Consider the following 70843-nt stretch of genomic DNA (forward strand, 5'->3'; position numbering starts at 1 on the left):
GAAAAATTTAAAAAGATGAAGGAGGGGAAAAAAAAAAAAAAAAAAAGGTAAAATAATAAGGAAAAGCCCAGCGGTCTGCGTGCACCGAGCCGGCCCTGCGCTGCGAGTGTGGGCAAGGCACGGAACGAGCGGGATCGGGCCGGGGGGGGGTCACACCTGGAAAAGAGAAATGGGGAGGGGTCAGAGGGGGGCAGGAGGAGGAGAGGAGAGGAGAGGAGGAAGGCACGCAGCAGCCGGGCACTGCAGCCCGCTGCCTTTCTCCTCCTCCTCCAGATCTGGGCTCACCCCACCGCTTTGGGGGGGGGGGGGGGGGGAGCGTGGGAGCCCCCTCCCAGCGCGCAGACAGCCCCCAGAAAATATCCCTGGGGAAAGGAGGAAGGGATGGATCTCTTCCAACACCCTCCTAGGAGGGGGCAACGCAGCAATTTCAGCCCCCCCACAAAATAAAAGTTCCCCCCCCCCCGCCCGCTGCCCAGCACTCACCTCATTCACACCGGCCTCGGGGTGCTGGAAGAGGAGGGAGGGGGGGGAGAGAGGCGCGGGGGGGGTCGTGCCATGGCGGGGAATGGGGAGGGGGGGGAATAAGGGGGAGAGAAGGGGGGGGCGCGGGGCGCGAGCGGCGGCGGCGGCTCCGCGGCGCGAGACTGAGGCCGGCGGCGCGCCGAGCCCCCGCTCCCCACATTGCGCTCATTTGCATAGCGGTGACGTCATCGGGAGGGCGGGGCGCGGGAAACGAAGTTGGCGGGGGGGGGGGGGGGGGGGGGGAAGAAGCGCGCCCTCCTCTCGTTCCCCGCGTGCCCCAACCGCGTGCAACAGCTCCGTGCGAATCCGCGCTGCTAATTCAGCGCTCCGGTCCCCTCGCGCCAAAAAAAGCGCCGCAGTCACACCTCCCCCCCGCCCTCCCCGCTCCCCATCCGCAAAGCTTCCCCCCCCCCCCAACCCCCCAGCCGTCATCCCGCCCTCAAAGCTGCGGGCTTCCCGCTGGGGGAAGCCGCCATCTAGTGGAGACAGCGGGGATGGCAGCGGCCGCTTGGATCGTTTAGTTCTATTTCAGATACGCATCATACGCATATATGCGCATTGGGCCAGCCGTTGGTGAGGGTACCGCTGTGTGGGATGCGGGGGCTCGGTGGGGGTTGTTGGTGCTTTGGGCTGTGATGAGTCCTGTGGGTTGGAGTTGTTGGGTGTTGTGAAGTGGTGCGAGTTTGGGGAGGAAAGGAAGAGGAGAAAAGGAGGAGATAAAAGAATGGAAAAGGAGGGGAACGAAAGTAAAGAGGAGGATGAGAAAAGGAAGCAAAAGAAGGGAAGGTAAAGGAAAAAGGAAAGGAAAACAAAATGAAAGCAGATGAGAAGGAAGAAAAGGAAAGAAGAAAGAAAAATAAAAGGAAAAAGAAAGAAAGAAAAAGAAGAAAGCCTTCTGTAGAAGGCTGCGTATCCATCAGCACGCAGAGGCCCAGATTTCCTATCTTGTTAGAAGCAAACCTGAATAAAAAACATCACAGCAGGAAGGATGGAAGAATTAAACGCAGCATCTCTTGCTTGTTCCTAAACAAAGTCTGGGAGCTGCCCACCAAGACGTGACTGCATTTTCATTACCTTGCACCGTGCTGTGGGCTGAGAGCTGCGCCATTCCCAGCAGTTGGAAACCTGCTTCCAACCCGAGATGTGCCAGCAGCACAGATAGAAAGGCAGTTTTTGTACTTAATTAGCAATTAAGTGTGTCTGGTGCTGACAGAACGATGGGGATTTTAGGTTTTAGATGAAGCCAGGCTGCTGGGGGGGAGGAAAATCTTCCTTCTATGAAGAAAGGTTGAAGGAAGTGGGCTTGTTTAGCTTGGAGAAGAGAAGGCTCCGGGGAGACCTCATGGTGGCCTTCCAGTGCTTGAAAAGTATATAAGCAGGAGGGGGAACGGCTGTTTGTGAGGGTGGATGGTGATAGGACAAGGGGAATGGTTTTAAAGTGAGACAGGGGAGGTTTAGGTTGGATATGAGGAGGAAGTTTTTGAGCCAGAGGGTGGTGAGGCACTGGCACAGGTTGCCCAAGGAGGCTGTGGATGCCCCATCCCTGCAGGCATTCAAGGCCAGGCTGGATGTGGCTCTGGGCAGCCTGGGCTGCTGGTTGGTGACCTGCACTACCTGATTAATGGCACGATGATGTTCCGGTGTAGATGGCTGTGGTTACAAATCTGCCAAGTGAAATTACAAAGCCTGCCCACGAGGTGCTGTGGGATGAGCATCTAACATGTTGCTGCAAGCAGATCCATTGGTTGGGTCCTGGGAACAGCTTGCTCGTTGCTTACAGGTTGCTAAAAATGAAAGATATAAATGAGCCCATCAAAACACGTCAGAATATCTGGAGACCTTTATATCACGTTATTTTCAGGCCAGGAGAAAAGCAAACAGTTTGCCACAGGTAGAGCATCAAATGCTGCTGGACTTGCTGGAGACTTTTTAGTATTTGTTAAGAAGTTGGGCTGAAAGAGAAGATCGTAGCAGGCAGATTTATTTACACATTTTCACATGTCTGGGAAGATATGAAAGACTGAAAAGCTGGAAAAGCTATAGCTGTTCATGTTCTCATAAACATGAGCCCACCAGCTCTTGGTGGATCTCTTTCTTCAGTCTTACAGCAAGATCACAGAATGGCCTGGGTTGCAAAGGAGCACAGTGCTCATCCAGCTCCAACCCCCTGCTGTGTGCAGGTCACCAACCAGCAGCCCAGGCTGCCCAGAGCCACATCCAGCCTGGCCTTGAATGCCTGCAGGGATGGGGCATCCACAGCCTCCTTGGGCAACCTGTGCCAGTGCCTCACCACCCTCTGAGTGAAAAGAGATATAAGGGTAAGTTACAGGCTGGATTCAGGCTGGACTTGGAGCAGGTCATCCTGCAGAGGAAGGTTTGCCAGGGTCTAGAGTTGGCCACCTAGGAAGAAGGCAGCTTTCAAAGGAGCAGCAGCAGCTGAGTTGTCGATCTTGTCTTCACGTATGGCAGTGCCTGGGGGAAGGCAGTGCTTTCCAAGCTGTCACGTGCCATAAATCACTGGCCTGTTTGGTCTTTGAAACGTGCTGTCATAGAAAGGGGTCTGCTAACCTTGGCAGCCAGAGCAGCCACATGAGAAAGGCATTGCCTGCCCCTTGGGGCTCCCTGCTTGCCGGAATCCTCCTCAGCCTGCCAGCATCAGCCCACCCCAGGCTTCCTGCAAGCTGCTGCATTCTGAACTTGCAGTCTTGGCTCTTTCCCTGCAGGGGAAAATGGTGAAATCAAGGACCCTCGGGAAGAGCAAAACCCCATACCTAGAGCAGGGTGCCTGCACTGTGACTGACCAGCTAAGAAGCAGCACAACATCTGTATCTCACAGCCAGTTCTGGCAGCAGGAGACCGATGCACGATGAGCCTGGTAACCTCTGGGGTCTCGCTGTGTGGACTCAATAACACCTGTGAACTCAGAAGGAAAAAAGAAGAGGACCAGCTGCAAAGATAATTCACAAGTTAGCAATCCCTCCTCTAACTTGTTAAAGTAGCCTTGCTCACAAGGAGCTGATAGACATTGAAATAAGGATCATTATGAGAAATATAAGTGATGCATTAGATTTCTCACCAGTCCCCTGACTTCAGCTGCTATTGAGAAGCCAAGAAACACTAGATTTGAAGTGGTAATTCAGTGGGAGAGTAAAGAATATTAGGACAACCCTAAACCTTCATTTACAGAGACAAAACCCTGGAGGAAACATCTGAAACCTAGAGAGCTTTCTAGGCACGAACTTGCTCCTGACACAAGGACACCACAGACTGAAGCTATGAAGCAAAGGTAATAATTTGTGTAGATAATTTACTGCAGAAGTAATTCTGGAATTCGTCTGACCCTCAGAAGAGCATCCAGTCACCCTGCTGGTGTTGTCTAAAAAAAATGGGAATGCAGTGAGTGTGGCAATGACGATGGCAGAAGTCACAGGGATGGCATTTCTATGGTGGAGGAGTGCATTTGCAGGGAGGGTGAACTAAACCAAGTGGAGAGGGTTAACTCCTATTTATTTTCTGCAACAAAAATCATTACAAATTAATAATGCCCCAACACTGTTCAAAAGAATCAACTCTTGCAGCTAGATGCCCGCATGTGCTCCTGATGTCACCACATCCATAAACCTAACCTATAATGAGTAGAAAAGGAACTCAATGTTTTATTACATTTATCACAACAGAATGACAGAGGTTTTTTCCTCCTCTCAGTAGAGCATGTTTTTGTGGATCACAGGATGGTTTTATTTCTGCATTACAGCCTTGAATCCCTGTTTTAAGACAGTCAAGAGAGGCACAAGACAGCCTTAAGGCTTCTCCTGTTACTTCTCTCCTCATTCATTTTTTGAGATGGCTTCTTAGAAGAAGGGCAAACGTAATAAGCCAGCTACTGTACTTGCCATAACTCTCAGTTGGGTCTTTGATTTGGGCCAGCAAGGAAGCTCGTTACATGTGATAAAGCAACTAAGCATCTCTGGAAAATGCTGTTAAAAATAGAACATGAAGCAAATGAAAAGCTAGGAGACCTAATGGTAAATACATGGCCTGGAAGTTCAGCACAGCTACATCCTGTTTGCCATTATTATTTAATGCTGGCATCGATCTGTTGAAGGATAAGACAGACCAGGCAATTCTCTGTGGAGTTTACTTGAATACCATTCCAGTCTGAGATTAAAAAAAGCCCAGAAGCTTGCATCATACTGGGAAACTTCAATAAATTGGTGCTGCTGGTAGTTTTACAGTAGTAAAAATGCCCACCAAACTCACTTCTTTCTTTGATCACCCCCAAAGCCAAACCAAGTCCCTGCTAAAGCACAAAGCCACAAAGCAGTGCCCAGCTCCAGGTTAGAAGTAGTGCAGCACTAAGCCATGCCTCTGGACTAATGATCTGCATGGCCTCTATACCCAATGCAGGTAGGGTAAATTGTTCATGTGACACCGTGCACACAAGGAAGTCTGAAAAGCAATTATTTCTACCATCATCACCTCTCCTTCCATGCACAACATTCAGCAACGCAGACAGAGAGGCTAAACTCAGCAACCACCTCCCTCCATCAGGTCTGCAGCAACCAAGCCAGCAAAACTCAGGATAACAGATACAGGGAAAGTGATCTTTGTTTTCAAAACTGCTTTCACCCCTCTCCTTCTTGCATGTTCACATACTCACTAGCAGCAAGACGTGTGTCCAAATGGTTGAGACTGCCTACAGTGAAAGAGAAGACAAGGAATGTTTGTCTATCAAATCCTCATGCCTTCGCAGCTCAGACTGAGCGCTGAAGACACCAGATGGTATTTAGAGTCTTCATAAGCTCTCAATACAGGCAGCTCTGGTTCTTTTGAAGTTGCATCACTCTGTTGTTTCTCCACATCTGCACCGTGTTCTCACCTGTGGGATAGCCTTGCTACCAGCAGCACTCCAGCCAGCAATTGCTCCTTCTGTTATTGCACTCTCTGCATTCCTCTTAGTGTTCTCAGCCTCTTAAATTGCCTCACATACACCATTCATTGCCGTGATGATTTCCAAACAGAACCATTTGTCTTTGGAAGTTCTCTGTAAGCGCTTTTCAGTCCTTCCTCAAATATATATGCATTTAATTCCTGTTAGATACACAGTGCAAACAGCAGGCTGATTTGGCCAGCCATTTATTCCAGGGTTCTCTGGTAAGGAAGGTCACTGTAGGTAGAGCAGACAGTCTTACACAAAGCCTATGGATATTTGGCTGGAAGTCTGTGGCCATGTGCATCAATTCCCAGCCTCTGTCTATCTTCACAAGCAAGCACAACTCTTTTCATGACTACTGAAGTCTTTTACTCAAAAATAAATGCCAGGAATTTAGACGAATCGAGGCAAAACTAACACAAAAGAAAATAAGTGACAGAAAGATGAAGATGGAATATCTCGAGCAGAAGCTGCCTTCCCTGTTTTGGAGGTGTGTGACACAGAAATCAGCACTAGGGCAGCGTTGATACAGGAGCCACAGGAGAGTGCAGCTGAAATGCTTGGAGCACAGCTTTTTCTCCCTGGGACTGAGCATGTGTCCTGAAAATGGATATGGGGCAAAGGGACAGAGGAACACGATGCAAGACAGAGCAGGCACTCCCTGTTTTTACAGGTTCCAGCAAGTGTCTGCATTTGTGTCTTCTATCAGCAGATTTGAAACCCAGCCTGTCTTTGGCTCTCAAGCACAACAACTTCTCATCAGCCATTTTTGCTGCTTTTGACAATGCTACTAAGAGAAAAAAAGATAGTTTTCAACAATTCTTTAGCTTCTTTCTTTATTGGAGTAAGCAAATGGCCTGGGACTACTGATAAAAGGAAAAGTAATGGTCAACTGTTCATCCAATCTGACAATGCAAGTAAACAGAATTGGAAATTCCCCAAGCAGGCAACTGGTATAAGAATAGCACAGCAGAACTGCTCAAGTAACTCCACGGAGTAATTAACTAACATTTGTATGGAGAACAAGTTCTTGCAGCCATTGCCAGAAGATTGAAAATCTGTTGCAAGATGACATAGTAGTAGCAGTTCAGGCTTGAAAGTGTCAGCAAGGTTTAGTTCAAGGCAACAAATAGCAACAGAACCCTTTGCACTCCTTCCACTGGGCTTTGGCTCAGGCCCTTCACACGCACATCATTTCAAAACAGCCCCCAACAGTGTCCTGAACAACTTCTCCTACCAGCTCCTGTCACACCACAGCCTTTGTCTACAGAATAAATATGCATGGGTTTGACTACAAAGAATGTAGCCTTTCCTTCATTTGTCACGCTCTGTAAAGTGCCAGGTTTCTAAATTATAAGGAATTAAGATGACATAAAGCTCTAATATCTTAAATATAATAAATATAGAATAAGCTGTGTCGTTCACAGCTTATTCACTTCAACTTCACTTGCAAGTTTTGTTTGCAAGTAGATAAAGCTAAATTTAGTAATCAAAATAGCCTGCAGTAGTACTCCATGAAAAATTAGTAAGAAGCTATAAAAATAATCCCATCCTTCAAGTAGGTCCTACGCACTTCTTCTGTCCACATTGCACAGAGAAATGTAATGTTCCTGCGAGCATATGGAGCGAAGACACATAAGGAAGCTGAAAATTGCCTAGCAGTGAAAAGCAAAACTGTACAAGTTAATGCTAGATATCCTCCCATAAACAGTCTGTTCTCTACATTTAACCTTGGTGCATACAACCCAATCCTTTTATTTTTGTCTCCATTAAAAAACTCTTCCAGGATGAACATCTTGCGAGATCTGGGTTGATTCATCTTCATCTTGCTCCTTTTTACTGCAGAGTGGGAAAGACTCTTGAACAAACTGCCTACACATGGGACACTGCTGAAAATACTTAATGCAGCCATCGCACAAGCACGTGTGCCTGCAGGGCAGGAGCACCCAGTTCACTGTGCCATTCTGGCACACAACGCAGTCTTTACTGTTTTCTTCATGCAATTCTGGTTCGTCTTCAGCCAATCCGGCTTTTTCCAGCAAGCTTCTGTCTGTGCTTCTCTCATCTGGAGAGGTACCACACGAAGGTGGTGTAGGACTATTTGCAGACATGAAGAGCTGCTAAAATACACACACACACAAGCATTTAGCACAAGTCAGCAATCTACCCCCGATACCTGGATACACACCTTCCATGTAAATTCCCACCACGACAGATTTGTTCGGTCCCACTGGGTCAAATAGGACCAGACTCATTCCTTGCACGAGTCAGGACAGTTTCCTGGCCTTCAATGATACATATCAATTCTATGCTTCTGAAATACAAAACACTGGCAAAATAGTAAAGATAAGCTGTCAAATCTTACCTTAATCAAATCAGTGTGCAATGCAAATCAGTGCATGAACCGCACTGGTTGTGAGCAGCTCAGCTTTCTGTTTCTGGCTTATCATTATCTGTGCCTAGAGGGATGCTTCTACCCACTCCCACCCCACATATATCCCAGCAAACCTTCAGAATTACCTCCCTTTACCCACTCTGCTCTTTCTCACGTTGAAATCCTTTATTCCTTTCTAGGGTGTTTTACGGAAAGAACAAATTCTTCTGGGCATGACCTGTTAATAAAGCTGGTGAACTACCATGCAGACAAAGGTGCCCATAGGGAACACACTGCTCAACTGTATTACAAAGTGCAGCTGCACAGTTGTTTCTGTTTAGTTTAAGCTGTATTTTTTACAACAGTAACAGAAAAATAAACCTCAAATGGGGTCAACTTGGAAGTTTACCTGGATCAACTATGTCAGTAAAAGATGGGCCAAGACAAACATCTCGTGGGAAAAATTTCTTTCCAGATGAATGCTAAGTGATAATTGATTTGGCACAATTTCTAGCTAGTTGATATTATACATTACTGTTATTATCGTGATAATAGAATTACATCATCAACAGACATGGGACACAAGCAGTCCCAAACACACACAGATAAGGGAAACTGGAAAGGAATGAAGAGAACATAGGTTCATCTGATAGCAGCCTGCACTAATCTTTGTACACATTGTGGTAAAAAGAAATTAAGAAGTCTTCTAAGGCTCTTCCAGTTGTATAGCAAAAGAGGAGAAAGTGCTGCTTTGAGAAACTAGCAAGGAAATAACTGTTTTGTAGAGAAGCAACATTCAGTAGCTAGTTAATTTATTACTAGTGCCTTAACAGGTGGATAGGAGCTAGGCATCCGAGACCAGAAACACCTTCTTTAGTAAATCCTGGATATTTTCAGGTATTCCTGCACAGTAACTTTAGCTGGAACTTCTCAACTAATAAAATAATTGTAACTATTACTGCAAGGAGTTTGATAAAAAGTCATGCACTAACTTAAGCTCCTGAAAGCCCACACAAACTAAGCTTAGCACAAGTGTCAGAACGTGGCTTACCTTCAGATCATGGTACTGGCCTTGAGCTAGAAGCAGGTACTGATATAGTATTCTGCAGGAAAGTCTGTAGCTCTCGTCAGGAACATGAATGACAGCCACCATTGAAATCTGCCAAATGAAAAAGTATGTTTAATATCTTCCCTTTTTATGATATGGTTCATATAAAATGGTGTGTCATGGAAAGGCTTGGGTTGGAAGGAACCTCAAGCTTTAAAGATCACATATGCTGTTGTAACTTCTGACCTGCTCATTTCCTTACACAATCAGGTCTTCATCAATACGGACTTCAAGCACAGAGGAAAACAGAATGCAGGCCAAGGTAAAAATGGGAAGTGGCACAAGAAAGCTCTTGGTGGAGTCTCAGCTTCCTGCCCTGGTCATCCACTGCACCCTCCTGTAACCAGCTTACAGCAGAGAGTTGCCCTGCCTGCTCTCAGCTGCTGGAATTGGGCCCTGTACCAAAAAGGCACCCAAGCTCATGCCCTCCTCCTGAAGCTCAGTGCTTAAGTGCTTATGCAACTGAGGTAGGGCTTACACACTCATACATGTGCCTCAGCCTCACACTTCAAAATCCACTACGTGGCTAACTACATACAGAGCTTAAATACACACATACCTGTGCACGTGTATTTATACTAACTGCATTTACTATCCTTTCTGCAATAAGGGTTTTTTTCTCTAATCACAGTGCCTCAAGAAAATTCACAAAGCTTCGTGCTGGCTTAGTTTTGGAACCTGAAAGTCATCAATTCTCCATGAGAATTCAGCCCTCGTGCTTTGATGAGGTTCTACAAGCTAGCAGTGTGTCTGTATTACACCATCACACCCCAAATGCTGTTTCAGTGGCAATGCATGTCCTCAGCTCACTGCTTGTTCAGACAGAGGCAACTTTCTGAATCACGAGTAGGAGCCATTCCAGATGGAAACGTCTCAGCTCTTTAAGGTGTTGTTTCCTCTGTTGTGCTGCTCTAGAGGACAGAAATCTATTCAGTGATGCTAGGACATGGCATTAACTTTGTGCTGTTTGATCATAAATCTTCCTTTCGAGTGCTTTCTATCTTTTTAGTTGTACACCACGACCAAGTTACTTCTCAATCTTCTGTTTAATACACTGAGTCTTCTACACCTTCAGTTCTGCTGAATTATTCTTCAAATAATTTCTGTAACCTTTTTCTGTTGTCACATGAATCTGGTGTGGAAAACTAGGGGAAAATTCCAGCACAAAACCACACAGACATGATCTGGCCACAAATGCATTCAGGATGAAAGTTAGCCCATGTTCTTAGCTTTCAAGTCAGCCATCAGCACAAATATCTCTGCCAGATCTAAAAAAGAAAGTCTTTCTTTGCCAACAGCAATCTGAAACACCGTATCTATCAGCGACAGGAGCTCCAGCACAGAGAAATATCCCTAAAATATATTCCTGTATTACTTACAATATCATATATTTCCCTGTCTTCTTCATCAGCTAATGTCAGCAGTGCTATCAGAGGATAGCAAAGTCGAGGCACTGGGCCAAAATCGACAACTTGAGCATCTTCTGGTAGCTGACAATATTTTTCTTCCCTGTCATTTTTTTTGATGCTTTCTCTGTGTCAAGGAAAACAATCAGTGTCACAGTGATAGCAGACACGTGACGTTTGCATAAAGAATATCTGTCACCATATTTATTCCTAGTTACATCGTACCAAGAGCTGCCTCATGTTCACAGCTCTCCCTGTGCCAGCAAATTAGCAGATTCTGTCAAACCAACTGAAAGAAAGGATACAAGTATTGCTGTCGATAGAGATATTCGTCGTACAGAGCATCCTCTAATGCCTGAGGAGTATTTATTCTGAAGCAGTAGACGTGTTTTTGCAACGCCTCGTGGAGTTTTTGAACACTGCAGCCCCAGTAGCACGTGAGAACACAGTCTTCCAGACAGTCAGGTGTCAGTGTCACACCCTCTTTTAGAAAGAAGATAAGGACTTCATTAATTCCATTGACTCACCCATGTGCAGGAATTCTAAGAACTGCTAAGTTTTAAAAGGAAACAGGCAGAAAGCAACCTCAGCATCCCAGATCTTTACCGTTTTAATCTAATCTTTAAAAATCCAAACTAGGTTTGGTGCTTCTGGAAGACAACGATGAGAGGGCAGTGGGTGTGGGGTGATACAAACACTGCCTGAGCTAAGAGAAGCAGCATGTGCACTACAAAGGGTAAATTTTAACTTCTGTTAACATTTTACAAGCACACTGGAAGGCTCAAGAGTGTAATCTCTAGACCAAAGTCCATTCCCTCTTTAGACAATGACAGTAATTGAATCACTGACCTACAACACCCACCGTGGCCTACAAGGATAAGGCCCTCTTGGTCATGCAGAGGAATGCTAAAAAGAGGATGTGTGCTGCATTCCCTTCTTAAAAACCAAGCATCCAACACAGCAACCTCTGCAATGCTAACAGCACAAACAGGAACACAACTCTTGAGAAGTCCCACCAAATTCAAGTGCTCAAACCTGCTGGAAAATTCATGCGACTTGATGACTAACTGCAGGGATTTGTTCTGAGTGTGCTTCTTTGTTGTTTGGTTTGTTGTGTTCCTGTTCTCTTTTTTAGTTTTTTAAAGAAATGAAGACAAGGAATGTTCTGCTGCAGCCTTTTCTCATCCATGGTTTTGCATCTGCTTGGGTGGAAAACGCTCGGCCTTGTTTCATACTCCCAGCCATGCAGAAGTACATGAATTTTACTTCCTGTGTGGCTGATCTCAAGGATTGCAGGGACTACTTGATCCACGCAGATACTTCACTTCAGTGTCCACTGAATCATACATACATATTTTCGTTATAATGTAGTGCAGTTCCAAACATCAGTGCAGAAGAAATTTGATTGTGAATCAGTGCATATTCTATACTGAATTCTAATTAAGGTTTACAAAAAACACTGACAGTAATTGGTAATCTGCAAGTTTTTCTAATTACTTAAATACCTGTTATAGCAGGAAGTGGTTCATTAGTAAGAATTCAACTGTTCTTAAATATCAAAATATTCTGCTTTAAACACAGAATCATAGATTCGTAGAATGGCCTGGCTTGAAAAGGACCACAATGATCATCTGGTTTCAACCCCCTGCTATTGCAGGGTCACCAACCAGCAGACCAGGCTGCCCAGAGCCTGTTTGTAGCCTATTTATGAATGGTGACAAAAGGATTATTCCTTCTGTAATGATGGAAGTGTATTTCACAGGAAGTACTGATAAGTGGTGAGAGCAAGAAAGAGAAAGTATTACATTTAGGAACACTACCAAAATTAAGCACATTAGAAATCTACTGACTTGTTACTGAAGCTGTGTCAGGATGAGAGATTTCTAAACCAAAAGGATTCTTCACTTGTCTCATCTGCTTCTTCAGTACTCTGGTGCTGGATTCTGCTTCTTCTGAGTTTCTGAGAATAACAGGAACACCCAAACCGAACCTGAGAGACACAGAATAAGAGCAATGAGCACGTTATGCACCGCTGTTGGCATGTTTGAGTTTCTGTTCAGCTCTAAATAACTTGCAGCACAACAAATGGATCCAGTGTGGCTCTGCACAATATCTGTTAGGATGCATATAAGAGAGCATATAAGCAGGAGGGGAACGGCTGTTTGTGAGGGTGGATGGTGATAGGACAAGGGGAATGGTTTTAAAGTGAGACAGGGGAGGTTTAGGTTGGATATGAGGAGGAAGTTTTTGAGCCAGAGGGTGGTGAGGCACTGGCACAGGTTGCCCAAGGAGGCTGTGGATGCCCCATCCCTGCAGGCATTCAAGGCCAGGCTGGATGTGGCTCTGGGCAGCCTGGGCTGCTGGTTGGCGACCTGCACACAGCAGGGGGTTGGAGCTGGATGAGCACTGTGCTCCTTTGCAACCCAGGCCATGCTGTGATTCTGTGCATAAATAACACAGCCTGCCAATTCAGCTCCAGCTTTTCGTGGCAGAACATAGGGGTCTTCAGTGTTTAAAAACAAACAAACAAACAGAGGGAGAATACTTTGACAGTATTTCCGGAGAGAAATTAGTGAGGATGGTCAATGCCCCCTAGTGGTAAACGGTTAACCAAAGCTTTCTTACATTGACATTCTGCACATCCAACCACAGGACAAAAAAGCCATTGCTTACTGAGATGGAGCAGATTTAAGGGACTGGGTGCTGTGCAGGAAGACCTGCGAGTGAATCATCCAGCCCTGTGGTAAGCATAGCTGTAACTGCAGCCAGTGAGATGGCTGTAGAGATCAAGATCCTGATTTTGCATTTTATCCTTGATCACAACAAAATGCCACGTCTAAATCAGAGGTCTTACAACCTCTGCACTGAGCCAGAAACCAAATGTGAAACAGCCAAGACTGAATCACAGGTGCAGCTCCAAGACCTCTGCAAAGGTGAAACTAGCACGCAAGCCCAAGCTGCAGCTTGACTCTAAAGGGACAACTTCTGAACCTTTGCTTCCTCTACTTAAACATCCCATAAACGAAAATAAAAATCAAAGAAAATGACAGGAAATATTTCAGGGTGGTTTCTGACATCATCTGAAAAACCCTGAGGTTTTCACATTGCCCAGGGCTCTTAGGGAACTGCCACAGAAGATCAGGATCTACAAAACAAGCTCCATAGAACACTTCCTTTGTCTTTTGGCTAAAAACAATTCAGTGTTAAGGTGACAGCAATAACTGTCAGTAAGCAAAGGATAATTAGAGAAGCCACCCTGGACACACAGTCAGAAAAGTGCTTCAGAGACCAATGGGATTTTTGTACCTGCGCTAATCCAGCATTGCCTCATTCCTGAGGTGACAGGGAGAGGCTGTGGGGGTCCTTTGCTAATCTAGTTGAGAACACAGTTATTAATTAGCTCAGGCTGCACTGTCACCATTTAGAGCTGCTGCTGCCGTCACTGTCTGTTCAATGGCCTCAAATTTTACTTATTACTCTGTCTTTGATAAATTCCTTTGGTCTGCCAGATTGATGGAAGCACTGACATTTCTTTGCTGATATAACATAGGGTGCTCAGCCATGCTTAGTTTGTGCATGTGGAACATCAGATCTCTTATCCAGTGCAACTAAACACAGCCATGCCTACTTTGCAGGGGCTGTAATGAATTATGCCAGCTTCACATCTTACTCTTAAAGAACCCAGGTGCAGCAGCTGCTCCACTTATTCAGCATCTAAGACTCAGTGGAGCTAATCTCTCCAGCCACACATAAAGATGCCTCCTGTTTTATACCATCTGGCCGATTCCAAAGTAAGAACCCCGTTCATTGGAAACTTCCAAATCCTCTGGTTGAAAGCAACAGGATAATCACCATTAAAAAAAAAAAGAAAGAAAAAAAAGGCTCCAGTATGGTTTTAGCAGCAGCTGAAGGCAAAAGGCCCTCTCTGCTCAACAGTAAGATACAGCGCTTCTGTCAATTTTAAGGCAGCATTCAGCACACAAGGGATGAAAAAAGCCTTTATGATTTAACTTTCCACCAGCCCAGGTTGACAGCTGGTATATGGGACAATTAATTTCTTTAGAACCACCCTAGTTTACAAAAGGCAGGTAGTTCCAATGGTTTTGTCCAAGCTGATTTCTTCAGTGGGCCGTGCGGACCTGGAAGAGATGCTGAGCTCACAGCTTCCCCTGCTACAAGCATTCATCTCCAGTCAGGAGGCAACTCACAGGGCCATATGCAGCCAGTCTAAACTCCACTTGTGTCTCAGTGCCCATCTAATGAGCTGGCTCTTCCAGCAAGCCTCCTGTTCTGTAACCTAATCTCTAAGTAGGGCCACTGCCTGTAAAAAAATGATGCTCTTCAAATCAAGGCATGGTTTTGCTAATTCAAACATCAGCATTCCTAGGCAGTTGGTGTTTTTCAGGCTAGCTGCCACCATCATGTGTATGTTTATGAAACAGGCTGATGATTGATGGATCCTGAATGATTGACTGATCCTGGAGAAAAGAAGGCTGCGGGGTGACCTCAATGCAGCCTGCAGTACCTAAAGGGAGCCTGCAGACAGGTGGGGAGTCAGCTCTTGGAAAGGGGAGAGAACAGCAGGACAAGGGGAAATGGTTTGGAGTTGAGGGAGGGCAGATGGAGGTTGGATGTCAGGGGGAAGTTGTGTGCTGTGAGAGTGGTGAGGTGCTGGAACAGCTGCCCAGAGAGGCTGTGATGCCCCGTCCATCCCTGGAGGTGTTGAAGGCCAGGTTGGATGGGGCCCTGGGCAGCCTGGGCTGCTGTGAAATGGGGAGGTTGGTGGCCCTGCATGGCACAGGGGGGTTGGAGCTTCGTGATCCTTGAGGTCCCTTCCAACCTGGGCCATTCTGTGATTCAGTGATGCTGAACATGACGGGGTGAACAAAGTGTCATTATGGCAATCCATCAGATAGCATGCATTCAGATGATACCATATGAACTTATAGCATCCTGTGTAGCAGATTGCTTTCATGAGTTAGGAGGTTCAAAAAGTACTTTGGCAGAGCTGTAGCTGCAGACACACTGAATTTGCTTGGAGCTTCTTGGATTCTTCAGTGCTGGACACGCTTTTATTAAGACTGAATATCTTTAGAAAGAAATTTTCACCTTCACCAGAAGCAAACCAATCTACAAAAGTTATACGTGGAAGTTAAGTTCACCTATGTTCAGTTAATAGATGAGTTCAACATAGATTGAGTTTAACATTTAGAGAAGCCAGGTCTATCATTGAGATGTGATAAAGGTGCACAGTGATAAAATAACCCCTACCTATAGAATACAAGGTTTTCAGAAGATGTAGTCCATCAGAAATACACTTCCCTGCTCTCTCAATTATCTATGCAAAAGCATGTCACAAGAAATAAGACCTGGGGAAAATAATAACTAAAATAATGAGTAATTTGGTAAAGAAACACCGGTTTTTGCATTTATATACAAGAGATTTATTCAAAACATGATTTAGTGTCTCGATTGACAGACGAAGTGAAAAAGGGGAGTGCAGTGAATGGTAAGATAGCACTGCCAGTGTGCAGTGGGACAGAGGGAATTGTGAAAAAAGATTTCTACCACCTCTCCTGAAGTAAGAAACGATGTGGAGCTTCATCCAGCAGGACCAACCTTGCCTTCACTTCCACCTACCCAGCACTAGGGGAGGCAACGCAAAACAAGAATAAAATCTTTCCACAGAACATATCTGAAAGATCAAAAGGTAAATTAATTCAGACTGAAAGCAACTGATGGTATATCTTTGAGGCAGTAGCAGCTAATGAAGTGATGTAAACAAGAGCAAGACATTGCACTAAAGGAAAAGTCTGCCACAGCATTTATAAGCTGCCAAAAGAACAAAGAGCTACAGCTAAAACATCTGCATTTTAATGAGACAAAGAAAGCAATACACTGAAGCACAGCACTTCAGATATTAATACTGAGCCAAGAGGATGAAATGCAGTTTCCTCCAGAAACCACACAAATGTCATGTATTCACATTCTGATTGCCAATCGATGCTCTCAGCTCGGCATGCATCCGTATTTATTTAAGTGCTTTCTTTCGAGAGTGGTGAGGTGCTGGAACGGCTGCCCAGAGAGGCTGTGATGCCCCGTCCATCCCTGGAGGTGTTCAAGGCCAGGTTGGATGGGGCCCTGGGCAGCCTGGGCTGCTGTGAAATGGGGAGGTTGGTGGCCCTGCGTGTGGCTGGGGGGTGGAGCTTCGTGATCCTTGAGGCCCCTTCCAACCCGGGCCGTTCTGTGATTCTGTGAAATGATGAAGCTGACACACTGGTTCAAGTTTGATGGATTGAGGATTCACCATATGAAAGCATCGCCTGATGGTCACGTCAGAAGCTGGACAAAAGACAACGTGTGCAGCTGCTAAAGCATGGGGTCTGCCCATACAACAGTCTGATACTGTGCAAGTGTGCTAAGAACTCAAGGCTCTACCAGCTCTAGAAATTCAACCCCCTGCTTGTTCATAAGATGGAAGCGCTGCTCCGCAGTGCCCCGGCTCAGCAGCAGGTCTGCCAGCAGCACTCACACGCAAGGAGCAGGCTGGGGATGGCTGCCTCACTCTCCACATCTGCCTCTGCAGCCCGTGCAGACAAACTCATGGAGCCTTAAGCTTCAAGATCTTGGGATTAAACTGCAGAAAGGAGACCAGCTGCAGCGTCAGCACAGGGAGTACAGACAAAAATAGGAAAACAGAAAAAATAGACAAAGAGAGGAGAAGGGGGAATGGCTTTAAACTGAGGCAGGGGAGGTTTAGGTTGGATATGAGGAGGAAGTTTTTCAGCCAGAGGGTGGTGAGGCACTGGCACAGGTTGCCCAAGGAGGCTGTGGATGCCCCATCCCTGCAGGCATTCAAGGCCAGGCTGGATGTGGCTCTGGGCAGCCTGGGCTGCTGGTTGGTGACCTGCACACAGCAGGGGGTTGGAGCTGGATGAGCACTGTGCTCCTTTGCAACCCAGGCCATTCTGGATTCTATGATTCTATTCTATGTTTTTTCTTCTCACGTGTGCATGTAAGCTGTGCAGAAGTGGGATCTCAGCCACACTGATAGAGGTACATGGAAAGCCCCTTCTAAACTGCAGAGAAACAACAGGTCTGTTTTTTTTTACATACCCAATAAGTTCAGTCTTAATCTGTGGAAGTCTGCACATTTTTACTGCTAAGTTTAGCAGTGTTAGATTCCTCCTTGATAGCTGCAACTGGACTGACTTCCTTCAGCTAACTCTTCTTCATCATCATTCTGTGATTCTTTCCCCCACACAAAGCAGCCCCTCACCCACTCCAGCAGCTTCCAGCCCCCCTCATCCCCAAACCTATGACACCTCACACAGCCTCACTTCTCCCACCACCCCAGCCCTCACCCCACAGCTCCATTCCCACATCGCAGCAGCCCCCCCCCCATTACCTCAGCCCAGGCCCATCGCCCTACACCGGCCTCACAGGCAGCACCGGCCCCCCGCCGCACTCACCAGCCCAGCACCAGGCCGCTGGTGACGAGGAAACAAACGAACACCACCGTGATGTAGAAAAGCGGCGAGTACTCATAGAGTGTGACGAGAAACACAGTGGCCATAGGGCCGACCAGCAGACAGCCGAGCCCAGCCGCCCGCCCCACCGCACAGGCTACCGGCCAGCTGGTGCGCAGAGCGCATGCGCAAAAACCGGACACATGCGCAGCAGCAGAGTGAAGCCGCTGCCCTCACCTTAGCGCCCTCTCCTGATGGAACGCCTCGTTGCCATGACACCCTGCGGAGGGCGGGGCCTCGGCGTCATGGCAACGGGGCGCGGCGCGAGGACGGAGGGGGTCACGTGGCCGCACGGCACGCGCCTTTGCCCTTTCCCTTTCCTTCTTTCTCCCTGCGGGCCTTGAACCTCCCCGCTTCCCGTAGGCGGCTGTCGGTTCCCGCCCAGACTCGGCGACGATGCTGATTGGCTGAAAGAGAGGAGCGGGGAGGGAGGGAGGAAGGCGGGGTCCTTTTGGCGCAGGCGCAGTGGGGAGGGCGGCTCAGTGAGGAGGCGGCGGGGCGGCGGCGCGGACGGTTGTGGTGTTGGCGCGCGCGCGCTCAAGATGGTGAGAGGAGCTCGCGCCGCCTGAGGGGGGGATGGGCGGGACGGAACGGAACTCTGTGGGGGAGCGGGGTTTGTGTGCGCACACCTCATTCCTGCGGGTTTGGGCTCAGCCTCGGTCGGGAGTGAGGGAAACGCTCCCTTCTGAGAAGAGCTCTGAGGAGAGCGGGGCTCGAGGCGGCTGTGGGAGCCGTGGGGAAGCTTAGATCTGAGGAGAAATAAGCACAGGGGAAGGCGGTGCGCGCGCAGCGCTTGCAGCTGGAGGAGCCCCGTGACAGCAGAGCCTGCGATGTATTTTTTTTAATTTATTTTTATTTTTTTTTTTACGAAGTTTAAAAATGCAGCCGTTGAGGCAGGAAGATCTTAGGAATTGTCGGGTAACGGGCGAGCTGGAGCCGGTGGCTGTGCGAGGTGTGCTGCGGGGAGGCTCAGGAAGCGGCGCGAAGATTGCGTGTGTCAGGGCAGCAACCTGCGGGTGACACCGCTGCTTCCTTCCCCATCGTCAGCGTGGTGACTCATAGGGCAGCTGGGTGCTGCTTCGGAAAGCTCAGGCTTCACAAATGTTGCTCCCGTTTTTTTAAATGCTTTGGTTTTTTTTCCGCTCGTGCTGCTGTGTGTTAGTTCCATATAGTTGGCTTGTCAAGTCTTGAGGGAACGCCTCTTTCCTTTTAAGGGCTGTATTGTGGGAAAAGAAATCCTTGATAGCAATGGAGGAGAATAGTCTTGCTTCAAGGATACAATGTAACGTGTTTATAGTTAAATGTTGGCTTTGAGGAGGGATGGGAGGACAGGAAGGCGTGTTGTTCTTAAAACCTGCTTTCACAGATGGCCCGGGTTGGAAGGGACCTCAAGGATCACGAAGCTCCAACCCCCCTGTGCCATGCAGGGCCACCAACCTCCCCGTTTCACAGCAGCCCAGGCTGCCCAGGGCCCCATCCAACCTGGCCTTGAACACCTCCAGGGATGGACGGGGCATCACAGCCTCTCTGGGCAGCTGTTCCAGCACCTCACCACTCTCACAGCACACAACTTCCCCCTGACATCCAACCTCCAGCTGCCCTCCCTCAACTCCAAACCATTTCCCCTTGTCCTGCTGTTATCTCCCCTTTCAAAGAGTTTATAGGCTCCCTTATTTCCTAGTTTATGTGTTTGCTTTGAAACTTCTGACAGATGACGTCAGTTCCACTTCCTAAGAGTTTAAGGGCACATATCCCTGATGTGGGGGTATTTCTCATATTAAAAAGCTTTCTCTCAGCTGTCTTTTACCTCTGCAATTCCCTCCATAGAGTGAATCTCTGGTGGTTTGTGATGTTGCTGAAGACCTGGTGGAGAAGCTGCGAAAATTCCGGTTCCGTAAAGAAACCAACAATGCTGCCATTATAAGTAAGTTTAAAATGTGACTGGCGAAGATCCTACGGTCCTGTGGGATCCTTTCTTTCTCCCCATGTAGTTCTGTTGCTGTAACAGGTAGGTGTGAGCCAAGAGTCTGCGTCTGCCATGATCTAGAGTACCTCCTGTTCTGCCTCTCTACTGCTAACAGTAGAGAAATACAGTTTTAATGACATGAGGCCTGACTTCATCTGCTCTTGGTAGAGCTTTTTGTGATTAGTTGTGGCTCAGAGTTCATGGCTGGTTTTAAAATGATAGCAAAAACAATTTGTGGCACAGTCACTTCAAGTTTGTAAATTGTATAGCTTTTAAGTGTGATATTTTTGACCCTTGTCTCTGAAATCTGCAAAAGACACGTTGCTGTGAACAGCCTTTGTATAACTTCTGACTTCAGGGATTTTGTGAAACCATGGGGCAGGGTCTGAAGAAATAATGGAGGGGTGAGAAATGTACTTGTGAGGTGCTGTTAAAAAGCTTTATGCTTATGTTGTGTAAATCAATTGATCTGTATTTATTTTGATCTGTGTTTTATTTTGATTTGTAGTGAAAATCGACAAGGATAAGCAGTTGGTGGTACTGGATGAGGAGCATGAGGTTTGTTAAATGCATTGTAAATAAGAGTATCTTCAGCCCGCAATGTATTGTTGTCTCTAAGGTACTGCCTTAGTTTCAAATTGTTATCAAACTCTTAATCTAATTTGGGTCATGAGCTGATTTGAATGCATGGACACTGCATGTAAAGCACGGTGCTATTAATAGTGGGACTGTGCAGAAGTGAGGAACTGTGAGGCAACAAATGAATTGCACAAAATATAAGTTAATTCAAAGCTGTGATGGTGCAACTCTGTATGTAAGAGGCATCTTTGGCACCTGCAGGCTTCTCAAACACTTCTCTGCAGCATTTCCATGGATCTGCATATGGATCTCTGAACTCATCTGCTGTCAGTTAGAAGCTAGGCTTGCTAGTCCTTTGCAGCTCCTAAATTTGATAGATGGCATAGTAAGCCACCTTGTAGTATTTCTTAATGTACATGGGGGAAAATTAAATCCTTCCAAGGGATTGGAGCATTACCTGTAGCTCTTACACTCTAGAATGTAGCACTAACATAGTGTTTGAGTGGCGTGGGGGCTCTTGGCTCGTTCAAGGAGCAATTTCTCAAGGAGCACCTTTTATGTAGCTGGTTTTTAACAGATACTTATTTGGATGTGCTTGTTTACCTCTGTTTAGTGCTGGAGTTACAAAAGCACTGTAGCTGCCAGCTTATCCAACTAGAGCCAGAATGTTTTCCAAAGTCATTATGCCTAAACTAGGGATGATTATTCACATTAATGTTTAGTTGCAAAAATCTATTAGCAGACAAGCTTTCTTAAGCTGTTCTAGTAATCTGTGTAGAGATAGTTATCAGTTAAACTGAAGACATGCATCTAACTTGCAGGTGTTTTACCACCCCACTGTTGTGCTTTAGCCTTCACAGTATACCTTCAAGTGCAAGTTCATTTGTTCAAATACTGCTTGTGTTTAATGTTACCAGGGTATTTCCCCAGATGAGCTAAAAGATGAGCTGCCTGAGAGACAACCTCGATATCCTTTTGCGCTGCTGGCATTTGTCTTAGTCACTCCTGGAAGCCGTTCAAATGTTTAAAGTTGAACTTCACCTTTTTAGGCTAATGCTTGCCTGTGATGAGACTTCAGTAACACTTGATTTGTGAGGCATCTTGGGGATCAGTCCTCGTGAAGCACCGAATGATTGTCCCAGTTCTTAAAGACTTAAAACAGCGACTGATGCAGTTAGGCCTTTCCCAGGGCTTTATTTCCTTCTAAGCTACGCTCTGTAACATTTAGGGAAGTGCTGTTAACTCACGAAACAAGTAAAGTGCACCAGTTTTGCGTGTTGCTACTTGCGAATACAGAACACTGCCCGTGTAACTTAGGATCTGTTTTGGTGCTTTCCTAGCATGTGCTCCTTGCTGTTTTGCTGCAGGTACTGCTGCTGGGAGCACTTTGGGCCTGGGATGTAGGGGAGAATCCCTGTGCTGAAAGAGGGGAGGGGGGAAAAAAATAAAAGAAGTGAGTTGGCAGAGGGAAGTGAACTTTTTCTAATTAAACAAAACAAGAGGGGTACTTAAGCTACAGCTGATGAAAATATCTGTTTTCAGTATCCTTCAGAGCTGGCTTGCAATGTTCCAGGTGCCATTCTGAAACTTTACTTCCACGACTGTCGTGCAGTAGGAGGCTATAAAGCAGGAGAGCACCTGGAGCAGTGAAGTGCTTGATCTGTGCTGAAGGGATGTGGCTTTCAGCAGGCCAGCAGCAGGACAGCCATGGGTGTGAGAAGTCTTCTTACCGAAGTGGAGGAGGAATCTTTGCAATGAAAGGGGTGTTTTTAGCTGTCTGATCTTCAACTGCTGTAAGGAGGCAACCTTCACCCTCTGGCTGCTGTAGAGGTTGGTAAAAACAGGCAGGCTCAGTTCTGAAAGTCAAATATGGAAGTGAAAGTAAAAGACAGACTGCAAATTTGAGTCATCTTCTAGAACGCGTGACTTCTTTGTGCCTGTATCAAGCTCTGATAATTGATGATTATCCTCACCAAATAATTTGTTTCTCAGTTTCCTTAACCTCAGAAAAAACATTTATTGTGTACAGTTACAAGTATCAGCATGAAGATGGAAGAGTTTCTTATCCGTTGTGCTTTATCTTCTCCAGTCCTGTTGGTGAGTGAACCCTGTGAATGGCAGCTACTGTGTGCTGTAAATGTGGGAATGTTCTTTGCAATAGAGGAGAAGATAAGTGCTTAATGCTCAAATACTGGCGCAAGGCTGAATTTATTTATGCCTGTGCTGCAATCAGGGCACTATAAAGCTGTGGCACTGCCTGGAGACCTTTTTTGGAAGAGAGGAATCTCTAGTATATTAACTCTGTCCTCACCATCTGCTCGAGGCAATTGTTAACGCTCCCATCTGCCCAGATCTCCCTACTTGCTAGAGGTTTTCACTGCGTTTGGGGTTCACGTTTAAGACACTTAGGTAGTAGAGTGCAAATATGCTTTGTTTTCCATTTCTGAAGGCTGAAGTGAAATATCAGTTTCCTGCATAGGTGTCCAAACGGTGTGTTTTTCTGACTGGGCCCACTGTGATCTCAGTGGCACGCTCTGTAACGTTTTCCTCTGAATGACAGGAGCCTGCAGTGCTCTGCATCTGTTTGTGTAGGTTTAGCAGTAATGCATTTCCTTGTCAGCCTCTCATCAAATCTTGGGGATTCCTCAAAGCATGACCAGAGCATGGCTTCAGGAAATGAATGAGGAGAGGGCTGGAACCACCTCTGTATGTCCTGCTTTTGGGGTGTTAGACAGTGGGCAAGAGGCAATTCCTGTCCTTCTCAGAAGGCCATGTCTGGCTGTGAGAGGATCAGGACTGCATAAAAGGGAAAGGATGGAAGCTAAGAGGATTTTCTTGCAGACCTATATGTAATGGACAGCAACAATTGCCTCTCAGCAGTGTTGCGATTTGGAAGTGTCACAGCTGTAGCTAAAAAGGAGAATAGGAAGCTCCATAACTCAGATCTGGGCAGGTAAAAGTGTGAGTGAACAGAAAATATCTGAGGGGGGAAAAAAGTGTAACCAAAGATCATCCCAAGTTTTTACAGCTTGCTCTGCTTGCTTCACAGCAACCCCCATCATAAACTTACCTGTGCAGGGAAGTGTCTAATATAAAAATCATGGTACATTACAGCTGACTTGGTTTGATCTGAGTTTGATCTTTGCATGTGCTATAAAGATTGGAGTAGAACAAGGAGAAATTTCTGGGAATCTTCCAGAAAGAGCAGGATGGCAAAGAATGGTGTGTAATGTAACCAGCACACCACTGCAGTGGCAGGAATTACTGCTTGGATGGCTGTTTTACTCTGAATTGCAATTCCAGTTCAGGTACTGCAGTATCAGATGTTTCTGAGTAGAAATACAGGTGTGTGTTGAGAGCATTGATTCAACTGTTTTCAAGTGCCAAGTATGAGCAAAGATAATACTGAAGAATATAAACATTATACTGAAGTATTTACAGAACTGGTCACTCTTCTGAATTTAAGAAGTGGCCTAATTCAGCTTTCAGTTAAAAAAACAAATAATTTTGAGGTGTAGCAGCTGAAATAACCAAGCACCACCTTTGTCTTTTTTTTTCCCTCTCCACACAACTACAGGATGCAAGCCTGAGCAGCAGATGATGTATGCTGGGAGCAAGAATAAGCTTGTACAGACAGCTGAGCTCACTAAGGTATAATTAATTAATCGAAGTCACTGCCTCTGCATCAAATGTGGTTTGCTGTGTAGTGTCTTGCTTGAACCCAGCATGAAAAGGATGTTACGAGACTTTGTAATTACAGTGTGTAGATTCTGTTTTAGGAAGACTGAAGACAGCAGGTTTTTTTTGGAGGTAGGGGGGATTTCTTCTCTTTTAGAGGTCAGGAAGAACAATGTTCCAAAAAGGAACTGAAGTTCCCTTCAGTAGGATGGAAATCTTCACTTCCACAGTGTATTGAAGTACAGGCTGAAGTTTTGGTATGGTATAGACTGGTTTTGGGGTTTGTATGCTCACAGAACATACCTACATACCTTTCAGAGTATGTGACATTCGTGCCAAGTGCTGAACAATCCTAAATCTCCCTGCGTTTGTCCTCTCCAGTACTGAGACCAGAAGAAATCGTAAAATGGCCTGGGTTGAAAAGGCCCACAATGATCATCTGGTTTCAGCCCCCCTGCTATGTGCAGGGTTCCCAACCATCAGACTACCTAGGAATGGATGTGAAAGTCCATGATTATCTTCCTTCTGAAGTTGTTTCCTCCCTCTTCAGATGTGCTTTACTCTGCCCTTCACTGAGCCTCGATTCATTCTAGCTCGTGCTTTTTCTTCCTGCTGTGACTTCTGCATGTGAGCTTAAGTCCTCTTATTTTTCTCACTGGCTTCCATGTTAGCTTGGCTCCTGGTAAGCTTAATAAATACTCTAGAATTCTATTTAGAATGCTAAATTTTTTGTTCCCCTCACCCTATATCTTTTACAAGAGAAAAAAAAAATAGCATTAGTTGGTAGTTTCACTGCCTGGACACGAGGGGCAGCATTCGGAGTCCAAACTCTGAGATGGGAAACGAGGGGAAAAAGAACAGCCAGAATTGTTTCATGAAGAGGATTAAAATGCTAAAATGGCTCAGGAAAGGACTGATATGGAGCTCATTTTAAAACAGTGGGCTCACTGAGAAGCTTGAATTGTGCATCCTCTAAAAACCTGGTGGCTCTGCTGGTGGCTCTGCTGGTGGCTCTGCTGGTGGCTCTGCTGGTGGCTCTGCTGGTGGCTCTGCTGGTGGCTCTGCTGGTGGCTCTGCTGGTGGCTCTGCTGGTGGCTCTGCTGGTGGCTCTGCTGGTGGCTCTGCTGGTGGCTCTGCTGGTGGCTCTGCTGGTGGCTCTGCTGGTGGCTCTGCTGGTGGCTCTGCTGGTGGCTCTGCTGGTGGCTCTGCTGGTGGCTCTGCTGGTGGCTCTGCTGGTGGCTCTGCTGGTGGCTCTGCTGGCCCTAGCTTGCTTTCTGCAGCTATGCAGTTAGCCAGATAAAGCTATTTCAGCACTAAATCAGTTATTTTCAGTCTTGTCAGAACAGGAACAGTAGAGTGCAGTGAAATACTCCCCTTGTTCACTGCCTAGGAGAATGTTCTTGAAGGCTTGTTGATTTCATTTGCTTGAATCTCCTGAAAAGATAACCTGCTTGTTGGCATCTCAAGGACAGTACAGAATTAGCTTACCCTCTCAAGGGTGTTAAAGCTCAAATTCTAAATCACTTGCACGTATGGGATGTGAAGAGTTCCCTGGCTACTTTGGTCTCGTTTGCTGCTTCCAGGCTTTGTTGAGAGCTGAAGACTTGCACGCAGCTTTGGGTTGGTTCTCTGTGAGCCTTCTGAGGTATCATGAGCCCCTTTCTTTAAGGGCAAACCTATTATTAGATGCTGTGATTTTACTTCAGAACAGCTGTATGCAGGGCTTACGAGCATGCTTCCTGAACTTGGATCTTAATTCAGCCTAGAGGTTAAATTAATTTCTGCTGTTGAAATACATCCTATTGCTGAGATATTCAAGGAGTGCTGTGTGAGATGGTGTGATTTCAGAGCAAGTTTAAAATGTAGCAAATGTTGTCACGTGCTTTTTTTTTTTTTTTTTTTAAGAACAAGAATGAAGTCTAGAAATAGGAATTGGAGAATTGTTGTCAAGGTATTGACATCCCTTGTCAGTCTTCCACTGGTGTTACTGTAGAATAGTAATCAATGCATTCAGGAAAGCAAAGGAGAACTCTTGGTTACTGTTTTGTACAGCTTAGACAACTGATGTGGAAAGGTATTGCTTGCATTGTATCCTTATCTCTTCCAAGTACCAGCAGCACAAATATTTCTGCAATGTGATTTTTATTTAGGTATTTGAAATAAGAAATACAGAAGATCTAACCGAAGAATGGCTGCGTGAGAAACTGGGCTTCTTCCATTAAGAAAACCTCTGCAATGAGTATTTATGTACCATCCTGATCGTACTGGAACCAGACATGAATTCTTACAGCTAAGAATGCACTGTGTTTGCATCTTGTTTCCTGCAGTATGTCTCTTGTGCAAAGTTTGTGCAAAGAATAGCAGGTCTGTCTCCTTGAAGTAACAAATCTTTGCAGATGTTTCCTTACGTGTACCTGGTAAAAGGGAATAGTCCTCTGCAGGGAATCCTTTTGCACTCTTGTGACTAATATTTCTACAACTAAAATAGTTCAGTTCTGAGTTTATATACAGGCATAATTTGGAAGCTGATGCTAACTTTCTGAGCTACAAATGCATCCTTACGACGTGTACTAGCCATTTATATGCAAAAACTGTGTACTGTCATTATTGTCAGAATTTATGATGTCCTCTCAACTTTTAAACCATTTAGTGTTCAACAGACAGAATCCTTGTACAGCAGACCTACCCATTTATCCCTCTGTGTTCTGTCCACGTGAACTTCCTCAAATTCTTGGAACTCATTCTTGTCATTCCAGTAATTCCTCAGCTGACTGAGGCAGTCGTTCTAAATTTCAGGGCTTGGACTGTCCAATTCTCATGCAGATGCAGTCTTACAGGGACTAGAAGATCACCAAGGGCTGAGTTACGACTCTGGTTCCTCTCACACCAGATGTCTGGCGTTTCTAACTTACTACACTGTTAAGAAGTTTACCTCTTTGCTCCTTTCCTCTCACACGAACACCTGTGAATACTGTGTGCCTTTAATTTGTTAGCTTTAAAAGGACTTGAGAATTTTACACTGCCACTTAATACAAATTTGGTAAAAAACCTTTGTTAAAGAATCCAAGTAACGTTCTTCCTAGTGCCTAGTGCTGCAGATGACATCTGTAAAACAGGAGCTAACCTCCTTGTCTGAGCAATTCCAGTCATCTGCTCTGTTCCTAGGAGTCCAGGAGGTTGAAGCTTTTCATGGTACTGATTTATATCTTTGTTGTTATACGAGTTGGCCACACGTAGCTTTTTTCAGTATTTTAATGACAGTCTCTAATTTTCTTAACTGCTTGTTAGTCAGAATTACATTCCAGATGAAAGCTTTTGCATACAGGATTTATTTTTTTTTTTTTCAGTGACTTACGGTTCATCTCTTTGAAACAGTCAAGATTCTAATGTGCAAATAGTGTGTAACTTTTATAAACGACCTTTTTACGGAGCCATTTTATACTGAGTAGAGTAGCTGCCTGCTGTGGGATGTCGTGTTCAGCCAACGCAGTGGCAGGAGGAGTGCTGGTGTGTGACAGCATCTCACTGTCTTATCGTGTTTGTTGTGCTGCTGAGTGAGTGTGTGGAAGAGCAGCTTCCTGCTGATAACGTACCTTAAAACACAGCTGCCCTACCGACTCTGCTTGGTGAGGAGGGACGAGTTGTTAAATCTGGAGGCCAGTATTTCATGCTGTGAAACCTTTGCCAAATGAAGGTCTGGTTGTTTTGTTTTGTTTGTTTGTAGGCATATGTTGTTAGTGTTCTAACACTAATTCCTTAGAGATCACAAGGGATTGATTTGCAGAGGTCCTCAGTGTGGATAGATTTCTTAGTTTGATGTTACTGCTCATTTCTTTGTATGTGGATCTGACTTGAGAGGAGCTCTTCAAAATACGTGTTAGAATGATTCAGTCAAATTGATCTTTCAGTTCTGAAAGGAAATGCTTGTAATGAAAATACAATTTCTCTGGTGAACTGGAAAACCAATTTCATTTCCCTGGACAAAAAAAGATGTTGACTATGAAACTGCTTGATCGTTCTCTACTACCACCTTTTATTTCTTAACAAACGTTGTGTAAGTAAGACTTAACTTTAGAAGAATGATGTCAGTGATGGCATCAGTGTTGAGGCAGCAGAAGTCTTGTTTCCTTGGTGTTGTGCTGCAGGTAAGGCCTGTTAAAGTGCAGCATGGCTGAAGAAAATTTGCCACTTGAAATATTCAACTTGACATTTTTTTGATTGGGAAAACTGGATTAATAGCTTTTATTACTGTATTTCATACACTGCTGGGCTGCCAACATCCAACTGCTGCTTGCACAGGTCTCAACAAAAATACCTGTAAAAAGGAGACTCTGGAGGAGAAGGAAGGAGCTGCTGCAGTCAGATGAGTGAAGCAGGTTCTGCATCTCTGCAATGCTCCACCTTCTGCTGAACAACCTCTGCTACTTGAGATCATGTCCGTGTAGTGGAGCTCTTCATTTGGAGTTCTTTACTGTTCACTTGAGTGTTCTTGCTTCTTCCACTTAGGGATTTCTGCCTTAGATGCTGCCCTTTGAGTCTTGCAGAAAGCAAACTAGTGCTAAAGCCCACGTTCTTGGGGAAGGTGGTATTGATGCTGCTCAGCCTGCCAGTATTACTTTTGTAACAGCCTTGCTTCACAGCTGTGGCTCCTTCCCTGCTTTGAGCTGTGGCAGTGAGGAAGCAGCTGCAGGTGCTCGAAGGAAGAATACACAGAGGATGTTTGCCATTCTAGGCTTGTTGTTTTCTTGTTTCCAGTGTTTTGGCACAATTATCTGCCAAGCGCTGCCCCAGGCCCTTGAGATGTAGGTAATGCTAATACTTGGTTAAGCAAAGACATTGATGATATCCAAATCTGTTCCGCACAAATGCTTTCCTTTGTTATTTGTCCCACCTTATCTATGTATATTCCTTAATCCTCCCCCTTTAAGATCAGAGGGAGGTTGGTGTGTCTGTGTTCAGAAGGCCAGTATATTCTGACTGTGATTTGCTGTTACCTGACACCACGTGCTTGTCTTGTATTTTCAGATCTCTAAAGATGGTTCAAACAAGATAAATTTAATGCAGCCTATGGGAGCTTTTGTAGCTGAAAGGTCTGAGAGTCAGCATTTTCCATTGTGAGCTCCTATTTTTCAGGAGTTTGTGAATTGGCCATAAAATCTTTGGCCAAGAGTTTAAGGTCTTTCATAAAGAGACTTCTGCCACAGTTTTGCTTTCAGTATTGACTAGATGGCTGGGATACAGCTCTTGTAATCCTGCTCATTGATTGTAAACTGAATTAAAGCATGAATTTGCATGGCAACCCATAAAATGGACTTGTAACGTTCAGATATTTTTTAACTACCTGTAAATGCTGATATTTGATGGTTCAAGTGTGTTTCTAGAATCATGAACGCTGTTTTGAGCTCTCAGAGGAGGCAATAATGATGTTGACACCTTTCCACTTCTCCAAAGGAGCATCTTGTGTATTTGTACCGAGATTCCATTTTTGTACCTTTAACTGTAAAATAAATAGTCCAGAAATAAAGTTAAGCAAGCAAAGGGGATCTGAGTCAAACACGCAAAAGCAAGGGGTGCTGACAACTCCTCGTGTCGCTGTGCTTGCAAGGACTTTTGGAGTCACACCTTTTGATACGTGCAACCAGTGACTGCGAAGCGCAGCTGTGCTGTGACATGAGGACTGAGGCTCTTTGCTTTTGCTGCGTGGCCCAGGCTCTCTGTGCCTCGTGCACTGTGGTCTGTCCATGTTGGCATCAGTGCTGCAGGTGGCAAAAAGGTGGGAGGGATTCACGGCCAGTCTTGGAACCCAGCAGTTCCATGAACATACCAGTAACCAGTACAACTTCCATATGCTGTTTAGTCTCTGCTAGTTCATATTGCATGTTCACTTTAAACCAAATCTTTTTTGCTAAGCATGGTGCTTGTATTGGTATAAATAAAATGTTTAATTAAGATGTTCTGTTTCCCTGTTTTAATTGCGAAGTAGCACAGAGAGCATGGATCTACCTGAAAGGGGGAAGTCATTAATGTTAGCCACGACCTTCCTCCTCCCAGCAACCTGGAACTTGCTTTGAACTTGTCTTGTGGTGTTTAGTGTCCACTGTGCTTCCTCACTGGCTCTTCTCAGGGTAAGAATTCCTCTTTCCATCCATTATGAAGGGCAGCAGCAGGAAGGAGGACAGAATGGCTCTTCAGAATTTTTTTTTTCCTTTTTCTACTGGTTGGAAAAGCTGCTGAAAATAGTTGTGGTGATTCAGTGTCAGTAGCTGACGTGTCATCACTTCTGCCAGTGCTGAAAAACAGAATTAATGGACCACAGTTCAGATATGATGGAAGTAAACCTTTTCTTCCTCAGGTGCACGCAATCGCTGGTGAATTTAACAGCTGTGATGGAGGTCATGCACAGCAGCTTCAGCACAGCTGGCTTCTGAATGGCTTCCTGGTCACCTGAGTACGTTACAACAGAATTTGTTGCCAACAGCTCTGAGGAAGTTGGCTGAGCTGCTGTGGAACAGAAATGGCTCTGGAGAGCAGCTGATGAAAGAGAAGAAGAAAGAAAAGATGGGAATAAAAAGCTCTCGCGTTGGGAGGAGGTGACCTGGGCAGCCCCGTGGTGTTCTCTTGTTCACTGAGGGTGCTTAACTAGAAAATGTAGGCATAGCTTACTGATAATTCTAGGTTATCAAGATGATAAAAGCTGACTAAAAAGCTTTGCAGAAAGATACAGAGACATGAAGGGCAGCTGCTCCCATTCAGAAAAGGTCATTGGCTTGTAATAGTTATATGGAAAGGTCAGTTGAGTGCTTATTAAAGTGAAAGCTAGAGAAGGAATCAGGAACAAAATGGAGAACCTCTGTGCAGTGGTACAAATCTGCTTGAATGTCACATACAGGCTGTGTTTTCTCTTCCAGATTTGTCAACAGCTGGCTTGTCTGAGATGAGCTTGCTGAGGACATCTCCTAGAATCACTGAATCCTCAGAGTTGGAAGGGACCTCTGAGGACCATCCAGTCCAGCTCCCCTGCAACGAGCAGGGGCACCACAGCTCCCTCAGGTTACCCATGGCCTGATCCAGCCTCGCTTTGAAAGCCTCCAGGAAGCATCCACCACATCTCTGGGCAACACATTTGTTTTCCAACTTTATATTGAGAAGTTAAGCAAACTTGGCTGCTGTTACCCCTTGAAGCTTCTGTATCTGCTGCTCCTTTTGGTGATACTGAGGCTGTGCAGTCTTGAGGGGATGGCAGGTGTCTGCTGCAGTTTTGAATGCAGTGTCTTCTGCAGCCTTACCATGGTCTGTCTGGGTTCTGTGTCTTTTTTCCAGTGGATCCATAAAGTGAATTTTGATACATGTGCATAGATGTAGTAAAATCTGCACGGTTGGTTTTGTGCTTGTTGGTTTGGGCTCGTTTCCTCTGGGCTGCTCTGTGCTGTTTCATTCCTTCAGGGACAGCAAACATCCCCTGGGTTAACCTCATTCACCTCTGGTGCTAAGTGAGGCATCGCATGCGGAACGTGATTGAGCTCAGCTGAAATGCCTCTGACAGCTCCAGCAGTTCCTCAGCAGGAGGCAGAGGGGAGAGGAGAGCAATTATCAGCCAGAAAGACACTGAATGCAGAACAGATGTGAACACTGGGAAAACAGCGGGGCTGTCTTTAATGGCAAATTTACTGCTGCGGTGGGGAAGTCCCATCAAGGCTGTTCCTGCTGTTACATGCCATGGAAGGCTGCTAGGAGCATGAATGCAGCTTCTCTTTTCTACAGCACTCTGCTCTACAATTAGTGTAGAGCAGCCCTGAAATCCCACGCTGTCCGGCATCTGTTGTTGTCACCTCTTTTCTGAGGGGAGAAAAAAAAAAAGAGAACAGAGGAAAAAAATGGGGCAGAAAATGTTCAGTTGGAAGGGGAAGGGGGCAGTGGCCATCCTATATGCTTCCTAAATCCCTATGGAGCAGAAGTAGAGCAGAAAGTTAGGGGTCAGTGCCCTTAACTGAGCTGAATAAGGAACGGGAGAGATTTAGCATTTCTTCCAAATAATGTCTGAAGTTTAAATATCCGCTGCTGGATGATAGGAAGAATGCTGTGCTGCCTCACAGACACAGCCTCACCATCTGCTCTGACAGCATCAAATCCTGGATTGATTTGTGAACGCGATTAATTCAGCAGGATGGCTGGATCGAGGGATGAGTGAGAGATAATATTTATACCCCACCTCCAGCTGTGAATGTGCAATTGTTTGCTTCAGAAGCACAAAAGGAATTGTGTCGCTGTATTACTGCAAGAGTGACAAAAGAGAGGCATCCACTCAACAGCCCTTCTTTTCTTAGGCACCCAGGTTTCAAGGATAGGCTGACATAAGCCTGCTTCTGCTGGCTGTGAGGGGAGCACAGCCACTGTCCTTTTCCAGAGAACTTTTTTTCATAGCATCACAGCATGGCCTGGGTTGCAAAGGAGCACAATGCTCATCCAGCTCCAACCCCCTGCTGTGTGCAGGTCACCAACCAGCAGCCCAGGCTGCCCAGAGCCACATCCAGCCTGGCCTTGAATGCCTGCAGGGATGGGGCATCCACAGCCTCCTTGGGCAACCTGTGCCAGTGCCTCACCACCCTCTGGCTCAAAAACTTCCTCCTCATATCCAACCTAAACCTCCCCTGCCTCAGTTTAAAACCATTCCCCCTTCTGTTCTCTTTGTCTATTTTTTCTATTTTCCTATTTTTGTCTGTATTCCCTGTGCTGACGCTGCAGCTGGTCTCCTTTCTGCAGTTTAATCCCAAGATCTTGAAGCTTAAGGCTCCATGAGTTTGTCTGCACGGGCTGCAGAGGCAGATGTGGAGAGTGAGGCAGCCATCCCCAGCCTGCTCCTTGCGTGTGAGTGCTGCTGGCAGACCTGCTGCTGAGCCGGGGCACTGCGGAGCAGCGCTTCCATCTTATGAACAAGCAGGGGGTTGAATTTCTAGAGCTGGCAGAGCCTCGAGCTGATTTGGTAATACGGATATAGCCTGAGAGATCAAAAGCAAGACTTTGAAAGGAGATGGAGATGAAGGCTTTTGGAAATCCTGCTTAGTGTGACTTAAGTGTGTCAGTACGTTCTGGACCTGAGGGTTCCGTACTCAAAGCCCCGCAGGATGTCTGTGGACAGCAACAAGACAGAAGTCTCCCTTGTCCCACACTGACTTCTCCCTCCCACGTTTTCAAGCGTGTTGCATATCATCTGCTGGGGCTCTCAGAGCTGCAGAGGGAAGTGTGACGTTCTGATAACTGGGCCGCATCTTCTGGCTGCTTCATGCATGTCCCCTGCTTTGGGGCAGTGATAACGTTACACCTGGAGGAGCAGATTTGCCCTGGTAGGCAGCTTATTTTAGCTTGATCAAATTGTAACCCCATATCCAATGGTGACTCTGTTTCTACTAATTAGCAGTGGATTTTTTTAGTGTTATCATTACATACCAGGTATAATGACATTTTAAAGTTCCAAGCCTGTGGTTTCTGCTTCTGTTTATTCAAGCTGAGAGAGCTGCAGTAGTTGATATTGGGATCAGAATTTAAAGCTGTTCTTTGAAGGGCTAAGGATTGAGAATGTGATCTTCAGCCATCACTGCTGCACCTAAACTTGTGCACAACGTTTTGGAAAACTCCTCTCCATTTGTTAAAGAGACATCAAGGCCAGGCTGGATGTGGCTCTGGGCAGCCTGGGCTGCTGGTTGGCGACCTGCACACAGCAGGGGGTTGGAACTGGGTGAGCCCTGTGCTCCTTTGCAACCCAGGCCATTCTAGGATTCTATATTATAGAAAAGTTTTGAGAAAACAACCACTGGTCCCTTTGCTCACTCACACTGATATTCTACAGGCTTTGCTTTGTATAGCTAGCCACTAACAGGAGAACAAAGCATCCTTCTGGGAGAGCGGGCTGAGCAATTAGCATTGGGCTGAAGAAGGAAATTGGAAGGAAATTCCTGCCTTAGAAGGAAACTGGTGCCATCTAACAGGAACTGCTGGAGGGATTGAGGCCACAGGTGGATTTCATGATGAGCTGTGGGGAGATGCCCAGCAGCACTGGGGTCTAAAACTGAGCTTTAGTCGTGATCCTCGTTTCTCTTCAGATTTACTGTGACATGCAAAGGAAGGTTTAACTTTTATCATTTATTTACATGGTCACAAACAGAATGGCTGGGCCCAAGGATGAGTTGATGATCACAACAGGAAAGGATGTTTGCCCAAGGAAGGAAATGAGTGCTAACAAGTTCAGAGAGCTCTTCATCTTCCTGATCAAAGAGTGAGCCGTGAACCAGCATCCTGCCTCCTGCTGTCTGCTGGTGCACCACTGGGGTGAGTGAGAGCAGTGATGTTCTTCTGCCTCGTAAACGGCTCTTTACATGGGTGGACAGTGATAGGAGAAGGGGGAATGACTTTAAAGTGAGACAGGGGAGGTTTAGGTTGGATATGAGGAGGAAGTTTTTCACAAGAGGGTGGTGAGGCACTGGCACAGGTTGCCCAAGGAGGCTGTGGATGCCCCATCCCTGCAGGCATTCAAGGCCAGGCTGGATGTGGCTCTGGGCAGCCTGGGCTGCTGGTTGGCGACCTGCACACAGCAGGGGGTTGGAGCTGGCTGAGCACTGTGCTCCTTTGCAACCCAGGCCATGCTGTGATTCTATGATTCTATTCTATGTTTTTTCTTCTCACGTGTGCATGTAAGCTGTGCAGAAGTGGGATCTCAGCCACACTGATAGAGGTACATGGAAAGCCCCTTCTAAACTGCAGAGAAACAACAGGTTTTTTTTTTACATACCCAATAAGTTCAGTCTTAATCTGTGGAAGTCTGCACATTTTTACTGCTAAGTTTAGCAGTGTTAGATTCCCCCCTGACAGCTGCAACTGGACTGACTTCCTTCAGCTAACTCTTCTTGTGACAAGACTGTAAGCGCTCAATTATGGCTGATCGTGTGTCCTCTGATAGGAACAAATGCTTCAGAGGGATTTAAGATGGACGCACACTGACATTTTCCCTTGTGATTCCAATCAGGATTAAATTGGTCTGGTGTTGAATGTGGAGGTCGGTGGCCCTGCATGTGGCGGGGGATTGGAGCTTCATGATCCTTGAGGTCCCTTCCAACCCTGGCCATTCTGTGATTCTGTGATTAAACTCAGTGAATCCAGGAAGATGCATTAGAAGCTACAGGCCATCTCCAGACCACTGCTGTGCTTCCCTCACCTTGTTTTCTTGGCTCTTTTACAATTCATACAAGGAAGAAGTTGCTCTAATCAGAGCAAATCCTGAGGAGGTGGCTGCTGTGTGTTTTGAAATCCCAAACAAATGAGCGAAATGAAAACCAGGTTGGACCTTTTCTACAGAATTTGCTCTTCGTTCCATTGGTGTTTTATAAAGCCAATCCGTAATACAACACACCTTTCACTGAACAAGCCTTTGTCACACAGAACTACTGCCCTCTGTTACTCCGGACAAGGTCCTTGCAGAGGAATGGTGTGCACCCTCTGGCAAAGATCACCAGTTTAATTCTGTGTCCATCATTCATTACAGCACCTGCCCAGAAGTGACTGCAGCGGGTGACCCTGCATTTATTATTATTATTGTTATTGCAGGGAGCCATCATTAAAACTGCAAGGACGCTTACACGAACCCATGGGAGAAATATATCCGAACTTCTCCTCCAGCCGTTTGTTTTCTCATCCCTTTGCTGTTTCCTCTGGCTCCGGGTTGTGCCGATCGGAAGCGCTGTGAGCCCGTTTCGCTGCGGGCACGCGCACTCCGTGCTCTCATTCTTTCCTATCTGCCGGTTCGCGTCTCCCACCGAGCCCGCGCACGTGGCCACGCCCACTTTCACGTGGCCAGCAGTGCCGGCGGGCACCACCAGGGGGCGCCATAGCCCAGCGGCTGCGCGGCCCGGCCCCGGCGGTGAATGATCGCGCCCGGCAGCCCCCGCGCAGCGCCCGGCCCGCCGCCACCGCCATGGCGTTCACGTTCGCAGCCTTCTGCTACATGCTGGCGCTGCTGCTCACCGCCGCGCTCATCTTCTTCGCCATTTGGCATGTGAGTGAGGGAGGGAGGGGAGAGGGGAGAGGGGAGCCGCCGGGAGCCAGCCCGGGGGTTGGAGCCGCTCCACGGCGTGGCCTGGGGGAGCAGTGCCAGGCCGGGAGGGAATGGAGGGGATGGGATGGGGTGGACGGAATGGGAGCCTTTGGTGCTTTAGAAGCTATTGGGAAGTAACGCTGGCAGCGCGGCCCTGTGCCCACGCGGTGCTTTTGGCTCATCGAACGTCTTTCTGCTTCCGGGCTGTAGAATCACAGCTGTTCCAATTCTGTTGCAGATTATAGCGTTCGATGAGTTGAAGACAGATTACAAGAATCCCATCGACCAATGCAACACGCTCAATCCCGTAAGTTGCTCACTAAAGATTTTGCTTCCTGTGTCCGTGTGAAGTGCTTGTGTTTGCTGTTACCTTGTTAGAATGGAGCGGCAGTTGCATCTGTGCTGAGCAGCCTGGTGGAACTGTAGCGGAAACTCTTTGATTCTTCTGTGCTTTCAAGTTGAGTGTTCTGACTGTTGTTGATCTGTGGTGATCTTGTCAGCTGTCCCACTAACACTCTTTCAATCTGCTTTCTACGTTTTCGGCACAAAGACAGTTGAAAGGGTCAAAAAGATTAAAAGAGTCAAAATTGCATTAAAGGTGTGTACTGCTTCTCAGTTTCATTTTTAACGCCGCTTTCATTTCGTGAGGAACATCCGTTACACCTGAGATGTTTCATTCTGTCTGCCTGCTCATCCGCTCGGTTTTTGTTCCGTGGGGTTTCTCACAGCTTCGTGGACTCCCATATTTTGTGCCCAACAATTTTGCTTGCTTTAGCTTCTCCGTCAAGTGAGGAAAACTGTTACATGCCCGTTTTGTGTGTCCTGCGGGTTAGAATCAGAGGATAACTTAAGTTGAAGGGGACCTTACAGATCATCCAGATGTAACCCCTGCCACTGGGGGTTGTTGTAGTAACCTCAGGTTGAAATAAACCTTGCCATTGCTGAAGCTCTGAGGTTGTTAGAGATGAGTTCTTATCAAGCACTGAGTGAAGAAATTCCACTTCTGCTTGAGGGTTGAGGTGACTTGAAAGGTGGGACCGGGTGAATCCAATGAAGTTCAACACAGCACGGTGCAACGTTTTGCACTTGGGCCGGAGGAATCCCAGGCATCCATACAGACTGGAAGGAGAAGTCCTTGAGAGCAGCCCTGCAGAGAAGGACCTGGCGGTCCTGGTGGATAAAAGGCTTAACATGAGCCAGCAGTGTGCTCTTGTAGCTTGAAAAGCAAATGGTATCCTGGGCTCCATCAGCAGAGGGGTGGCCAGCAGGGACAGGAGGTGATTGTCCCCCTCTGCTCTGCTCTTGTGAGGCCCCATCTGCAGTGCTGTGTGCAGGTCTGGAGCCCCTGGTACAGGAAAGGCAGGGAGCTGTTGGAGAGGGTCCAGAGGAGCCACAAAGATGAGCAGGGGGCTGCAGCACCTCCACTACGAAGACAGGCTGAGGGAGCTGGGCTTGTTGAGCATGGAGAAAAGAAGGCTGCGGGGTGAGCTCAGTGCAGCCTGCAGTACCTAAAGGGAGCCTGCAGACAGGAGGGGAGTCAGCTCTTGGAAAGGGGAGATGACAGCAGGACAAGGGGAAATGGTTTGGAGTTGAGGGAGGGCAGCTGGAGGTTGAACGTGAGGGGGAAGTTGTGTGCTGTGAGAGTGGTGAGGTGCTGGAACAGCTGCCCAGAGAGGCTGTGATGCCCCGTCCATCCCTGGAGGTGTTCAAGGCCAGGTTGGATGGGGCCCTGGGCAGCCTGGGCTGCTGTGAAATGGGGAGGTTGGTGGCCCTGCCTGTGGTGGGGGGTTGGAGCTTTGTGATCCTTGAGGTCCCTTCCAACCCGGGCCATTCTATGACTGAGGTGGCCGTAACACAATACATGTTATCCTCGCTTTTTTGTTTGGTGTTCCACAATCAGGGATGCTGCTCTGATACTCCCTGCTTTGTGAGAAGCACTGGAGGCAAACGGTTTGCTTGTATCTGTAACCAGGAGCACGAGGGGAGCTCGTTCAAGAGCGCAGGGTTTGGTAAAGCAGGTGTTTCTGTCCCCGTGTCCCATGGCTTTTTCTTTTAGCCTGGTTTGGGGCAGTGCAGAAGTGAGTCCTGCACTGCAACTCGCTGTGTTTTGAAGAGCCAGGTAAATTATACAGGGGGAAATGTATTTTATAGTAGCTGGGGGGGAGAGTGCATGTCAGATGTGTGGGATGTAAATGGTCAGCAAGAGAAGGGCAGGAGGCCATAGGCAGAGCACTGCTGCCTGGGTAGCCGTGCATCTAACAGTTTCCCTTGCTGGGCCTGCTGCAGTGTGGGGGAAGGCAGATTCTCATTGCATTGGTGCATTATGTTGTTATTGCAACCTTTTAATGTATTACAGTGTGCATGTTTAAAGCAAATATTAACTTTCTGCTAACCCACATGCATGTGGTGGTTGTTTATATGATGGCTTCGTTGGAAATAGCGACTAACTTGGGATTTGTTGTGGAAGGAGGTTAGCAACTGGAAGTGAAGAGCTGGGCTCTTGAAGGGCTTTGCTAAATGGTGGTAAAGCAGCTGGGGAGGGTTGTGGAGCATTGCAAGAGAGCTGTCCTGCTGTGGGAGTAGGATCCAATAGAGAAGGTAAAGAGAAATACGTTCTGAAAGGTGTCGTGAAATCAACTACAGATTTCAGAGCTGGTAAACAGGCTGCTGCACAGAGCAGCACTGGTTTTGTTGTTGTTCCACTGTAAATAGAGCCGAGTTGTAGCTGGTAAGTACACCCAGAAGGGGCTGGGCACAGACACGTTGCTGAGACCTTTCAGGTACGACAGCTTGGTTTTGTTGTGCTTTCACTTTGTTTGGTGTTTGCCACTTCGGGAAGCAAAACGTAGCAGCAGGTGGTGAGGATGTTCCTTGGGAGGATTCAGAATCCGAGGGAGATGGTTTGGGGCTTTCAAACAAGAATTGCAGAACAGTGTGGCGCTGATGCAGTCCTGCACGCAAAGGAAGAAGAGCAGGATGTGTTGTGTGTGTGAGTGCAGGCACACACAGCTGAAATCTGAGCTAGAAATGCAGTGTTTCTCAAGAGGAGATGCTTTAGTGCTCCTTAGGTGGGAAGATTTGCTTCTTTCTGGATGGTGTAATAGAAGAGGAATCGATACCGCTTTGAGGTGCCTTGGTCTCGGGGTGGGTGCAAGGTTCTGCTGGCCCTTTGCATGCATTTACTCCACGTAGCCTTCCATAGTACTCCTATTAATAACACTAATAGCTGCTGGCATTTCATGCTTCTGTGGTGTCATAGTAATTGATAGTTAGCTCTGTGGGCTCCTGCTGGAAAGCATGATGCTGCCAAGCATGCACGCCAGGTGCGGGAGGAGGAGGCCGAAGCTGGCTGTGTGTTTACCTGGTGGGCAGAGCTTGGCCTCGGAGATGCCATCCTGGCACCAGTTGGAAGCTGAAAATTACATCTGTCTGACAGCTTTGTTTCGATATTCCGATATGAAAACATAAAACATCTTTTTGCCTCCAAACAGTTTCGTAGCACGTGTTTCTTGGTGATGTTCCTCTGTTACATGAGCAGAAATATCTCTGTCTCTTCTGTTACAGAGGCCACGTATAAAGCATGGGTCTGTTCACAGTGTGCTTAAGCTAACAGAAGCAATAGAGATCTCTTATTCTGAGCATTTCATTTTGTGAGTTTTTCTTCTCAGTTGAATGTCATGTGAAAACAGCAAGGCATGTCCTGCTACTTGCTCTTTTCACTTGCTGCAGTCTTGTTAGTGGTCCTTAAAAGAATTCTTAAACGAAGGCTTCCCTCCAAGATAGATGAAACAATGCACGTTTTGCTTGGAGTTATCCAAACTTCTAACTCGTATTTTTTCTTTTCCAGCTTGTACTTCCAGAGTACCTCATCCATGCATTCTTCTGTGTTATGTTTCTCTGTGCAGCAGAGTGGCTTACACTGGGTCTCAATATGCCTTTGTTGGCTTATCATATTTGGAGGTAATATTGATGAGTCTGGTGTCTGTGTACTCACGTTAATTGTAACTCATTGCAGTGCTTCCTGTTAAGTGTTCTGTGTCTGCAGCAAGTAAGGATGCTTCCTGAGGTGGCAGTGAGAAAGCTGACATCCAGGCTATCAAATAAAAAGCATCGCTTTGCTTCCTCTCCTTGTCTGTATTCCCTTGTGCCGTGCAAGAACCCCATATTGGGCAGCAGTGGCAGCTGATGTGACAGAGGTGCACTGAAGCTGCATACTGACGGCGTGGGCTGCTGGTAGGAGTGGCAGCCCTGCTTCCTTTTGCTGCTAGTTCTGTGCTGTGAGAGTGGTGAGGTGCTGGAACAGCTGCCCAGAGAGGCTGTGATGCCCCGTCCATCCCTGGAGGTGTTGAAGGCCAGGTTGGATGGGGCCCTTGGCAGCCTGGGCTGCTGTGAAATGGGGAGGTTGGTGGCCCTGCATTGGTGGGGGGTTGGAACTTCGTGATCCTTGAGGTCCCTTCCAACCCGGGCCATTCTGTGATTCTATGATAGAATCTGTGCAGGGAGCTGCAGGAGGTTGAAATGACCCAGTAGAACAGTTTTCCCTGTGGATGTAGCTGTGCTGGTCCTGGCTGGAGGTAGGGTGGCTGTTTGCCAGCAGCCTGCATTAAGCCACAGCTGCGGGATCGTTCTGCATTGACCTGTGTGAGTGCTGCTCTGCTCTGGTACCCAGCGTGCACTGTAGCAACGATTCAAGGCTGCAGGCTACGTAGGGTGCTGCAGCAATCCCTTCTCCACCTTTTCCAACCCTTTATAAGGAATCCCACGTGTAAAACTGGCAGAATGCTGTTTTTCATTTATAAACAAACGTCCCGTTGCCAGCTGCTGTGCCAGAGCTCGGCCTGCTTTAAGGCTGGGGGCAGCTCCTGGGTCTGTGTGTCAGAAACTCTTTGGTGCCCACGGTTGGCTGGGGCCTCCTGCACTTTGCAGTCTCCTGTGAGGGGCTGTGGGCTGCGGCTCCTCGTTGCAGTGCTGTGCTGCTTGGTGGGCGGGGGGCACAAAGCCATGTTTGCCGTTGCCGGTGCCCCAAAACTGATTGTGTGTCGCTTCCAGGTACATGAGTAGACCTGTGATGAGCGGCCCTGGTCTGTATGATCCTACAACCATCATGAATGCAGACATTTTAGCCTATTGCCAGAAGGAAGGATGGTGCAAATTAGCATTCTACCTTCTATCATTTTTTTACTACTTATATGGGTAAGTTTGCTCCTCTGTCCTCTGTCTCATCTTTAGTCTGCTCTTTTAGGCTGGGCGCAGTGCCAAGAGAAGTTTTGAACTCAGCAATGTAAATAACGCCAGCTTTCCTGAGGAAATAATTCACACAGTGCCTTATGTTCCATTATAAAACACGAGTCTTAATTTGGTTGGAATTCCTCATTTGAATCTGGGCATTAGAACGACTGGAGAGCTCCAGGCCTCTCCTCTGTTAAGCACAACTGAATGCCACCCTCCCCACCCAGACCTGTGTGTCCATGAAGAAATGGGAGCAGCAGCACTTCTCAGTTGTGTAGGCATTAGAACCGATTTTTCTTTGAGGTGGCACTCATTCCAAGAGTGAAAAGGGAGGGGACCCACAGGAGCCATCACAGCTCCCTTCTGCCTTGTCCTGCCTCCAGGCCAAAAGCTGATGGGCGTCTGGGCAACGGGACACAGCTGCTGAGTGCTGACTTGGGCGAGGGGTGCTGCAGGGCTCCCTTACGGTGCTGCTTCATCTGCTTGTTGCATCAGTTCTCATCATCCTGCGCAGTGCCCTCTGGTGTTTGTGTCACATCTCCGGTCCTGGTCCACGTGCCTCACACAGATTTGTTCCTTTGAGACCTCATAATTCAACGTGTAACGTTTATGAAAGTTACACACCTGAATGTTATTTTTGTTCTTCTTTTTCAGCATGATTTACGTCCTGGTGAGCTCTTAAGAAGACATTCGGCAAGCTTTGTTCCATTTAAGTGCATGCAAAAGCCACAAACCATGGATTATTTACAGCGACCACGTCGTACCAAGATTAAATACGGAACCCGATGATCGCATTTGCTTTACGAAACAATGACTCCCCTATTTTTAAAACATTTCCACATTTTATACTTGTGGAAAGACTGTTTTCTTATATTTTACCGGGACACTGAAATTATGGAATTACATTAGTATAAAGATTACTGGGTTTTGACTTTGCACTCCATAAGGAACAGCCGTAGTCCTCGATAGGTGTTTGTAACTGAGCAGCCATAGCACAGCAGTTCCTTTGGGCTTCAGCCCTGCATCCCTCTGACTGCCATCAGCTGTACTGCCATGGGCTGGGGGACCGGCGTGCCGTGCTCTGCCTGTGGGTGATGTCAGTCTGAAGAGATGAAGGGACACAACTGCAGAAACAGCACTTCTGTTCTTTTTTCCCTTTCCTATCTGGTAACCTTTCCCTGTCAGTGCATGGTTCTGTATTTTCACCAGCTGCTAGCCTTGCTGTAATCACAGGCGTGTCGTCGTGATAGGAAACATTGCATTGTCCACAAAGGAGTGAATCTGATTTGTTTACAGTCCGTGCACAGACACCATTAGCAAACTTACTCACAAATGGATAAATGCACACTTATCAATTCCAACGGTGAAAATACTCCTGAGCTTGAGAGTAATACCACAGAGCTTCTCAAAGGAGAGATTGTGAAACTGCCCTGCTGTTCCTTAGTGCAATAAATAAAGTCTCAAATTCAGAAATGCTTATTTTTATTGGTGCCTCATTTTGTCTTTAAATTCATCTGTTGGGATCATTGCATACCTTTTAGAACCAGAACACAGAATCAAGTCGTGTCTGAAAAGGGAAACTCCAATTCCCTGCTTTTGTGTTTTTGTGGCTCTGCAGATGAACAGTGATTGGGGCTGGGAACATTGCATTGTAAATGGTCGTTGTGAACAGCTTCCATGTGATAAGAAGAATCTTTTCCATTTACCCGTTGAGGAAAATGAAGTAATTTTCCAGTTTTAGCAACACATTTTTGTATAAATAGTTTATTTGTTCCCTTTGAGTCCCCCAGGTGCTGGATCTAATAGCACAACGTACGGGTGGCTGCAGAACTCTGCACAGTGGAAGAAAATAGGTAGAAACCCAGGTGTTACAGATCTCCTGCACTGGGGACTTGGCATCTTCAACAGCCATTGAATGGCTCCCATTAATTTGGCTGCTTTTTGAGTACTTCCATAGCCTAGAATGAAAGGTGCCAGAGGCAGTGAGCTGTGCCTCACAGGATGTGTGTGTGTGTATGGGGGGGAAATGAAACCTGCTGGAAAATTCTGCTTAATTTCACGTGGTGCCTCCAATTTCCTATTCCAACCCACCCCAAACTGCTCCAAGCTGTACTCCACCTCTTCTGTGTTAAAAAAAGACTTCTTTTCCTTAAGCTGTAACTCTGAGCTTTTTGCTAAACAACGGTGAAAGTTTCTTTGGAAATCCACGCAATGGTTCCTATTGGACCATCTTTGTTTTTTCCTGCTTCACTTTACTGCCATTTGAAACGCAGGGCTGTGAGGGAGCAGAGCCATAATCCTGTGCACTCAGCTGCACAGAAGCAAAGTATTCCTCAATAAATAAAACAGTAAAGCTTTACATGTGGGAATCCAAAAGTGAAAGCAGGAGAGTAACTTCCTAATGGGGTTCTACTGTGAGCTTCAGCTTCCAGCTGCCCCCAGGAACAAAATGCTTGGCTTGAGTCTGTCGTGCTGCTGCAGATAAGTGTGCCAGAACTGAGGAATTACACATAGCTATATATCTACTACGTATCTATTACATATAGCTACATTTTACAAACAAGGCTGTAGCCAGGAAGTACATTTGTCTCTTCTCCTTTCCCAACACACTAAAGTAGAAGGCAGCCTACTGGCATTCCAAGTCTGTACTTAGCTGCCATAGGGTTACAGATGGTTTTGTTTCCACCTGCATGTCCAACACTTGTCCCAGTTCTCATGCTGCACAGAAACAGAGACAAAACACAAATGAAATTCGGTCACAGCTTTGATAGCCCAGCCCTGCTTCCATGCAGTAAGCACAGAACGTCAACACAGAGAGGCCAGCACACCAGTGTAGTGACAGCACAGTGCCAAGAGATGCTAAACATCAGATAGTCTATGTTTGGATGTTGGGGAAATTCTCCACAGAGTGGTGAGGTGCTGGAACAGCTGCCCAGAGAGGCTGTGATGCCCCGTCCATCCCTGGAGGTGTTCAAGGCCAGGTTGGATGGGGCCCTGGGCAGCCTGGGCTGCTGTGAAATGGGGAGGTTGGTGGCCCTGCATTGGTGGGGGGTTGGAGCTTCGTGATCCTTGAGGTCCCTTCCAACCCGGGCCGTTCTGTGACTCTGCTCAAGTTGTCCTTGTGTTGAGAAGCCTGTTAGGCATTCAGGTCAGCACCACACCAGTAATGAACACAAAACAGTTCAGTGCATTTTAAGGCAGTGAGTACAAAGGATTGCTAAAAAGATGCAGAAGCTCCATCAGGATTCCTGCCTCCAGCCCCAACACTTGACACGCATCTGAAAGCGAGCAGCGGTGGCACTGAGGCAGCAGCAACAAGCAGGTACTGAGGTTGGGATGAGCTGCCTTGTCCAGGTGTTTGCCACAGCCACGCAGATAAAGCCACTCCAGCACACGTTCACCGTGACACCGACCTCTGTGCTGTACCCTGTGCTTCCAGCTGTGCAGCTACACTCCCTCGGAAGTCATGGATATAATTGTATTGCTGAAAAAGCACAGTGACATTTGTGAGGAGCGCTGCGTACTTCTGAGCAGGTACAGCCCGTCCTAAAAGGCTGCCTGACTCCCCACAATTCAAGCAGCACCCTCCAACTCTGTTTAAATAGTTTTTCGTCTTGTGCTCACTCCAAATCCTCTGGAATTTTTTTAACCACTGGACAAATGAGATGGATCTTAGCTCAGGTTCTATGCTTGCCAGAAAGAACACATGAGCTGAAGGTAAGTCTAGGAAGGTGGGAGTTCCATGTTAGAAATCAAAGCTGCTTCGTTTGGGCCAACCAAGGAACTCTGCTCTCTCCACAAAGAGTCCATGATGCCAAACAACCTCCATTCAGCATAATGAGACCCAGCAGTTTGTGCTAAGAGCTGTCATGTCAACCCATACATCATTTGGAGCACTAATGTCCAAGCGTTTAATATGAGATTTAATGATCAGAGGCTAAAGGAGAGAGCAACCCAAGCGAAGGCTTCAAATGATAACATTTGTTCATATTTCCTACTCCCACCCCAACCTCCTTCAACCAAGGATGCAAGCTGTTCCCTCACCTGTCCTCTTGGCTTGTGGAAAACTGATTTTCAACAACTAGCTCAAATTAAATTTGGATTCCATAGAGGCTTTGAGCTGGCGAGGAGACAGCCTTCAGGTAACTCCTTTTTTCTTGGAAGCTACTGCCTTGCAAACTGACTCAATGTCAGCTTCTCTTGTCTGTACACAGAACTACTGTAAGAGCATAACTTATGTATGAACTTCTGCTGGCCCAAGAGTAGCCAAAATCCATCAAAGCAAGAAGAACAGAAACCCAGCTGTTAAGCAGCTTAAGACCCTCCATGTAGGGTTTGAAAATTAAGTTAGGGGTACTTCTTGAAAGACTGCTTGTGCTTTCATGTGGCAGCTACAGTCAGGATGAGTTAGAAAGATTTAAGAAAGAGGCAGAAAAATTAAACAGAAGAGAAGGAGGACAACCGAAAGATGGACAACAGCTTAGTGAGTTATGAGCAGGGATAAGGATGAGAAAGCAAGAGATTACTAATGATGGCAGAGAGCAGACAAGCAGGACGTGTGCTGAATTCAGTATAGGCAGACCAGGCTGGCAACAGGAGGAAAGAAAAATGCCAGAGGCAGCTCAAACTCAGGGAAGAGGTGGGGGCAGCAGATGTGAAACACCTCCAAGAGGTGGAGGGATCCCTTTGTGAAGCGGAAGGAAGGGCTGTCCAGACTCTCCACTTGTTTCAACCATCTGTTACCTGCTGCAGTCCCATTACCTTGACTGTCTGTATCGCCCGAGATCCCCTTAATTCTCTGAGGCTGTCTATTGCTTGCTGAGGTGTCACCACATCCGAAAGCTGAAGCAGGAGGCATGCAGCTACTGTAAGGGAAAGGCAAGCATGTATTCTGCTGAGCACCTCTTGCTCTGCACAGCACTGCTTTGGCACAGTAACTGCTCTATTCTGTGAAAACCACTCTAGGCAAAGCCAACCCCTCCATATCAGAGATAACACATCTGCTGGACCTTTTACCAGATAGAGTTGGATGGCCTTTGTCCCATCTGACTGCTGCACCTTTAAGCAGTGGTGCCTCGTGGGAACAAAGGTCTAAATCAGGTTAGTTAATCAGGCACTAAGAGCTGCTTACTGAGACAGGAGCGTCCGAGGCCACCGTAACAGCTGCAAGAGAAGAGAAGGTTTGGTTACAGCAAGCTGTGGCACACTGCAACACTCAGCCCCCATACACAAGTGTAGATACAGCTCCTGCCTCAATATATTCAAGAGCAGCAGTAGTCTAAGAAAGTCTTGTAATTACTTCTAGAAATACTGAGTACCTCTATTTATTCTCCAAAGCTTCCATTTTTACTGTCACTTTGGAGAATGTGCTGTTTTAAAGTTCCTCTTCGTTCATGGTAACAGCCCCAAAGGCACAAGAGGTCAACAGAAGGTGTGAGGAGATCTCCATTTCCTTAAATCCTGCTCCAGGTTAAGGTTCTGATAACAGCTGTGAGTTAATGGTAACAGCAGGCCTCTGCAACAGTAACAAGTCCGAGTACTTCAGCGGCTGGCTGTGCAGGAAGCTGTCAGCAGGATCTCAGGGAACATGGATCTGGGAAAGCTCATTTTCTCTACCCTGAGCTCAGCTACAAATGCTTAAAGATAGAACTTTCAACAAGTCTTATGCAATTTAAAGTGAATTTGGCACTGCTAGGACCCAATGTGCCTCTGGTAAACAGCCTGGGGTACGTTATCCTGTGACAGTGTCTGCTTTAACTTACAACTCCTCCTACAGACCTGATATCCAACCAGCCCAGCCACAAGGAGCAGCACAGTACCAGTCAGCACACATTTTGAAGCATTTGCAGGACAGAGAAGGGGAAAGAGGGAGAAACAGATCTCAGAAAGGCCAAGTCAGCTCCAAAGGGGTACAAGAGGTGAAAGAAGTTTTTCCACAGCTTGAGCTAACCCCAAAGTGACTGTCATTTGACAGGGTTCCATTTCAGGTGGTCGTGCAGGAAGACTCGGTGAAGGAACCACAACTTACTGGATGATTGTCTTCCTGTTGCTTTCCAGGCAGCTTCTGAGCTCTTCCAGAATTGTGCAGCAGGTGGTGACGTCAGGAGCATCTCCATCTGGAATAGGATAGTGGTGCACACAGATCCCACACTCTTGGTAGGCATCTATAAGGTTTGGTACTCGGTATTTTAAGAGCTCTCCTTTGGTACAAAGCACAAACACGTCCTGTGTCCCACAGCTCTTTAATTCGTCTGCCAACAGATTAAGCAAATAAACAAAGCCTATCAAGCTTAAGCATGAACAGATTTGCTACTTGGTACCAATCCCCTCGTTTAGCCTTTGAAGTTAAGACAACAGAAGTTAGCAATTTTGCTTTGAGCAGCATTTATTTCTGTTGAGTCTTGCCTCCACTTGTCTTCAGATAACCTGCAGGAGGAATTCTCAATTCAGAATCAGCCTGTAGACAAGGCTCACCCAAAGTAAGGTCAGCACTGAAAACAGTCCTACTCACCACTGCTGGCTCAAGCATGATTCTACCCCATCTCCAGCTATAACTGTCCAACTGTCTACCTTTTCTAGCCTTTACAGCTGAATCCCAAGCACAGATTTTTTACACTATTTCATCTTTTCTATCCTCTTCACAGTTTCCACTGGGAAGGGGAGATAACAGCTCTGTAATTCATCTCAGTCCTAACTGTTCTGAAGATGCTCTTCGCCTGCACATGGTGTGTGACTTCACAGAACTCAAGTTACTGGGAGCAATACAAAGATAGCTGCATTGCTCCAGCCTGGAAATATCCTGCCCAGGTTAGGTGAACAGCAGCTCCATCAGACTCCAAGTCAAAGGAAGCCTGTAAGAGTATCTTCTGCTTCATTTTACACTCACATTGTTCTTACCCATTCCATGCCAATGAGAGGCAATCAGGCTCTGAACAGAAGACTCACCGATATCTTTCTGAAGGTTCCTTCTAATGTCCTTAAACCTGCAACCTAAAACAAATGATGAATGCTGATTATGACCTGAGATTTCATAAATGCCTGCTACAACAGAAGAGCAAAGCAGGCACCCTCCCCTCAGCACCAAAGCCACATCCCCACAACAGTTCTTGGTTCTGCAAATGGATTGCTAGTGCAGAATGCAGTATTAAGCAAATAATGGTGTTTAAACTGCCATAGAACAGGATTTTAAATGTCACTCAAGGTTTTAAACTACTGTACACCTTACAGATGAAAAGTTTGGGATATTATAAATCAGAATGCATTTGGTGCCAGGACTGTGCACCTCCGGAAGCATACCCTGAAAACATGAGTGCAGAATCCTGTACAAGAGCTCTGCTGGCAGGTCTGCACTGCAGTTTAGCATTCAAAGGTTGAACATCTATTAAAGGAGCAGCTCATGTAGCTTAACATGAAAATGCAACCATTTCTGGTGTACATGTTAACAGGTGTTTTTGTGGGATTCTCATCAGTACTGGCACCACCTACTGAAAGTACCTTAAATCACAGAATGGCCTGGGTTGCAAAGGAGCACAGTGCTCACCCAGTTCCAACCCCCTGCTGTGTGCAGGTCGCCAACCAGCAGCCCAGGCTGCCCAGAGCCACATCCAGCCTGGCCTTGAATGCCTGCAGGGATGGGGCATCCACAGCCTCCTTGGGCAACCTGTGCCAGTGCCTCACCACCCTCTGGCTGAAAAACTTCCTCCTCATATCCAACCTAAACCTCCCCTGTTTCAGTTTCAAACCATTCCCTTGTCCTATTACCATCCACCCTCACAAACAGCCGTTCCCCCTCCTGTCTACATACTCCCTACAAGTATTAGAAGGATACTACTTGGAAGACACTCGGCCAAATAACAGAAATCAGAATTTAGGGCTACGAGATAGTTCTTCTCATCAGCTCAAACACACCCACAGACTTCAGCAGTGCTGCTTACCTGGCAGGGAACACACAGCCAGGAACGCAGAGGAGTAGGCAGGAGGCAGCGGAAGCCTGTCGGGAGATAGACCGCACGTTAAGTAATCGGAAAAATATAAAAAAGAAAAGAAAAGCAGCATTACGCTGATCACTTAAAGAGAGATTTCGTACAACACCGAGGGAACAGCACATCCCACAGCACGCTCCCGCGCAGGGCCGATAGAACCCCACAGCCCCCGCCCCGCTCCTCACCAGGACAGCGACAGCGGCGGCGGTTCCTCCCCCTCCTCCTCCTCGGCGGCCTCTTCGTCTGACGAGTCGAAGCCCACTACGTGCATGGCTCGCAGCTGGATGGAGAAGAGCGACGAACCCACCGGAGCGCTGCGCTACCCCTCGCTTAGAGCCGAGGTTGAGGGGCCGAAGATCCCGGCCCCGGCCCCAAGATGGCGCCGCTCCCCTCCCGCCGTCCTTTTGAATTCAGCCCGCCCACCTGCCGCATCTCATTGGTCAGCCCTTCCCTCTCGTCGTCCAATGGAGAGCCATCGAGGGGCCTTCTCTATTTGGCGGCCAGAGGAGGAGGAGCTCGTTGATTGGCTGGCGGCGATGTCGCTTGAATTTGGCATCTAGAAAACTCGCTTCCAGGCTTCACTTTCTGGAATTTTCTGTCATAGAATCACAGCACGGCCTGGGTTGCAAAGGAGCACAGTGCTCATCCAGCTCCAACCCCCTGCTGTGTGCAGGTCACCAACCAGCAGCCCAGGCTGCCCAGAGCCACATCCAGCCTGGCCTTGAATGCCTGCAGGGATGGGGCATCAGCAAAGAAAAGCAGTCATAGATGGCCTAAAACTTGCCCATAGGAAGTTCTTTACTAATGTGTGGAAGAACTTCTCTACAGTCAGGATGACAGGGCGCTGGAACAGGCCTTAGAATGCTATTCTAGAGTTCAGTAAGGCCTGCCCACATTGGGTTATATGGCAGGTGGAATCTAAAGCAGCTCAGTCTTGTTTTCTTCTGCCCAGCGTTGTATCATGGCACCAGTGCAATGAGTCCCTTGGTTGCTCTCAGTGACATGAGGGGTGCTGTAGGCAGCCGCTTGGTGCTTCTTGCCTGGTTCACTCTTGGCACTGGCTAGGCCTGCCTTAGCCCTCTTGCTGTTTCGATGCACATCTCACCTTCTCAAACCAAGGCAGAGGCCAAATGTAATCAAACTGCCATCGCTGGAGAGGACTGCGTCCTCTGGCAAGATGTGCTGCTCTTTCAGGCCGCAGTCTCGGTCTCATCTTGGAGCAAGCATTGCAGTCTCAGCACGCCTGGACAGTATCAGACAGTTGTATGGGCAGCCCCCATGCTTTAGCAGCTGCCCATGTTGTCTTTTGTCCAGCTTCTGATATGGCCAGCAGGCGATGCTCTCATATGGTGAATCCTCAATCCATCAGATTTGAGCCAGTGTGTCAGCTTCATCATTTCACAGAATTACAGAATGGCCCGGGTTGGAAGGGACCTCAAGGATCACGAAGCTCCAACCCCCCTGTGCCATGCAGGGCCACCAATCTCCCCATTTCACAGCAGCCCAGGCTGCCCAGGGCCCCATCCAACCTGGCCTTGAACACCTCCAGGGATGGATGGAGCATCACAGCCTCTCTGGGCAGCTGTTCCAGCACCTCACCAGTCTCATAGCAAAGAAATTCCCCCTGACCATTTCCCAGTGATTGTAGAGCTCAGTGGCCAGAAAGATGATAGACATGTAGGATCGTGTGTTTAACCACATCCCTAGCCACATATCTCTGCCCCAGACTGGTTGGGCATGGACAGTCCATTCCTGAGTTGCTTTTATTGCTTGGTTTGGTCCCAGAGTCCTGTTGATGGCTCAGCACTGGAACTGCACAGAGAGACTGTCACTAGCGAGCTGTCTGAGGGAATTAGCATTCTGCAGGTAGCAGTCATAAATCCTTCAAACCTTATGATTCTGCAGCAGTGGATATTAACCTTTTCCCTCATGTTACAATTTAAAGAAGTTTTCAGGCTTCTCCTCCCCACAAAAGTCATAAAGAGTTAGAAGTTAATTACAAGCTCTCACACCAGATTCACCCCTGCGTATGTGACATTGACCACACTCTCAGCACTGTTCTAGGCAGTGTGTGCAAGTGCCCTTCTCCTCAGTTGTGTTGCTTTGTGCTGTGATTGCCTTAAGGCTCCTTGCCTGATGCAGTTTTCCTCCCAGCTGTGGCCACACCTGAGGATATGGGTTCAGATGCTCTCACTGCTGTCAGGGGATCCCCACCTTTGCATGTTTTATTTGTTCAGCCAGCTGGTGCCACTATTCTTTTCTTTCCAGCAGATTTTTTTCCTCCTGTAGTAGAAAAAAATAACAAATTATTTGCCAAAACCTGAGGAGCCCAATTCTGTTCTGTAGCAGGAAGGTGAAAATTTCCTATCTCAAAAAAACTGGATGACTTTCATGTTCATAATGGTCACTTGAAGTCATTTTCTGTGCAGGCGGATGGGGCCCAGGGATGCAGTGCTGGTGATCAGTATGGGCAGATAGCAGAGCGTTTGGTGAACGTTTCTGCTTTTTAGGTACAAATGTCACAAAGCTTTACATTTGTGGTAGAAAATGACACATTGCTCTCCTTGAGTGTAATTAACTCTGATTGAACAACATCACAATTTCTTGCTTTCCTGGCAGAACTGAAATGTGGCATGACAGAGTGTGGGCATTTTTATAAACCTGAAATAAATTTGTCTTGCTCTTCCCTCTGCCTTCCTCCTCTTCACATACCAACAATAACAGCAATTACAGAAGTCATTAAGCTATTGCAGGAGGCATTCAGGTCTAATGGAAACCAGCTCCTCTCTGTGAAGATGAAGTTCATCAACCCACTGGTGACTGTGTCAGCTATAGTTTTCTGCTTGTCCTAATTTTGCCCTAAATTAATCTGTTTGGACCGTGGATTGAGGCTGACTTTTATCTGGCAAGTCCTTCGTGTTGCAGAAGTGCAGTGGGAGGAGAGAGGCAGGAGGTCCAGAGAGAGAACCTTTCCCTCACCCTCATCTGGTGCAGCTCCAGGCTGTTCCCTAGAGAGCAGAGCTCAGCACTGTGCCTTTGCTCCCTGTGAGGAGCTGCAGGCTGCCATGAGAAGCTGTAGGCTGCTGTAAGAGAGTTGGGTAGAGAGGAACTTGATGGGCTTCAATTAGAGCAAATGTAGAGTCTTGCACTTGGGGAGGAATAACTGCACGCATCAGTACAGGTTAGGGGCTGACCTGCTGAAGCTGAGCTCTGTGCAGAAGGACCTGAGGGTCCTAGGAGATGAAAGGTTTGCCATGAGCCAGCAGTGTGCTTTAGTGGCCAAGAAGTCCAGTGGGACCCTGGGGGTGCATTAAAAAGAGCAGGGCCAGCAGGTCGAGGGTGGTGATCCTCCCCCTTTGCCCTGCTGAGGCCACATTTAGATCACTGTTTGGGGCTCCTCGGTTGAAAAAAAGACAGGGATCTCCTAAGAGGAGACCAGCAGAGGGCCACAAAGATGATAAAGGTTCTGGAGCATCTCCTATAAGGAAAGGCTGAGAAACCTGGAACTGTTCAGCCTGGGGAAAAGAAGACTGAGGGGGAATCTGATTAATGTTTATAAATATCAAAAGGGAGGTGGGAGGCAAATGCATGATGCCAGGCTTTTCATAGTGCTGCACAGTGAGAGGACAAGGAGTAATAGCCTAAAATTTGAGCATACGAAGTTCCATACCACCGTACAGAAGAACTTCTTCATAGCGAGGGTGATGGAGCACTGGAGCAGGCTGCCCAGAGAGGCTGTGGAGTCTCTATGGAGACATTTGAGATCTGGATGCCTTCCTATGTGACCTAGAGTGGGGTCCCTGCTTTAGCCAAGGGATTGGACTCGATGATCTCCTGAAGTCCCTTCCAACCTCTGCAACTCTGTGATTCTGTGGCAAGGAGCTGCAGCCACCATGATGGCTCCCCTCAGCCTCCTCTGCTCTGCGCCCAACAAAACCAGGGCTCTCAGCCACCTCTCACATCTCCTGCCCTCAGATCCTTCCCCACCTTCATAGCCTTCCTTTGGACACTGTAATGGTTACACTAGCTTGCTGTCCTGTAAGCTCTGGGGGAATGTTTTTTCTGTCTCTTTTTAAACAAAATCCAAGCTCACTGCAACTCAGTCTGTAGGTAAATCAATCAAAAATGAAAAAAAAAAAAGGAGCAGAATTTGAACATTAGAATAAGTTTGGAAATTTACTGAATCATTCTCTGGCTTCTTTTTAAAAACTAGGAAAAAAAGTATAGCAAGTAGTTGTGAAAATGTAGTCCTTTGGATGCTGCAGGACTGAAAGTTTCTATTTTAGCAAGAGATGAGTGATCGCGTCTTGAAGTTGCTTTATTCTTTAGAAGTGTCTCTCACAACGAGGAGGAGGCCTCCTTTATCACAGATACAAACAACTTGCCTGCTGGTGTCCATTCCGGTACGCAGAATCATCCCTTCTGGCAGAATCAAGGCATGAGCTCTCATGTGATTGATACAGGTGCTGGCAGATCAAAATCTGTCTGTTTTCCTGCTGAGGAGAGAGCTTCCCTTGTAAGATCTCTTTCCTCAGGGTTTATGAGCTAAACTGGGCAAACAGCTTCCTTCTTTCACAGCTATGAAGGATGTCAGAACGTTGCAGCTGTATGGTACGTGCTTTTCTCTGAAATTATTGCTTTGAAAGCTCTGAAATCTCAATTTCACCTTCTCGTGTCCTCACTGAGCTTTCTTGCACAACATTCCTTCAAAACAGAGGAGAAAAACAGTAGAAGCAGAGATGAGGACATAGAAACATGCTGTTTTGTTCCCCTACCAGCCCCAAAACACAGGATGCAGGCAGGAAAGCTTTGCACAGGCAATTCTGGCTGCCACCAGGTTTGGTCTATATTTATCCTATTTCACAGCAGGATTTAACACCATGGTGAATGTTACTGATCATCCAGAGGATGTCTTCATGGCTGCCAGGTGTTTGTTACGTTACAAGCTAAGTTTGCCTTGCTAAGTGTTGCTGCTGTGTTAGAGCTTTCATAGAGAGGAAGCTGCCAGCGATGTCCTCTTACCACAACACTCCCACAAGAGCTGGTGGCTGGAAGGAGAGGTGACAAACCTTGGTGCAGCTATGAGATATCCAAATCATGCACTCCGTTTCTCATTCTGGCAGGACTTTAAGTGAGCATGGGAGGTGTTTTGCATTGCCCCACGCTTCTGCAATGCTATGAGGCCGAATTGTGGAATCATTTAAGGTCGGAAACCACTAGGAGTTCTTACTCCAAATGTCAACCCATCACCAGCAGGAGCAGTAACCTAATGCATAAAAGCAAGTGTCTTTTGGGTGATTCCTTAACCTGCATGAATCCTCTCTGAAATGAGTGCATGAACACTTCCCTTACTCTTGTTGGTTGACTGTCTTTGTCTATTTACAGGCTTCAGTGCCACAGAACTGGGAGCTGACTCATTGCTGCGATGACAGTGAACACGTTTTGGAATGAAATAATGATGATGGGACAAGCTCCTTCCTTCTTGTTTATCCACTCTGGCTGCCAGAGCTAAGCCTCATTTGAACTCATCTGAACCATTTTGGGCTGTGCACCATTCCTGAGGACACGGAGCCGTGTTTCTTTACAAAACATGAAGGGATTGAATTGAATTTCCACAAGATCTCTTCAGCTCTTCCTACTGTTTTCTCAAAGCGAACCAACCTTCACTGAAGTGTTTTTCCCCGATGCTGTCACACCTAAGCTGCATAAATGATACCTTTTCTCCCAAGGTTTTCTGTCTGAGAGACATGTGGTATGAAAAAGATATTGTTTCCTCCCTAAGTTCTCATCTTAGTGAATGCTCTCTTCCCAAATCATTTGGGATTTCTGTAGGAAATCATCAGAACATCACAAGAATGTTTATTCCTTGACAATGAGAAACATCTTTAAAAAGAGCAGAGGAGATGTGTGTGTACTTAAGAGTGTGAAGAGTGAAGGGCAAGAGCGAGCAGTGCAGAAACTCTTCATGCTGGCAGCAACAATTGTGCTTTTCTGGACAGAAGGTCTTTCCTGGCTATTTATTCTGGAGCATTTTACAGTTTGGGAAGACTGAAGGAAGAGGCCAGCGCTCTGTTAGTGATGAGTAACATTACTGAGGACCTTTTCCCATAGAATCATAGAATTCTTAGAGGTGGAAAGGATCTTTAAAGGCCATCTAGTCCAACTGCCCTGCAAGGACCAGGGACACCACAGTTCCATCTGGTTGCCCAGGGCCTCATCCAGCCTCACCTTGAAAGTCTCCAGGGATGGAACATCCACCACATCACTGGGCATCCTGTTCCAGTTCCTCACCACCCTCACTGTAAAAGACTTTTTCCTTATATCCAGCCTAAGTCTACTTGAAGCCATTTCCCCTTGTTCTGTCACCACAGACCTTGCTGAAGAGTCTGTCCCCTTCTTTCCTGTAGTTTCCCTGTAGACACTGACAGGCCACTATCAGGTCACAAAGTTGTATTTGTTTTCCACTTGTTTGGGAAACTTCACTTTACACCTGAAAACATTAAAATGCTTCTTCTCCTGGCTATTGCAAGGTCTGTTGGAATTCCAATTTCACTCTGTTACAGGGGAAAATAGTCAGCAAGCCCAAAGGTTAACATTTGTCTTGTTTTCAAAGGGAGATGCTGGATTGGAGCTGACATTCCAAAATCTGGCAGAGCCCATCACCAGAGGGAGATAACCAGATCTCCTAGCAGGAGCAGGGTTATTGCTGTGGGTGACTCAGGGAGCCTGCAGGCACTGCTGCAGCCAGCAACAGCCTCACAGAATCACAGAGTCACAGAATGGCTCAGGTTGGAAGGGACCTCAAGGATCACGAAGCTCCAACCCCCCTGTGCCATGCAGGGCCACCAACCTCCCCATTTCACAGCAGCCCAGGCTGCCCAGGGCCCCATCCAACCTGGCCTTGAACACCTCCAGGGATGGACGGGGCATCACAGCCTCTCTGGGCAGCTGTTCCAGCACCTCACCACTCTCACAGCACACAACTTCCCCCTGACATCCAACCTCAATCTGCCCTCCCCCAAATTCAAACCTTTTCCCCTCATCCTGCTGTTATCTGCCCTTTCCAAGAGTTGAAGGAGCCTCTAGGGGAAAAGCAGCTTTGTTTTTCTGGATGTGCCCGCTGATGTGTGACATTCCCACTGTAGGAACAACAGAAAGAATTCATGGTTACAGTTTGCTAAGATATAATGGGGCAGAAGACCCATGGAAATAATGTTTCTGGAGAGACGATGGAGAAGAGGTTGTGTAAGCTTCCACCTGTGATGCTATTGCGAACCTGCTTGTGAATCAGAACACTTTCAGTCCTCATTTCCTGCAGATATGTGAGTCAAGAAGAGCCTAGCTTGACCTGCAAACCCCAGGCAGTTTGGAGGGCCAGCAGAGAGGAAGGTACTTCTTATGTGTGGAAATTGGTAAGGCAGTGGTGGTGTCTTACAGAGTCCACGCTTTCGACTCTGGCTTGTGATCCTGTGATGTTCTCCTTTGCATTTTAGCAAAATCAAATCTCTACATCTTAAGATGGGCACAGTGTAACAATACAGATTCCTAAATGTTTTACCCCTTTGGATTCTCAGCCCTGTGCAAAAAACCGCCGTGATAACGTCATTAAAAATAATTCCTTCATGAACATTAAAGCCACTGATGAATGCAGACCCACTCTCCACAGCCTTGCGGTACATCACCCTTCAAGCAGAAGCCCTGTCCATCCCTACAGCAGTGAGAAAAGTAGATACATCAAGTTTGGCAGGGCAGGAAGGTCAGGATGGAGCTTCTGTGCACTGAAGGTGAAGGCAGGCACAGGCTGCAGAGGAGACATTTAGAAATATTGCCTGGGCATGTAGAGATGTATCAGGAAAGCCCAATGGCACTTGGATTTGAGACTTGCAAAGAACGTCAAGGGCAACAAGTAAAGCTTCTACTACTGGATTAGCAGTAGTCCAAACAAGGAACATGTGAGCCATTTGCTGTGTGGGGTGGGTGGTGCAGCGACAGCAGGCAATGAGACTGAAGAACTCGATGCTTTCTTTGCTTCTGTCAGCAGGATCCCTTTGAGCATTTCTGCCTAGGGAGGGTGTTCAAGGAGAAAAACGACCAGCAGTGGGTAAGTATCTATTCAGGGACTGCTTCTGTGATAATTTGGTCCACACGAGTCCATGGAATGAGGAATGAATGAATGGAATGAATCAGGATGCATCTGAAAGTGCTGAGAGAATTGGGCGATACCCTCCTAAGACTGCTTTTAATTTTCTGCATTAATGCAAATAAATAATAATCCAGTCCATGTGTAATTCAGTTCACCTGAGCTACATCCTTACTTTCCATAATGCAAATGAGAACACTGCAGCTCTGCTGTTTGTTTGATGCCATAGCTTTGCTCAGAAGCCCACCTCAGGACAGCATCATCTCCTGTAAGTACTCTCTTCACATGCACTTCTCAAGGTCACTGACTGCCTGAGCAGCTCTTTTATGCAATTTCCTACCATTAAGTACAGCAGAAGCAAGTCAGCCTTGGTACTTTATTTATAGATCCTGGAGTTCTTGCATTCTATTAACCAGGGCAGAAATGGGATGAATTTTTTATCCATTATGGACCTTGTGCTGCATAAAATATTGTGCATTTTTGCAGGAGGCTCTACTGTTTTAACCTCTGACATGTAATTAATGATGCAGCTACCAATGTTCTACTGATGTCTTGTATAAGGCTTGTGTGGTGCATGTGTATTTATCCACTTCATATTCGTTCAATATATTAAATTGACTTTGTTTGTAATGAGAAGTCCAAGCGTTCAGCTTCCCTGTATTTACCATGAACTGAGAAACTGATGTGCCAAATGGTGTGAGGTGCTGAGGCTCACACTTCTCACATTTCGTGCTCTTCTCTTTCGATTTGCATTTTGGCTACAACTTTAGGTTGCAAGGCTGACAGCTCTTTCCTGGGCCTCTGTCACCGCTGACTCCTTGGGAGCATCTGCTGGTGATCACAGAAAGGAATGAAGTTGGCTTTGGCTGGTTCTCTTATTGCATGCATGGACAGCAGCCTTAATGAGCAGTGTTTAGCTGACTGCTCAGGAGGGTTTTAATAGAATCATAGAATCATAGAATGGCTTGGGTTGGAGGGGACCTCAAGGATCATGAAGCTCCAACCCCCCGCCACAGGCAGGGCCACCAACCTCCACATTTCACAGCAGCCCAGGCTGCCCAGGGCCCCATCCAACCTGGCCTTGAACACCTCCAGGGATGGACGGGGCATCACAGCCTCTCTGGGCAGCCTTAATTGTTTTCATAAGGTTTCTTTCTACCTTCTGTTCTGCCCTGCGCCATAGAGCTCTTCAAATGCTGTTGAGTGTGAGACCAAAGGCTGCATTTGTGGTGCTAAAGAGCACGATCAGCAGGACTAGAGTGCCAACACAGAGGCCAACACAGGGGATCTGATGATACTCAGTGGGACCCAGATCCAGACATGCTCTGAGCACCTCTCATGTACACTTGATCCATTTCCACTGAAGACCAGAAGAGAAGGAGGTGTCCCTGTTGTTTTACCATCAGACATAATTTCCCTTTTCCAGATAGAACAGCCATTCTCCATCTGTCTGGATCTCTGCATCCCCTCAGAATGTGATTCCAGCAGTGCTGGGGGAGCATGAGGGCTCAGCATGGCAAGGTCTGCTGGGGAACAGAGGCTGTGGCTCTCAGGCAGCTTGTAGGATTCTTGGAGAAAGGCTTTTTGAAGATGCTCCAGTAACAAGATGTGTATGGAGACTTGGATCTCTGGAGATCTGAAAGCCATTAATCATGTGAAATTAAGGCAGTTAATCAAGTCTCAGAAACTGACAAAAGATTGTTCCTGAGGCTTTTTACCTTGAATATCTTTGGAAAATGATAGTTTCAGCTTTCCACCTGATTCTCTCTGCCAGCTAATTCATTTTAGTCAGAAGCAACCCAAGGTCAGCCCCATGTGGCTGTGTCAGCTCAAGATGTTGTTTCACTTCTGTCAGGCTCCAGCTCCGCTCGATGCTCACGATGTCATGGAGGTGCTGCCGGGTTCTGCAGCTCAGCTTGGGGAAAGAACTGATTCTGCAGACCTCAGTTTGGGGTTGTTTGGAACTCGAAGCATTTCTGTCATCAGATGAGATGCTATGTGCAGTAACAGGGAGCGTGACTACAGAGCAGGAGCGTGCTCGAGGCGCAGGCTGTGGTCATGCTATCTGCATTCTGAGTTCACACAGAAACCCTAATTCAGCTAATCTTTTCTCACTACGTAATTTATGCAATTACTCTCAAATTGAATTGCTCCAGATGCTGATTTTTTGCCCTGTTGGTTGTCTGCTGATTCCTTTGCTGTCAAATGCGGCAGTGGTAACAGTCAGAGGTTAGAGCCCCTTCCCAGGGCTGCTGCTTTTTGCTGTGCCCATGGTCCCACAGCTGGGTATCCTGCATGCAGTTTGCATTGCTCCATGGTGCCCAGGTCCCCCACACAACAGCAGATGCCCCAACCCCTGGTACTGGGGGTCGGGCTGCCCCTGGTGGTTCATCATGGCAGCAGTGCCCTGTGCCCTGTCCATCGGGTGTCACAGTGTCCCTACCATGAGGACAACAGCACAAACTGCAGCACTCACACCTTGCAGGCCTCCTGCCAGAGCTCACCTGTGCCCAGGCAGGAGGAGCGTGGGTACTTAATACAAGTGATCGTGTCTATATATCAGAATTTCTCCTAATTTGATGGTAAAGTGAAAAGCAGTCCAGGGCTTAACAGCATGTGCAGTAGAACTAATTCCTGCACTGAATCTGAGTTATTCTGGGAAGTTATTTTTGTGTTATACAGGAGATGGGTGTTTTGAAGGTTAGCCTGCGATCTCAGAGGGATTCAGAATCACAGTGTTGGAGCCTTGATGTCCATTCATATCAGTGGGAAGTTTCCAGCCAGCTTTGAGGGGCTTTGAAGTGATTTATTCTGGAGGATAAATAGTATATCTGAACATAAAAGCTGAATTGGCATCAATTAGCTGCAGGACCCTTCCTGGCATCCCTGCAGATCCAAAGCTCCCACCACACGATTGGTTGTGCTGAGGTAAGCAAATAGGATGCTCAGCCTAGGGGATGCATCTGCACCAAGCCCCACACATTGTCCCACTGGCTTTGCAAAGAGGATGCAAATGGAGGAAAGAGCAACTGTTCTCTGTCCCCTCTAAAGACTGCATTTCTGCGGTGTTGCTATTGGCACTGTTCCTGTTTGGCACCAAACAGGACTTCAAGATGTTTTGCCATCTAGTTCTGTTGATGACAATTGAAATAGCCCAGTTTCATGTGCAACCTCCTTGAGAAGGCGTATTAAGCATGAAGGGATCCCGTAAGCGATCTCCTGTAATTACCGATAGTAGCACCAGGTGGCGAGAGCAGCCTTCATTTCGCGCGCTGCTCAGTGCTGAGCATCAGCAGGCAGGAATAACGCCGATAACAGCACTGATGCAGCCTTCAAGAGGAGAGGAAATAGTTGCTTCTGCATTATCATCTCAAAAGACGTGCCGGGGCTTCGCCAGGCTGTATATGATGACAGTGTCTTGCATAGATGACCCCCTGAGCCATTATCACCTGGTGATGAAACACTGCTGTGTTCATCCCATGAGAGACTGGGCTGTAAGGTCAACACAACAAAACTTGGAGGATGTGCCTATGGATGACGTGGAGTTCCTAGCAAAAATGACAAATGGAAGCATTTGGCCAAGGCTAGAGGTGCTGTCGTGCAGGATTTGGGTTGGATAAAGCATCAATATCCTATGATGCTTGATGCAGCCTCTCATTGGGATTTCATGGCATCTTTCCCCAAGGATGGGGCAGCACAGTGTACACAGACTGGCTCGAGGCTGGCTGTACTGGGGGGTGACGTTAGTGTGTGTTTGAACAGCTGCGCCAGGGTACAAGAATGGCATTTGTGATTGAAAATATTTTGTTTCAATAGTCTGTTATTGGAAGAAAGAGTGGTCAGGACAGAGACTTTGAGTCTGACTTGGTTTCCATGTTTGCATCACCAAGGCCAGTCCTTGTTGCCACTGGTACCCACAGACTGTGTGGCACCAGCAGCCCTGGGCAGAAGGAAGTGAATTGCAGATGCTTCTCTGACTCTTGTGCTGAGCAACAAGCATGGATTTCTGTTGTTAAACACAAGTATCTCTTGTAAAGTGACTTAAAATTAATGTTATCCTTAGTGAAAGCTGAGTTTTTAATACGGAGAATGCAGTTGGTGCTCTGAGTATTTGTAAGTCCACTCGTTGTGATCCAGGGACAGAACCAATGTAAGCAGCTTTCCCTTTGCATTCCCAACTGCGGCTGAACACCACAAACTGGGTTGTGCTTTGGGTCTGGACCTGCAGGCTTTGCCACAGAGCAGCTATTTCTCTCTGCAGAGCTGCCTTTGTCTCGTGGCACCTCTGCATGTTCCAGACCGGTCTCTCATCAGGAGCCTGTGGGTATCTGCTCTGTGCATCAGCTATCTGCTCTGCTGTCTTTTGGGCACTGTTTATGTTTCCTGACTGAGGGCAGAGACATGAAATGTGTTCGGAGTCACCCTCACTACATTAGTGCTTCCTGTAGAGCCCTGATTTCTGACAGCACCCTACAACCCCAAGCCCTGGGGCTGTGGAGTGAGAGCTGGGGTTGCTAAGACTATGCCATGAATGTGTGGTCTGAGCCCATCTGCAAATCCAGAGCTGATCATCATCCTTAATGTTTACCTGTGGCCATGCATTCTGCTGGCTGCAGCCCAGAGCACTGCAGGATGCTGGAGGGGAAGGCTCTGTGTGCTTGTAGGACAGTCCTGCTCTGCCAGGGGTTGTGCTGGAGCTCAGGAGGTCAAGAACACATTGCTTTTTAACACAGTATTATAATTCTGCATTATTTCTCTTTGAAGAAAGGAGATGCAGCAGAGGGGAGATACTGACTGTGCTGCTTCTCAACTGCCTACAAATTGTATGTGACTGCCTTCCTTCTGCTGCTCTCAGCCTTGATAACGGAGCAGCACAGCACGAGATGTAATGGATTAGGAATCTTGTTGGAAGGATTTTAAACCCTTGTTGCACATCAGTCTGCAGTGTCCTCTCTCCATTCTGGAGACAGTAATGTAACACAGCCATGCCATGATTACTCTGTTGATTAAGGGGCATCATTATATGTCGCTTTTGGAGCTTTCAGCTTTGAAGCTGAAGACAAATAATGAAGGTGCAGAACAGACTGCACCTTCTCTCTCCTGCTCTCCAGGTAAAATGTCTTATTTAATTAATTTCACACACCCCAAAAACAGGACATGGATTATTAAACGTTGCCAAATCTTTCCGCTCTCATAGGCAATGCTGTTTGTGAAATAGTCTACTTGCAGTTCTTTCCAATGCTGTTAAACATCCTAATAGCAATATATTTGGAAACAAGAGTTCTTCAAGAGTTGTGCTATTGAAATATACAGGAGTTTCTTTCCTTACTCAGAACACATTTGAAATTGAAAACATAGTTCCAAGTTTTTATCTGCAGCCATATCGTATTCCATGGTCACAATTTGAAGTAGGGTTATTTAAAACATTGACACTTCTTACCCACCTTCATTTACACAGAGATCTGACTGTTCTGCAGATGGGCCCAGGGTGTCACTCAGCAGGCAGATCAGCAAGCAGAGAGGTGAGATGACTGGTAGGAGACTTGGTGAACCTGTTGCCAGGCAGCAGTCTGCCAGAATCACAGAGCCATAGAATGGCCTGGGTTGCAAAGGAGCACAGTGCTCATCCAGCTCCAACCCCCTGCTGTGTGCAGGTTGCCAACCAGCAGCCCAGGCTGCCCAGAGCCACATCCAGCCTGGCCTTGAATGCCAGCAGGTATGGGGCATCCACAGCCTCCTTGGGCAACCTGTGCCAGTGCCTCACCACCCTCTGGCTGAAAAACTTCCTCCTCATATCCAACCTAAACCTCCCCTGTCTCACTTTAAAACCATTCCCCCTTGTCCTAAAGGATTATTATTACTATTATTTTTAACTGTATGGCATTTTCTCAGCACTGCCAATGCATGACATTGCAAACCTTTGATGCTCTCCACTACTGAACTTCTCCAGATGGCACAGTGTCGTGGCACATGACGAACCATCCTGTATCACCAGCTAATGATGGAGCACCAGCTTCTTCACAGTGATCATTGCAACTGCTAAGAGCAGCCCCAGGATTACTGTGCTTATGGTGTTTCCTTGAATATAATTTCCCAAATGCCTTTAGCTTTACTGTGACAGTTTTTCTCTAATTGCAGAAATAACAAAATGCCTTGAGCATATTTATTCACTTGAGTTTTATTTCAGTTACTCATTATAAAAGTGTTAATAATGGCCCGAAGGGAAGGAATAGAATTGCATTTGAGCAATAGAGAGCCAAAGACAAGTTGGTTTAAAATTTTGCATAATGGACCGTTATGCCCTTTGTAGAGTTTTTCTTTTCTGCTTTTTCATTTCCCCTTCTGCCACTTGATGGTTCAGAAAGTAGAAAGGGAAAAAAAGGCAACTGAGTTACGTGATATTGTGTGTCTTGGACTGAGTAACTGTTGGGAAAAGTCAGTCTTTCAGGCAATCATAGAATAGCTTGGGTTGCAAGGGACCTCAAGGATCATGAAGCTCCAACCCCCCTGTGCCATGCAGGGCCACCAACCTCCACATTTCCTAACAGCCCAGGCTGCCCAGGGCCCCATCCAACCTGGCCTTCAACACCTCCAGGGATGGACGGGGCATCACAGCCTCTCTGGGCAGCTGTTCCAGCACCTCACCACTCTCACAGCACACAACTTCCCCCTGACATCCAACCTCCAGCTGCCCTCCCTCAACTCCAAACCATTTCCCCTTGTCCTGCTGTCATCTCCCCTTTCCAAGAGCTGACTCCCCTCCTGTCTGCAGGCTCCCTTTAGGTACTGCAGGCTGCACTGAGGTCACCCTGCAGCCTTCTTTTCTCCATGCTGAACAAGCCCAGCTCCCTCAGCCTGTTCCCATAGGGGAGGTGCTGCAGCCCCCTATGATCATCTTTGTGGCCCTCTTCTGGACCCTCTCCAACAGCTCCCAGTGCTTTGTCTCAACAACGTGCAGTAGCTCATATCTTACAGATCTGGAGGTCAGTTAGGGAACTGCTATCCCTGCTTTTCTGTTCCTCTCTGAAAGCAGAGGCTTTGGCATCATCAGTGAGGCAAAGACAGAGTGCTCAGTGTCGGTGGTGTGGCAGTATTTCCCAAGAGAGGTGCCTTGTGAGTCAACGCTTCCCATCGTGTTGGTGAGCTGATGGTTTTTGACAAGCTGGCTGTGACATGAGGTTGTGCGATCCGTCCATGGTGTTCTTCTTGGGCTGAAATGCAAAGGCTGGAGGGGCAGTGCTTGGAGATCTTGTGTGGGGACCTCTGGAAATTGTATGCAAACATCTCAGGGGATGTGCTGCACACCTTGGCACCAGTCGGATCCCATCTTGCTTAGCAAAAGGCCAATGTGCTGCTTTTCAGGTTCTGTCTTTCCTTCTTTTGGCAGAACGGTGCTGTGTTTCCATTTAAACACAAGTGTCAGGTTTGGTTTGTGAATTACGATTATTAAAGTCTTGTTTTATCTTCCCAAAAGACTTCTGAAATTATTTATACCATTACAATTTGTCAGAGGGGAAACTTCAAAGGGATTAAAATAAACATATAATGTATTTGTAGTAGTACAGATAGCCTGGGACTTTAATTCCCCTGCAGATTAGAGGGTGAAGAAAGCCTATTTATCAGGTCAAATAGGAAATGTAGTGCCACACTGAATTAAATATCTTTGGTGCACAGCCCTCACGTGACACTGTTTTAAGGTATTTTGGTCTCTATTAAAGCACCCTTTCACTTTCTTCCCGACAATATACTTATTACCTTTTGTAATCTCAAATTCATGTCTCAATCATAGAACCACAGCACGGTTGGGTTGGAAGGGACTTCACAGACCCACCCCTAATGTAGGCTGGGTGCCCCCCAGCTCAGGCTGCCCAAGGCCCATCATCCATGGCCTCAGGCACTTGCAGGGATGGAGCACCCACAGCTCTGGGCAGTGCCAGGGCCTCACCACCCCTGAAGGAGGAATTTCTTCCTTTCTTCTAGGACATGTGCCCCTGTTTCTCTGGGATGATGCTGACCCATGGATGCTGGCAGTGCCACCAGCCCCACAACGATGTGATGTTTGCTATTTGTATGTCTGGCTGCAAGGAAGATATGATAAATACGAGCCTGCAAATTAATTCTCTAGTCCTGAAAATACCTCTTGTATTAATACAGCTTCTGCTTTCAGCAATGAGGTGCCCTGCAGAAGAGCACAGAATGCAGCAGCGTTTCTGTCATCCATTCATTTTCCATCAGCCTTCACAGAGAGGCCATGCTGTGTGGCTCTCACAAGTCTGAGGGTGGATTTCTTGCTGCTGTGTCAGAGCCCACAAACAATACTGAGCAATGCAATCCCAACATGGTCCTCTGGCTTACTCTTGGTAATGCTGATGTAGGATTGCACACACAGGCAGTGAATGCAGGCATGCACACTCACAAGCTGCAGGAGAGCTTTCTTCTTTGTTAATGAACTCACCTTCACTGCTGAGAAGGGTTGGAAGGAGCTCTGCTTCATCCCATCAGTGCACATTCACATCTACTGGAGATGGAGAAGGGATCTTCCTTCACTCAAACCCTCTGTATCCTCTCCAGGTCTTCATCCTTTGGCCATGAAGTTTTAAAAAGCAATCAAGACAACAGCAGGAAAAACTTCAGTGTCCTTAAAAAATGGTCTTGAAGTTGTTCTGGACGTGGCTCAGCCCTGGGAGAGTTCTGCAGACCTTTCAGGATCTGACACTGTCTCTGTTAATTGAAGAGACTCAGTGGCATCCTCTCGCTCTTGCAGGGTCAGACTGGGATAATGTTCCCTCACCACTGATAAATCACCGTTCATTAGGATGGCTAATGCTCCTCAAACATAATTGCTTGGTTACATGTGGAAGCAGATTTTCTCGAAGCAGGGGAAAAGACAGCAGTGCAGAATAAAGATTAAGTGCCTGCCACTTTTTTTGTCCTCAAAATGGTCATTTTTTTCTTTTTTTTAAATTTTGAATAAGTAAAAGTTAGGCTGAATGACAATTCTCTCATTTAATTATTCATGTTTTCCTGCAAGCAGCAATTGGGGGTCTCAGAAATGAAACGTAGCTCATATCTCAATTGATTTTTGTTGTTGTTGTCTTTTTTTAGGGGTGGGCTGAAAAGGGGCATCATGCCTATATGTATGTTAGCTGTGCCCTGAGTGTGGGGCACTTCCTCTGCGTGGCAAAGCTGGGTTGCAGGTGCTCCTTTGTTGGCCTGGGCAGGAGGTGCCTGTGTCCTCTGTGTGGAGCTGGAGAGGGCATCTGTATGCCCTGGAGTTGGGGAACTGTGCAGTAAACCTCCCCTTGGTTTGTCCTGCTGTGCCTGTTGGCTGCCTGGGACTCAGCTTTGTAGGAGCACTCAGCCAAGCCCTGCTGTGGAGGATGCTTTTGGGAGAGCTCATTGCTCTTCTGAACTCCTTTCCATTGCGACGACCAGCTTGTCAGGACCATTGCTGCCCTGCTTGTGACCCTCATTGGAGACTGGTAGGACAACCAGCCCAAAGCAGGGAACTGGGACTAGGTTGTAGAATCATTGAATATCCCAAGTTGGAAGGGACTCACAAGGATCATTAAGTCCATCTGTTGGAACAGAACCACCCAAAAAGCAGGCCATATGATTCAGAGCGTTGTCCAGATGCTTCTTGATCTCCATCCATACCTGCTGTCCTGGGGAGCTGCTCCATGCCCACTGCTCTCTGGAGCAGACCCTTCCCCTAACCTCCACCAACCTTCTCCTGACTCAGCTCTATGCCATTCCCTCAAGAGCATACTGTGAGCTTCACTGTCCCTGAGCTTCCTGCTCACCGTTTGCATCATTTTGGTGGAAGGAATAGAGGGAACACGGAAGAGACTGTAAGTTCATTACAAAATAATTAAGGCCTCTATCAGAGTAAACGTTCATTTCTAGAGTAAAGTTTTGATGGCCTGCTTGTTATCTGGTATAACCTAGAGCATAAAAAACCTCAGTTCCCCCTTACATCGAGCTTTTCCCGCCCCCTTGCTGGAGTATTTAACTGCTTTTTCAGCAAGAACTTATCCTGCCGAGGAAGTGCTGCCCAGACTGCAAAGCTAACAAAATGGAGCAGAACAATAATTTCTGCCAGCCTCTTGTTTTTAATGTTCTTAGCTTCTATTTGTAATTACAGCGGTGCTCAGTTTTCAGACGCATATGGGAATTTTCATTTGATAGTATTCAATTATAACGATTGTGTTGCGTCTCATATAATAAAATGTTTTCCATATGTTAGATATAATAGAAGTATAATATGCCCCAGCGCTTTCTGCAATGATCTTCGTATTAATACAACATTAAGATGGCGTGAAATTTGTGTGCTTGGTCTCCAAAGGCGCAAAGGCAAACATTTAGTTTTATATCCCCAAGAACTGCCATTGATTTCAGTGGGACTATGGCTAAACGCGTGCGTGTTTGTAGAATAAGTCTTCTTGATTAAGCAATTCCCTCCAGCACAGTGTTAGCTGCTTTCAGTGTGCAGTGTTTCTGCCCTGCTCTGTGGATGATGGCATTCACACGTTGACTGGAGACGGCTCCACATATGTCTATGGCAAAGTGCTCATATTTGCAGGATAAACATCATTAATGAGTTGGAAAATTCCTTCACTCCCAGTGCTTTCTAATGCTTCGTACTGTACACAGCTTTCTGTGCTTGGTTCTAACCCAACAGTGAGGTTGGGTACCTGATGCCTAACTCTCCCATTTCTAACTCTCCCGTTTAGGAGCCTAGCACTTGTTTTTCAGGTACACTTTTGGGCGTGAATGCAGATTTTTCACAAGTGGAAGCCAAGGAAAAGCGAGCATGTGCTCATATGTGTTGGGCCGTGGGGGAGGGCGATTAGCAAGCCAGAGGGAAGCCCTTCAGAATGGAGGCAGAGTTGTTGGTGTGGATGTTTAACATTGGAGAATGGTCACATGAATACCAGTCAGAACACAGGAATTATGGAGATCCTGTATCTATTGATGTGCCTCTGGTCCCTGCACTGCTGCCAGGTTCCTTTCTCCTCCTCCCATCCAACAACTTCTGTTGGTTTTTAATTCGCCAGCCATAACACACGTCTCATTACCCCCTTTCAAAGTTTCTAAGTAGTCATTTTAAGATGTGAAATTGGCAAAGGAGTGCTAATCTCTTCTTGGATTTTGATTTTTAATGTTCCCCATTGTGGATCAATCTGGAACACTGCATATGGCAATCCCCATGTTGGGTAATCACGGTTATTATCGCAAGTGTCCCCCAGAGAATCTTAACAACCGAAGTGGGCAATTATCTTATTTTAAATTTAATTTTAAAATGATCCACATAAGGAGAAAAGTTTTAATGTGATCAAAGGATTCATTTCAATAGCAGCTCCTGGCACTTCGGTAGCGATTGATGCTCGCAGCCTCCAGCATCTATCAGGGCTGAGTGTGCATCTGGTATTGACAGCACATGACATTAAGAAATGCTTCAGTCTGTAACAACAGTCATCAATTTCTTTTTTTTTTTCCCCTAGAATTGTGCAGCATCTCTGTAGAATTGCAGCTGTGGTTTTACTGAAGTATTATGGACGTTACACCATTATGGACCCGGCAGCATCCTCTGTCAGGGGGTAAAGGCAGGGCAATGCTGGGCGGACTGATGAAGCCCAAAGCCCTTTTCAAGCTTTACAATTCTTTTGTTAAAGAGATGCTATTTTCAGAATTTATTTTGCATCCCATAGAGCAAGTTAATGCTACGAGATTGAGTTTAATTATTGCTCTGGTACATTACAGCTAAGTGAAGGGGTGCCTGCTCTAATATCCCTTCAGTGCTGGTTCTGCAATGCATTTGTGATAGCACGCAGGAAAGCCTCCGAATTACTTCTTTTATGTACATGTAGCTTAAATGAACCCAAAATTAAAATGATGGACGTATCATGGCTTGAAATTAATGGCCTTGGCATTTCAAGTGACAGATTTGTGAGCTCAGTATAATCCGGGCTCCTTTTGCCTCTGTCCTTAGCAGGATGGATCCCACCAGCACTTAACGGAGCTGGAAGCAAGAGCACAATAAAACTCTATATGCAAGAGAACATGATAAGTGAAGAAATGGATAATGGGGTGGTTAATGCTGTTAAATACCTTGTGCTTAACGTTGGCAGCTCGATTGGTTTAGCCAATAAAAAGCTTTAAGTGGCTGCAGGTCTTGACTGCTGGAAGCTTTCTCCAAAAATAATCCACCGGATGCACTGAAGTGTAAACCAAGGCATTTAACAAATTGGTGTCATGAATTATTGCCCCTTTTGTGCTGCTTTTTTGAAAACCTGTATTTTGCAACGTTACGTGCATTGTCAGGACTAATGTGTTCTGCTGGAGCGAGGGCTGCAGAGCAGAGCAGGAGCCCTGGAAGCAATGCTTGGGAGCAGTGTGGAGTCATGGCTGCTGGCTGCTGGGAGGGAGTCAGAAAAAGCCATGTGAGGGATGATTCAAGTCTGGCTGCTCCCACCTTAGCAGGGAAAGTGGGCAAGGGGACCCTTTGCAGTCTATCGCCAGCATTATTTTCTATCATGATTGTGCGCTGACATGAAAAAAGATAGACTGGATGTAGATTTATAAAGGCTGTTTTCATAACCCTGAGCCCTGCCAATCATCATAGAATCATAGAATTGACTTGGGTTGGAAGGGACCTCAAGGATCACGAAGCTCCAACCCCCCACCAATGCAGGGCCACCAACCTCCACATTTCACAGCAGCCCAGGCTGCCCAGGGCCCCATCCAACCTGGCCTCCAACACCTCCAGGGATGGACGGGGCATCACAGCCTCTCTGGGCAGCTGTTCCAGCACCTCACCACTCTCACAGCACAGAACTTCCCCCTGACATCCAACCTCAATCTGCCCTCCAAGCCCAAGCCCTAACCATACTGTGTTGACATGTTTGTGAATGGGTTTCTACCCACAAGTGTCAATGAACAGACTTGTCTCATTTATCTCAGGGCACTTATGAGCTACCAAAAGAGCCTGGACCTGCTGGATTGCTCTGCAAGCCATGAGGAACAGAGGTCTGCCAAGAGCCACCCAAGATCTGAATCACTTCCAAGCAGTTACTGTCACACTTGTTCTTAAAGGACTGTAGACTGACTGGGTTCCATCTTAGGCTCTAGTCTTTGTTTGGAAAGCTGGGGGTGGGGAGCTTGCCTTAGAAATACAGAACATGCATGGTCATATTTCATACTCTTTTTGTGTTGCTATGAATGCCAAGCGTACAAATGTTCATTGCAATACTTTCCTTACCCACTGCTCCCTGTGCTCCTCTGACTTAATCCATATTTCACTTAGTGGTTATGC

The 70843-nt window shown here is 46.8% G+C and overlaps 4 protein-coding genes across 4 annotated transcripts; 2 read left to right on the forward strand and 2 right to left on the reverse strand.

Annotated features, from left to right (window-relative positions):
• Positions 1 to 7224: 7224 nt before the first annotated feature.
• On the reverse strand, positions 7225 to 17919 carry CGRRF1 (cell growth regulator with ring finger domain 1; the record flags this gene model as incomplete). The annotated part of the gene is made up of 6 exons (XM_079537381.1): positions 7225 to 7575; positions 8881 to 8988; positions 10317 to 10464; positions 10649 to 10826; positions 12194 to 12333; positions 17816 to 17919. The coding sequence occupies 6 exons, from the start codon at positions 17917 to 17919 to the stop codon at positions 7225 to 7227; spliced, it is 1029 nt and encodes a 342-aa protein (XP_079393507.1).
• Positions 17920 to 17996: 77 nt separating this feature from the next.
• GMFB (glia maturation factor beta) lies at positions 17997 to 26317 on the forward strand (the record flags this gene model as incomplete). The annotated part of the gene is given in 8 exon segments (XM_079537497.1): positions 17997 to 18120; positions 18236 to 18417; positions 19700 to 19796; positions 20347 to 20396; positions 21335 to 21385; positions 22427 to 22514; positions 23995 to 24068; positions 26246 to 26317. Coding segments are annotated over 8 exon segments (738 nt in total).
• Positions 26318 to 36057: 9740 nt separating this feature from the next.
• CNIH1 (cornichon family member 1) lies at positions 36058 to 42088 on the forward strand (the record flags this gene model as incomplete). Its single annotated transcript, XM_079536831.1, has 5 exons — positions 36058 to 36138; positions 36416 to 36484; positions 40025 to 40137; positions 41227 to 41370; positions 42061 to 42088. 5 exons carry the CDS (start codon positions 36058 to 36060, stop codon positions 42086 to 42088), a joined length of 435 nt encoding a protein of 144 aa, XP_079392957.1.
• A 2715-nt stretch (positions 42089 to 44803) lies between these two features.
• CDKN3 (cyclin dependent kinase inhibitor 3) lies at positions 44804 to 49659 on the reverse strand (the record flags this gene model as incomplete). The annotated part of the gene is made up of 7 exons (XM_079537640.1): positions 44804 to 44890; positions 46168 to 46271; positions 46538 to 46569; positions 47435 to 47657; positions 48352 to 48396; positions 49341 to 49396; positions 49580 to 49659. 7 exons carry the CDS (start codon positions 49657 to 49659, stop codon positions 44804 to 44806), a joined length of 627 nt encoding a protein of 208 aa, XP_079393766.1.
• Positions 49660 to 70843: the final 21184 nt, after the last annotated feature.

The sequence above is a fragment of the Tetrao urogallus genome, assembly GCF_951394365.1.
Source record: "Tetrao urogallus genome assembly, chromosome: 6".
In the NCBI taxonomy this organism is placed as follows: Eukaryota; Metazoa; Chordata; class Aves; order Galliformes; family Phasianidae; genus Tetrao; species Tetrao urogallus.